Raw genomic sequence first — 72089 nt, 5'->3', positions numbered from 1 at the left:
GGTGTTTGAAACTAAGCTGATTTATTCAACATGTATCCAGAAAATTAAACTCCAGCCCAGTTATAGGGGCTATTAACATCTGCAGAACAAACCCCAACTGTCAGAATGAACATGGTTCAGTCCTGGATGGGATTAACAGCAGAATCCGACCCCTGCAGTCATATGTGAACTCGCTGGTGTCTCAGCACGCGTGATGACTGAGTGAATCCCTTCCCACACACGGAGCAGGTGAACAGTCTCTTCACAATTTGCATGCGTTGATGTGTCAGCAGTTCATTTCTGCTTTTAAAGCTCTTCTCACAGTCAGTGAATTAAATGGTCACTCGATAGTGTGAACAAGTTGATATCTCAGAAGGTGTGATGACTGAGTGAATCCCTTCCCACACACGGAGCAGGTGAACAATCTCTCCCCAGTGTGAGTTTGTTGGTGTTTCAGGAGATCATTTGTGCTTTTAAAGCCATTCTCACAGTGAGAACATTTAAAAAGTCTCTCCCCAGGGTGAGTACGTTGGTGTGTCAGCTGATTCCTTTTGCTTTTAAACCTCAGCTCACAGTCAGAACATTTAAAAGGTCTCTTATCAGTGTGAACTCGCTGGTGTTTCAGCAGGGTGGATGACCGAGTAAATCTCTTCTTGCACACAGAGCAGGAGAACGCCCTCTCCCCAGTGTGAGTGCATTGGTGTGTCAGCAGATTAATTTTGCTTTTAAACCTCTTCTCAGACGGAACATTTTAAAGGTGTCTCATCTGAGTGAAGTCGCTGGTGTATCCGCAGGCTGGATGACTGAGTGAATCTCTTCTTACACACGGAGCAGGAGAACGGCCTCTCCCCAGTGTGAACTCGCTGGTGTATCAGCAGGTTGGATGACAGAGTAAATCTCTTCTTACACACGGAGCAGGAGAACGGCCTCTCCCCAGTGTGAACTCGCTGGTGTATCCGCAGGCTGGATGACTGAGTGAATCTCTTCCCACACACAGAGCAAGAGAACGGCCTCTCCCCAGTGTGAACTCGCTGGTGTACCAGCAGGTTGGATGACTGAATGAATCTCTTCCCACACACAGAGCAAGAGAACAGCCTCTCCCCAGTGTGAACTCGCTGGTGTTTCAGCAGGTGGGATGACAGAGTAAATCTCTTCTTACACACAGAGCAAGAGAACGGCCTCTCCCCAGTTTGAGTGTGTTTGTGCGTCAGCAGATTAATTTTGCTTTTGAACATCTTCTCACTGTCAGAACAATTAAAAGGTCTCTCCCCAGTGTGAACTCGCTGGTGTACCATCAGGTTGGGTGACTGAGTGAATCTCTTCCCACACACAGAGCAGGAGAATGGCCTCTCGCCAGTGTGAACTCGCTGGTGTGCCATCAGGTGGGATGACCTAGTAAATCTCTTCTTACACACGGAGCAGGAGAACGGCCTCTCCCCAGTGTGAGCGCTTTGATGTCTCAGCAGATGAGTTTTTCTTTTAAAGCTCCTCTCACAGTCAGAACATTTAAAACGTCTCTCATCAGTGTGAACTCGCTGATGTCTCAGCAGGTTGGATGACTGAGTGAATCTCTTCCCACACACGGAACAGGTGAACGGCCTCTCCCCAGTGTGACTGTGTCGATGAGTTTCCAGCTGTGAAGGGGAATTGAATCCCTTCCCACAGTCCCCACATTTCCACGGTTTCTTCGTGGTCCGGGTGTCCTTGTGTCTCTCCAGGTTTGACGATCAGTTGAAGCCTCGGCCACACGCAGAACACGTGTACGGTTTCTCCCCGCTGTGAATGGTGTGATGTTTTTTCAGGCTGTGTAACTGGTTAAAGCTCTTTCCACAGTCAGTGCACTGGAACACTCTCACTCGGGGGTGTGTGTCTCGGTGCTTTTCCACTCACACTGATGTTTGAAATCTTCTCCCACAGACAGAACAGACAAACATTTCTCCTTCCACATTCAAAGGCCGATGATAGTCATGTCCTGATGAATCGAATGACTGTCAGATTTGACGTGATCTTTGCTTTGAGTTTCCCTCTGCAAATCCTCCCGTTCTCATACCCTGTAAAAGGAGGTTATAAAAGTTATCACTGTAAATACAGGATAGAAATTCAGAACAGACAATTCGAGTTTCGATGGAACATTCTTTCCTCTCTTTTTCCTCAAAGCTGTAAATCCCCGTCCCACACACTCTCCCTCCTCCCTGTGCTGAAATCCAAACCCATCGCATCATCATTCAGTGGCCCGAAACCAGGAGCAAAAGGGTGAGAGAGCGTGAGAGAGTGAATGTGAGAGAGTGAATGTGGGAGAGTGAGAGAGTGAGTGTGAGAGAGTGAATGTGAGAGAGTGAATGTGAGAGAGTGAATGTGAGAGTGAATGAGAGAGTGAATGTGAGAGGGTGAATGTGAGAGAGTGAGTGTGAGAGAGTGAGTGTGAGAGAGTGAGTGTGAGAGAGTGAGTGTGAGAGAGTGAATGTGAGAGAGTGAGTGTGAGAGAGTGAATGTGAGAGGGTGAATGTGAGAGAGTGAATGTGAGAGAGTGAATGTGGGAGAGTGAATGTGAGTGCAGCAGTGGGCTCGGTGTGGAGAATGAAGTGGGGCAGGTGGACCATGTTTCAGTGGGGCAGCAGTGATCATAATCTCATTAGGTTTAGAATAGTTACGGAAAAGGACAAGGAACAAACAAATGTGAAAATAATTAAATGGAGGAGGGATAATTTCAGTGAGTTAAAAAGGGATCTTGTCCAGGTGGATTGGAATCAAAAATTGGCAGGCAGAACAGTAATTGAACAATGGGAGGCCTTCATGGAGGAGTTGCTTTGGGAATAGCAAGGACAGATTCCCACGAGGAGGAATCGAACGGCCTCGAAAGCTAGAGCTCCCTGGATGACTAAAGACATAGAGATCACCATTTCCCCTTCATTTCCAGACTCTCCCTGACCGATCACCATTTCTGCTTCATTTACAGACTCTCCCTGACCGATCACCATTTCTGCTTCATTTACAGACTCTCCCTGACCGATCACCATTTCTCCTTCATTTGCAGACTCTCCCTGACCGATCACCATTTCTGCTTCATTTACAGACTCTCCCTGACTAATCACCATTTCTCCTTCATTGACAGACGCTCCCTGACTAATCACCATTTCTCCTTCATTGACAGACGCTCCCTGAGAATTCCCAGTTCACACCGCGCATGCGCGGGGCCGCGGCCTTTTGTTGAGAGTTGGTCCGGAGCGAAACGGGAGAAACCGGAAACCGGCGGGTAGTGAGGGGGGGATAATGTTCACTGTTTTATATTCGGGTCTGGGGCCGCACTCGGGGTTTGTGAAGCCTGAGCCTGGGCCTGAGCCCGGACCCGGGCCCCGGGGTTTATTGATCCTCTTGCTCCGATCCTCTCACCTGCACCGAACGCGCTCCTCCCGCAGCCTCCACTGGCCGCGCATGCTCAGGACACACTGCCCGATAATGAGTCACTACTGCGCCTGCGCTCTGTGCACCACTGATTCAGATAGGGCACAATCTGTACCGCGCTGCATGCTGGGTGATAAAGCCGCCATTGCTTATCTTAATTTCTGGCCGAAAAGCAAAGACATTGGAAGCAGAGAGAGCGCGTTTGGACCAAGGATTAGAAAATAAACTGAAACCCCAGCCCTTCGTGCCATTTGAACCGGCACAAACACACAGCGTTGACGCGCCCACCCTCCCCCCTCTTTGGTGAACTCCAGAAAATACTTTCTTCGGTAACTTTTATTCAATTTGTTGTATTAAATGTTGCAACTGACGGGTTCAATTAAGGTTTATTTTCCAACTGCACCTCAGGACCGCCAGTCTCACCATTAAACCCGTCCTGGTGATTAAGGAGAGTTCTGCACCAATAGGAGGAGCGTAAATTTATCGGAATTTCCAATAATTAGTGGGGTGCCGCAGGGATCAGTGCTGGGCCCTCAACTATTTCCAATATATATCAATGACTTGGATGAAGGAACAAAGTGTCTTGTGGCCAAATTTGCTGATGATACAACGATAGGTGGAAAAACAAGTTGCGATGAGGACACAAAGTGTCTGCGAAGGGACGCTGACAGGTTGAGCGAATGGGCAAAAAATTGGCAGATGGAATATAATGTGGGAAAATGTGAATTCATCCACTTTGGGAGGAAAACATAAAAAAAGCAAAATATTATTTGAATGGAGAAATACAACAAAATGCTGTGGTACAGAGTGATCTGGCAGTCCTCTTGCATGAAACACAATAAGTCAACATATAGGTGCAGCGGGTAATCCGGATGGCAAACAGAATATTGGCGTTTATTTCTAGGGGATTGGAGTGTTAAAGCAGGGAAGTCATGCTACAACTGTACAGGGTGCTGGTGAGACATCTGGAGTACTGCATACAGTTCTGGTGCCCTTATTTAAGGAAGGACATACTTGCATTGGAGGCTGTTGAGATAAGGTTCACTCGGTTGATTCCGGGTATGGAAGGGTTGTCTTATGAGGAAAGATTGAACAGGCTGGGTCTACACTCATTGGAGTTTAGAAGAATGAGAGTGGATCTTATTGAAACATACAAGATTCTGAGGAGACTCGAAAGGGTAGATGCTGAGAGAATGTTATCTCTCATGGGGGAATCTAAAACTAGGGGGCATCGTCTCAGAATAAGGGGTCGCCCGTTTGAGACGGAAATGAGGAGGAATTTCTTCTCCCAGAGGGTCGTGAATCTTTGGAATTCTTTACCCCAAAAATCTGTGGAAGCTGAGTCATTGAATACATTCAAGGCTGAGTTACACAAATTTTTGATCAGCAAGGGAGTTAAAGGATTTTGGGAAAGGGCGGAAAAGTGGAGTTGAGGCAAACATCAGATCAGCCATGATCTCATTAAATGGCAGAGCAGGCTCGAGGGGCCGAATGGCTGACTCCTACTCCTATCTCGTGTGGACTTTTGGTCTTATGGTAAATTGACAGGAGAGATGATCGGACAGTTGGCCCTCCAGCCAATCGGAGTGTTTGAGGGTCGGGAGTTGTGGCATCGAATGGGCGGGTCTGAGCCCAGATGTCCGTCATTGTCTGAAGCATCATTTTTAAAAATTAATTTATCTTAAGCTCCAGGAGAAAATCGACCTTTCTGTTGTGTCTTGAAAGAGATGAAACTAGATAAGGGGGAGCAAACATTTCATAATTTGTTTGAAAAACACATTAATTAAAAAACAGCCAACACTGATTATTTGAGATAATTCAATGCTACTGATGAAGGGAATGAAATCGATGTTTTGTAGATGGATTGTGAAAGATGTTTGATAACATGCCAGACAGGAGGCTTATTGATAAAAATTAATATTCGCTGTATTTGAATGAGTGGGGCAGTGTGTATAGGAAGTTGTTCAAAGGGCAGAAAACAGAGAGTAGTGTTTAATGGATGTTCATCAGACTGGAGGGACGTAAACAGTGGTGTCCCCCAGGGTCAGTTTTGGGACCATTGCTCTTCTCAATGCAGAGAATGATCTGAGCTTGGGTATGTGGGACACAAGGTGAAAATCTCTGGATGACGCCAAAATTGGCAGCGTGGGGAACTGTGAAGAGGAGTCAGTGACGTCATTGTGACGTCCACAGGTTCGGAAACAGGCAGGTGAAGTTTAATGGAGAGAAATGTGACGTGATAAATTTTACGAGGAAGAAAAATTAGATGAAATGTACACTAAATGGTCAATGTTTAAAAGTAGAGGAGCAGAGAGACTTAGGGGAGGAAGGTTCAAACTAAAGCATTGTCTTATTAATTAACAAGTCTGAGAGTCAGCAACTTTAATGCCTTATTAACAAATATATGAGAAAATTCTCTTTCCTCTACCGTACCAGAGTAAACATGCAAGTCCACCGTGTACATTAGATGATCCCGCTGGATGGAACCTCAGGCGCCCTGAGTTTGACTTCCAGTGTTTCCAGTCCCGACTGCCCCTTACATCATGTTCCCCTCACTTTTATACACTGCAGTGATCCAACTCTGTCACTGGAGCTGGAACTTCCCTAGCCTGTGGTTTACTAAGACACATTGCTTGGTTCCCAGCAGATATTTTTCTTCAGTAGCGTTCTCATGACCCCTAAATTATATGTGACTCCAGACCCACAGCAATGTGGTTGATTCTTAATTGCCTTCTGAAATGGCCGAGCAAGCCACTCAGTTGTACAATCTCGCTAAAGAACGTCATAATTAGAATAAAACCGGACGGACGCCCCTGCATCGGACCACTAGGCACTGGACACGACAAAGGCAAACCAAGCCCAGTCTACCCTGCAAAGTCCTCCTCACTAACATCTGGGGACTTGTGCCAAAATTGGGAGAGCTGTTCCACAGACTAGTCAAGGAACAGCCTGACATAACCATATTAACAGAATCATGCCTTTCAGCCAAAGTCCCAGTCTCTTCCATCACCATCCCTGGGTATGTCCTGTCCCACCGGCAGGACAGGCCAACCAGAGGTGGCGGTACAGTGATATACAGTCAGGAGGGAGTGGCCCTGGGAGTCCTCAACATTGACTCCGGACCCAATGAAATCTCATGGCATCAGGTCAAACATGGGCAAGGAAACCTCCTGCTGATTACCACAGAGAGACTGTGACTTGCACATTCCCCTCAAAGTCACACACCATCCCGACTTGGAAATATATCGCCGTTCCGTCATCGTCGCTGGGTCAAATCCTGGAACTCCCAACCTAACAGCACTGTGGGAGAACCTTCACCACACGCACTGCAGCGGTTCATGAAGGCGGCTCACCCAACACCTCCTCAAGGGCAATAAGGGATGGGCAATAAATGCTGGCCTCGTCAGCGACGCCCACATCCCATGAATGAATATAAAAAACTACGCTGCTTATTGTAAATTATAATCCTGGAATCAAAGAAATTTACGAAATAGAAAGAGGTCATTCGGCCCATTGTGTCATGCCGGCCGACAAACAACGATCCTGCTTAATCCCACTTTCCAGCTCTTGGTCTGTTGCCTTGTAGGTTACGGCACTTCAAGTACATACCCACGTACTCTTTAAATGCGATGAGGTTGTCCGCCTCTACCATCCTTTCAGACTGTGAGTTCCAGACCCCCACAACCCTTGGGTGAAGGAATTTCTCCTCAGCTCCCCACTAATCCTTCTACCAATCACTTTAAATCAAAGCCCCTGGTTATTAACCTCTCTGCTAAGGGAAATGGGTCCTTCCAATCCACACTCGGCCCCTCATAATTTTGTTCACCTCCATTAAATCTGCCCTCAGCCACCCCTGTTCCAAAGAAAATAACCCCAGCCTTTCCAATCTTTTCCCTTAGCTAAAATTTTACAGTCCAGGCGACATCCTTGTAAATCTTTCTTGCCTTGTATAAAATGTCTGCTATTTGAAAGTCGTGATATTGATCAAAGTCTGCGTTAAGTTTTGTTGCCATTTGTGATCTATTACCTGACACTTTAAATGTTGCCAACCTTTAACTGTCACTCACAGTATCTGAACAGTCACAGTTATCATTGGCCTTTTATGTATCTTCTTGTGCTCCATCTCCTTAACAACACTAGCTGATCACAGCAATGTTTCCTTCAAATGGAATCTCATTGTGAAAAATGCACAATTTCAAAGCGAAGCATCATATGCAAGATTGGTTGGAGATGCGACTGGAGGGAATGGGTCTGGGACAGTGAGAACATCTCTTGAGCATTAAGATATTCAGTATCCGAAGAAGCTGGGAGATGAGATCGTTGTGTCTATTGATCCAGGTATCTGCAAAATCCATCGTCTCTCAATGCCCAGCATCATTCTTCCCCTCTCCTGCTTTCCAGTTAAGGTTTTTTTCTCGTTGAGTCGCAGTATTTGCTTTGAACATCTATTTCACCGGCATCTGGAGGAGCAGAGGAGGCTGGAGATAAAGTAGTGACAGAAACAGAAGGAGATGGCTCGTGATGGCAGAATCTTGTGTGTGTCAATTGCTACAAGTGAGACATGACAGTCCTGCGTTGCCCTGCATCATTCCAAGGAGCTGCACTGATTCGGTGCGTGCGTTTTGGAAATGGAAACAGTTACACCAGCAGCTTGTGGTAATATTTCCCCTCACTGTCCATTTCATGTACCTGCCTACCCGCACTTGGTGCTGTCGTTGTCTGAACAAGTCTTTCATGTTCTAACAGTAAATTCCATTTTGTGCGAGCAACTTGTCTGGGGCGAAAGTGACGTGAGTTTCAAAGGGACAAGTCGGAAAGGCAGCGTTGGTCTGTTTGCTTGAATGAAAATTGCAGCGGATTCGCTGGTGGTCCAGTGCTGAGGATTCGGCGCTCTCGCCGCCGCGGCAGCATGTTTGATCCTCGATCAGGGAACTTGACTTTCCTGGTGTTGTTCAAAATAGCACCAACCAAATTCCCCCGACTGAGCATAAAGCTCGCTCCTGATCAACATGAGCAATTTCACCGCTCCTGCCTGAACAGCCAGCAGCCCATCATTCTTCAATTTTACAACCCATAAGAGCGATACACAATGCACTTTCTTGCCTTCTGTAAAATGCCTCCTGTTCCAAAGTCGTGCCGCGGATCAAAGTCTGCATGAAGTTTTCTTGCTATTTCTGTCATGATTTGGAAAAGATCTGCTGCTTGACACTTTAAATATTGAAGAACCTTTAAAAGTAGATCACAGTGTCCGAACAGTCACTGTTATCATTAGCCTTTTATGTATCTTCTTGCACTCCATTTCCTGAACAACACCAGCTGATCACAGCTTCGTTTTCTTCAAGTTGAATCCCAGTGTGAAAAAATGAACAATTTCAAAGCGAAGCAACGTGTGCAAGATTGGAAGAAGAGTGCGAGAGGAGATAATTGGCTTGGATCAGTGATCTCTTGAGCATTCAGACATTCATTATCTGTAAGAAGCACGGAGATGATATTTTTGTCGAGATTTATCAGTGTAGAAAAGAAGCAGGGAGTTGAGATCCTTTTGTCTATTCATCCTGCTATCTACAAAATCCTTCGCCTCTCAATGCCCAGCATCTTTCTTTCCAACTCCTTGCTCTGCAGGGAAGTCTTGGTTTCATTAATTCTCCGTGTTTGCAGCAAACATTTAATTCACCTGGCAGATCTGGCCGTGGCTTCCAGTCATAATCATCCTATCGTGTTGACATCATGTTAGCAACTCAAGATAAGCTGTCTTATGTTCATGGAATGCATTCGAGCCTGTTTTCTAGATCAATATGTCGAGGAACCAACAAGGGAACAGGCTATTTTAGATCCAATATTGTGTAATGAGACTGGATTAATTAGTAATCTGAAAGTAAATGATCCTCTGGGGAAGAATGATCAGAATATGATAGAATTTCAGATTGAGTTTGAGAATGATGTCGTTAAGTCCGAAACTAGGGTCTTAAATTTAAACAACACCAATAACGGAGTTATGAGGGGTGAGTTGGCTGAGATGGTTTGTGAAATTAGATTAAAAATATGATGGTAGATAATCAATGGCGAACATTTAAAGAAATAATTCATAATTTCTCAACAAAATTACATTCGCTTGAGGATTAAAAACACCACCGGAAAAGTAGAGAAATTAATGATAGAATTCGGGTAAAAGAGGCTTATATTTTTCCCAAAAAGAGTAGTAAGCCTGAGGATTAGGAGGGTTTTGGAAATCAGCAAAGGATGACCAAGAAATTGCTAAAATGGGAGAATATCGAAAGAGGATAAACCAGCAGGAAATGCAAACATGAATTGTAAGAGCTTCTACAAGGGAATTAGGGGTTACGGGGAGCGGGCAGGAAATTGGACATGAATTTAGATTTGAGGTTAGGGTCAGATCAGCCATGATCTTATTGAATGGCGGAGCAGGCTCGAGGGGCCGATTGGCCTACTCCTGCTCCTATTTCTTATGTTATTATGTTCTTAAGAATGTTTAAAGGAAGAGATTAGCGTATGTAAACATGGGTCCTTGGAGACAGAGACAGGAGAATTTATATTGGAGAATAAGGAAATGGCAGAGACGTTAAACAAGTATTTTGTATCTGTCGTCATAGTAGAAGACACAAAAATCATACCAGAACGATTGGGGAACCAAGGTTGTAATGAGAGTGAGGAACCTAAAGCAATTAAGATTAGTAATGAAAAAGTACTGGAGGAATTAATGGGACTAAAAGCTGACAAATTCATTGGCCCTGGTGGCCTACATCCTAGGGTTTTAAAAGAGGTGGCTGCAGAGATAGTGGATGCATTGGTTTTATCTTCCAGAGTTCCCATGATTCCAGAAAGGTCCCCATGGATTGGGAGGTACCAAAAGTAACCCCGCTATTCAGGAAAGGAGGGAGAGAGGAAACAGGGAACTGCAAGCAATTTAGCCTGACAATAGTAGGAGGGAAAATGTTCGAATCTATTACTAGGGACTTGATAATCATAACATGATTAGGCACATGCAACACGGTTTTGTGAAAGTGAAATCGTGTTTGACAACTCTGTTCGAGGTTATGAGGGTGCAGATAGCAGGGTAGATAAGGGAGAACGAGTGGATCTAGAATATTTGGATTTTCAAAAGGCAATCGATAAGGTGCCACACAAAAGTTTGTTAGACAAGATTAGGGCTCATGGGATAGTGGGTAATATATCAACATGGATTGAGGATTTGTTGATGTACATAAAATAGAAAGTCGGAATAAACAGGTCATATTCGGGTTGGCAGGTTGTAACTAGTGGGGTGCCGTGAATATCAGTGCTTGGGCCTCAGATATTTACAATCGATATTAATGACTTAGATGAGGGGACCGAGTGTAATGTATCCAAGTTTGCTGACGATACAAAACTAGGTGGGATAGTAAGCTGTGAGGAGGACGCAAAGAGGATGCAAAGTGATACAGACAGGTTAAGTGAGTGGGCGAGAAGTTGGCAGATGAATTATAACGTGGGGAAATGTGAGGTTATTCACTTTGGTAGGAAGAATTGAAAAGCAGAATATCTTTTCAAAGGTGAGAGACTGCGAAATGTTGGTATTCAGAGGGATTTGTGTGCTCTTGCACACGGATCACAGAAAGTTAACATGCAGATGCAGCAAGCAATTAGAAAAGCAAATGGTATGTTGCCCTTTATTGCGAGGTGGTTGGAGTACAAAGATAAGGAAGCCTTGCTGTAATTATATAGGGTTTGGCAAGACCACATCTGGAGTACTGTGTACAGTTTTGATCTCCTTACCTGCGGAACGATACACTTGCCTTAGAGTGGATGCAACAAAGGTTCACTCGATTGATTCCTGGGATGAGAGGGTTGTCTTGTGAGGAGGAATTGAGTAGAATGGGCCTATATTCTCTGCAGTTTTCAATAATCAGGTGATCTCATTGAAACATATAAAATTCTTAGAGGGCTTGACAGGGTAGATGCTGGCATGCTGTTTCCCCTTGCTGGAGAGTCTAGAGCTAATGATGATAATCTCAAGATAAGGGGCCGGCCATTCAGTACAGAGATGAGGAATAATTTCTTCACTGAGAAGGTTGTGAACTATTGGAATTCTCGACCCCAGAGGGCTGTGGATGCTGAGCCATTGAATAGATTCAAAACTGAGATAGATAGAATGCTGGACACGAAGGAACTCAAAGGATATGGGGACAGGTCAGGAAAGTGGAGTTGAGGTCGAAAATCAGCGATGACCTTATCAAATTGGCGAAGTCGGATCGAGGGACTGTATGGTCAACTCTTGCTCCTTTCGCTGATTTTGCTCCGCTGGAAAAGCAGAACTTGCCAGCTATTTTAAAAGTTTTCGCCTGAACAGGGACTTGAACCCTGGACCCTCAGATCACTACCCGTTCTTAAAAGTCTGATGCTCTACCGACTGAGCTATCCAGGCTCGTTGTTGGATTAGCTTCCATCATACAGATTCATGGTCGGACTCTGAATTATCCCTGTCGATGTCGAATTCGGGAGAGTGTCCCTTTTATCCAATTTTCAGCAACGTGTTGAGGAGAATCCTTGCTTCTGTTGAACATGATGAAAGAAACATGGACAGCGAACTCGTGATTTTGCAATTCTTCTTGTTTGTACAAAATGTCTTGTCATTCGTTAGCAGCAATTAAAAACAACACTTTACCCAATGGCTCAAAAGCTAAACTTGTCCCACACGGGAGCTGGAAAAGGCCTCTCGACCTTTCAGCCGATCAACAATTGAAAGCTGAATAATTTCAACCGTCACACCGTGACACCAGGCAGCAGACTTACTTCCCGAATTTTCCAGACACGACACTTCAAACCGATGAAAACCTGCTTCACGGAAAGAAGAATTGTGTTTTTGGTTCTTTCGATTTAAAGATGTCGTGCCGGCCGCTTTACCATTTCAGTTGTCGCCAATTGCCCACTCTCCCTCCTTTTAACAAATAAACTCTCACCTGCTATTGCAAGACGGTCGGCCAGAGGAGCCTCAGTGCCCACATGGGGACATGAAGAAGTCGATGTGTTCTGGAACCGGTTTTACATTGAAATCCAGTCAAAATGTTGAGAAGGTTCAACTACTTTAGACGGCGCTGGAGCTCACAACCTCGGCATTTCTCGAGCGTATAATTATTGTGGAAGTAACGCGCGCTGACCGATTGCGCCACTGGAGCCGCGCACGGTCTGTGTCCCCAGCGCTCCCATCAAACAGCTTCATCCTCGGTCTCTCAATTATCGCTTCGTGATCTTTCCCACACAGAAGCCTCCAACCAAGAGGCGATTCGTTAAACATCCGCAGCGACATTTAAAAGCCGTGGCATCTCAAACAAAACCCCAGACCATAAGAACTTTTAATGATATTGTTATTATAATTAACTTAAGGACAATTATTTTCATGATACTTTGAGGATTTGCGGAAATTGGGAGCTGAAACTAAGAAACTCTCTCTGGGCTGTCGTTGATTGAAGAGATGGGCGTTATTTCATTTAAAAACCGAGACTCGGAACTTTCTGATGGAGAAGAGTGACAGAAGATTGTGATTAGTGACAGTTGCCGGGGAGATCCAGAGGAGACGAAGAAAAGTCAAAGTCACAGCTGTGACAGCTCAAGTGCTCCGCTTATCTGTAATATTTAAAAAGTAATGTACAGTACAGGACAAACCGATTTAGTATCGGTTATAAAAATATTAAAGTCCAGGGTTCAAAGGCGGATTCGTAAAAAGGGAACGGATTTAACCGCCAGACCGAAATCATTCCACATGAATCTGAAGCGTCTTGGGGAAAACGGCAGTGCGAACTGTTATGTTCGTGTCATGACTTGAAAGACCCTCCAATTACCGACAGTATCTTTGAACGAGTTGTGCAGCAAAACCGCGATTGAAGCCGCTTTGCATTCGTCAAACGTGTCGGTGACGATATTGAGGTTGAAAAGGGTCGATTTCAATTATTTGAAATCTCACCATGTGACCCGAAGATTGACCGCAGAATCGAGTTTTTCCTGTAAGTCCTGAATTGAAGGGAAAGGCGCAACAAGCTGGTCGGAAAATGAAGAGCAGAAAATGTGAATGAAACTTGCACGAGTGAAAATCCCAGTATGTTGGAAGACTCAGTCCCCAGTGGTGGAGAGGATTGGTATTTCAAGCTGTCTCACAGCTCACACACACACAATTGGCTCATTTAATCACCTTCAACAACTCGAATACATCAACACTTAATCTTCTGTACACAAGGAAATACAAACCTTTTCTATGCAACTCGTCCGCATAATTTAAACATTTTAGCTCCGGTATAATTCTGGAGATTCTGCGCTGCACCCCCTCCAAGGCCAATATATCCTCCCTGAGGTGTGGTGCTTGGAACTGAATGCAGTACTCGAAATGTGGTCTCAGCAGAGTTTATAAAACTGTAACATAGCGTACACCCCTTTGAATTCCAGCTCCCTTAAGATAAAGGCCAAAGTTCCATTCGCCTCTTTAATAATTTTTTGTAACTGTCCATGACTTTTCACGATTTCTGCACTTGGACCCGTAAACATCTTTCCTCCCCCACAGTTCCTGGCTTCTCACCAGTTAGAAAATATTCTCATCTATCTTGCTTAGGTCCAAAGTGGATGACCTCACACTTCCCCATATTGAAAGATTGAACAGTGTTCGGCTCTGTTCCATCGAAAATAGAAGGCTGAGGGTGACCTGAAATAGCACTTTAAGATTATGCAAGGGTTTGATCGGTCAGACGTAGATAAGGTGTTTGCAATTTTGTGGGGAGGATTCCAAAATTGGGGCCATAAATATAAGATAGTCACAAATTAATCCAATATGGCATTCAAGAGAACCATATTTACAAAGAGGCTCGCTATAATGTGCAACTCGCTACCACAAGGAGTAGTTAAGGCGAAAAGCATGGATGTATTTACGGGGAAGAGAGATAAACACATGGAGGAGAAAGGAATATTAGGGTTTGCTCATAGGGTTAGATGAAGAGGGGTTGGAGGAGGCTGGTCTGCAGCGTAAACATCCGGAATAGACAAGTGAGGCCGAATTGTCTGTTTAAGAACATAGAACATAAGAAATAGGAGCAGGAGTAGGCCAATCGGCCCTTCGAGCCTGCTCCGCCTTTCAATAAGATCATGGCTGATCTGATCCTCACCTCAAATCTAAATTCATGTCCAATTTCCTGCCCGCTCCCCGAAACCACTAATTCCCTTTACTTCTCAGAAACTGTCTATTTCTGTTTTAAATGGATTAAATGATGTAGCTTCCACAGCTTTCTGGGGCAGCAAATTCCACAGACCTACTGCCCTCTGAGTGAAGAAGTTTCTCCTCATCTCAGTTTTGAAAGAGCAGCCCCTTATTCTAAGATTATGCCCCCTAGTTCTAGTTTCACCCATCCTTGGGAACATCCTTACCGCATCCACCCGATCAAGCCCCTTCACAATCTTATATGTTTCAATAAGATCGCCTCTCATTCTTCTGAACTCCAATGAGTAGAGTCCCAATCTACTCAACCTCTCCTCATATGTCCTCCCCCTCATCCCCGGGATTAACCGAGTGAACCTTCTTTGTATTGCATCGAGAGCAAGTATGTCTTTTCTTAAGTATGGACACCAAAACTGTATGCAGTATTCCAGGTGCGGTCTCACCAATACCTTATATAACTGTAGCAATTCCTCCCTGTTTTTATATTCTATCCCCCTAGCAATAAAAGCCAACATTCCGTTGGCCTTCTTGATCACCTGCTGCACCTGCATACTAACTTTTTGATTTTCTTGCACTAGGACCCCCAGATCCCTTTGTACTGCAGTACTTTCCAGTTTCTCGCCATTAAGATAATATTTTGCTCTCTGATTCTTCCTGCCAAAGTGCATAACCTCACATTTTCCAATATTGTATTGCATCTGCCAAATCTCCGCCCACTCACCCAGCCTGTTCATATCCCATTGTAGTTTTTTATGTCCTCCTCACTCTCTACTTTCCCTCCAATCTTTGGATCATCTGAAAACGTTGATATGTTATACTCGGTCCCCTCCTCTGTGATGTACATTCAAAGAAAATTCCATGTAAGCTCCATCTGCCACAGTTTTACCAACTCACTTCATCTATCAATTTTGCTTTGCAACTTTATGCTCCCATCTACATTACTCATGGTGCCACCTAACTTGGTGTCATCGACAAACTTGGATATATGGCTCTCTATTTCTTCATTTGCCTCATTTATACATATGGTAAAAAGCTGATTCCCCGGTACAGATCCGTGGGGGACACCACTAATCACATCCTGTCAATTTGAGCACAAACCCATTATCCCTGCTCTCTGTCTCCTACCTCACAATCAACTCTCACCCCATGTCAATAGGCTGCTTTAATTTCCATGTGCTCTCATTTCTGTTTACAGTCTCTTATGTTGTACGTTATCGAATGCATCTGGAATTCAATGTACATATAACACCCATAGACACTGCATTATCTACCACGTTATTACATCTTCAAAAAGTTCAACTAGTTTCGTTAGACTTGACTTACCCTTTACAAATCCATGCTGGCTCTCTCTGATCAATCCATGTGTATCCAAGTGCTCAGTTATTCTTTCCCTCATAACAGATACTGGTAACTTCACCACAACAGACGTCAGACTAATAGGTCTATAACTTCCGACTTTATCTCTCCTCCCCTTCCTAAATAATGGAGTCACATTGCCAATTTTTCAATCCATGTAACAATTCCTGAAACAAGAGAGTTTTGAACGATCATGACTGAAGCATGTACAATTTCCGACTCCTCTTAATTCCCTGGGATGGTCACCATCAGGTCCTGGAGATTTGCCTATCTTTAATCGAATTATTTTCACCAATATCATTATTTTAGTTTGACTGAATCCCTTTGATTTATTTCTGGGCTCGATGAGGTAAAGGTTTCATTCTCGATTCGAGGGTCATGCCCCGGAGAAGCCGTAATTTAGCCCTCGTCTTTTGATCTGGAGCTGCGGCACAAACTTTTGCAAAGAGGGAAAAAAAGTCCCCAAATCAGTCCACCTGGATCTCAAGCGCTTTCGGAAGAAGTTCAGTTTAGACAATCAAGGCCTTAAAGGCATCTCAGTGACCGACACTTCCATTGAACGAGCTTTCTTTGCAATTGCCTTCCACCTTGAAATCGCTCTGGGCTTTCATCTCACTGAAGCAGAGTTTGGACGCTTTGTGTCTGTGAGCATGTCGGTGACGAGTTTAGCTTTGATATGGGTCGCTTTCAATTTTGAAGATCTCGCCAAGTTCAGGGAAAAGAAACCGAGAATCGAATTGTCCCTGTAAGTGATGAATTGAAGGGATTGGTGCTCCAAGCAGATCTGGAAAATGCACAGTGCAGTCGCTCAGGAGTTCCAAATCCACCCTCTCGCCACTCGGCGATCATATTACCTAAACTTTACTCTGGCCCAGTGTCACCGTGCTGAAATCGAGTATTTCTCCGGCACGTTTCTCTTAACTTCATAGTTGCTGGTTTAAGAGTGAAGACTCGATCGTTGGATTTTCACTCCTGCAAGCTGCAACTATTCATTTTAGAAAAGGGAACTGACAGGAGACAGCTGTTATATTGGTCGATGCAACCTCAAGGTTTAGCTCAGTGAATTATTGGTTTAGAAGGTGACCTCTTCACTTGTCTCGATTGTGCTATTGGTTAGATTGTTTCGAGCCCTTATTTTATTTTTCCTAATGATTCATCTCCTCAAAGTTCCAGGGTTTCAATGTGCATTTTGTCTGCAAGAAAATGTACCGTGATCATTGCCGACTGAGCAGAGATAATATTCCACCATTGACCCTGGGGACTAAAAAAAAACCTTGTGATTGGATAGCAGGCACATGAAACTCATAAAGGAATGGAACATTGGCTTCACGGAAATCACAATTCATCTTGACAGACAAGGCCCCGAAAGGCGAAATCGCTGTGACATGGAGATTTCTGTAGTGAGCGTGACCGGAGTGTATCTATGTTCAGAGAATAAATGTCACACTCTTTATGTTGCAAAAGCAAAACGGTGGGGACTTTTGTCACAGCCCGATGCCTTTCGTGTTGTATCAGATGTCCCTCGTTGCGTTCCTTTCATCTTGATCGCGTAACCAGTTAGGGCGTTCCTGTGATAAACGGCGACAATTGCCTGTTATTGATGAATTTAACAACGGCTGCACCAGATTCCTGGCGTCATAAACACTGAACTTTTAATCCCACTCTTAAGATACAGTCTGTAAAATGATGAAATTTCATCACATGCAAAGCACAAAAATCAAAGATTCCAACCACTCGCTGTGTAAAGAAGCTTTTACTCATGTCGCCTTTGGTTCTTTTGCCAATCGCCTTAAATCTATGCCCTTTGGTTCATGTCCCTTCCGCCAATGGGAACAGTTTCACTCTATCTATTCTGTCTAGGCCCTTCATGATTTTGAATATATCTCTGAAATCTCCCCTCAGCCTTCTCAGTTCCAAGGAGAACAATCCCAGCTTCTCCGGATGATCCATGTAATTTAAGTCCCTCATCCCTGGAATCATTCCAGTAAATCTCCTCTGCAGCCGCTCAAGGCCTTCACATCCTTCCAAAAGTGCACAGCCCAGAACTGGAAACAATACTTCATAGTGTTTTATAAAGGTTCATCATGACTTCCTTGTTTTTGCACTCTATGCCCTCTTTATAAAGCCCGGGACCACGTCTGCTTTTTAAACCACTTTCTCAACCTGCCCTGTCACTTTCAACGATTTGTGCACATATACCCTCAGGTCCCTCTGTTCCTCTAACCCTTTTAGATTTGGGCCCTGTATTTTATATTGCCTCTCCTCGTTTTTCCCACCGAAATGCATCACCTCGCATGTTTCCGTGTTAAACTTCATCTGCCACGTGTCCGTCCATGCCACCAGCGTGTCCATATCCACTTCAAGTCTATCCACCTCACTGATCTCTACACTTCCAAGTTTTGTGTCATCTGCAAATTTTCATATTGTACCCTTTACTCCAAAATCCAAGTCATTAATATCTATCAAGAAAAGTAGTGGTCCCAGCACCGACCCCTATGGAACACCATTGCCCACCTCCCTCCAGTCCAAAAAACAACCATTCACCACAACTCTGTTTCCTGTCATTTAGCCAGTGCTGCATCCATGTTACTATTGCCCCCTTTATTCCATGGACTGCAATCTTGATAGCAAGCCTACCACGTGGCAATTTATCAAACTCTTTTTGAAAGTCCATATACACCACGTCAACTGCATTGACCTCATCTACCCTCTCTGTTACCTCATCAAACAACTCTATCAAGTTGGTTAAACACGATTTGCCTTTAACAATGCTGGCATTCCTTAATCAATCCACATTCGTCCAAGTGGCTGTTAATTCTATCCCAGATTATCGTTTCCAAAACTTTCCCCATCACCGAGGTTAAACTGACTGACCTATAGTTGCTGGGTTTCTCTTTACACCCTTTTTTTTGAACAAGGTTGTAACATTTACAATTCTCCAGTCCTCTGGCACCATCCCCATATCCAAGGATGCCTGGAAGATTCTGGCCAGTACCTCTGCAATTTCACCCCTTACCGCAGCATCCTCAGGTGCATCCCATCCGGACCAGGTGACTTATCTATTTAAAGTACAGCCAGCCTTTCTAGTACATCTTCTTTCTCATTTTTAGCCCATCCAGTGTCTTAACTTTTTCTTCCTTTATCGAGAATCTAGCAGCATCTTCTTCCTTGGTAAAGACCAATGCACAGTACTCATTTTGTACCTCTGCCATGCCCACTGCCTCCATGAGTAGATCTCCTTTATGGTTCCTAATCGGCCCCGCCCCTCCTCTTACTGCCCGTTTACTGTTAACATGTCTGTAGAAGACTTTTTGATTCCCTTTTATGTTTCCCGCTCTCTCTTTGCCCTTCTTATTTCATTTTTCACTTCCCCTCTGAACTTTCTCTATTGTCTCTGGTTGGCACTTGTGTTATCAACCTGACACCTGTCATACGCCACTTTCCCCCGCTTCATCTTACTCTCTATCTCTCTTATTATCCAAGGAGCTCTGGCTTGAGTTGCCCTACCTTTCTCCCTCGTATGTACCTTCTCTATACCCGAATCATCTTTTAAAAAGCCGCACACTGTTCAATTATAGTTTCGCCTGACAATCTTTAATTCCAATTTACCAGGGCCCAGATCTGTTCTCATCCCACTGAAATTGACCCTCCTCCAATTGAGAATTTTTACTTTCGAGTGGACAGAGTCTATTTCCATAGCTATTCTAATCCTTATGATACTGATCGCTGCTCCATAAATGCTCCCCCACTGACACTTGCTCCAATTGGCCCGCGTCATTCCCTTGAACCAAGTCCAGCAATGTCTCCTTCCTCAGTGGGCCCGAAACGTACTGGTCGAGAAAGTTATCCTGAACACATTTCAAAAATTCTTCCCCTTCTTTGCGCCTTATATTCTGGTTATCCCAGTCTGTATTAGGATAGTTGAAATCCCCTGTTATCACTACTCTATGGCTTTTGCACCTCTCTGTAATTTCCCTGCAAATTTGCTCCTCCATATCCGTCCCACTAGCTGGTGGCCTATAGAATACACCAAGTAGTGTAATCGCACCTCTAATGTTCCTTAACTCGAATTCTGTACCCAGGAGAAATTCCCTCGTTCCTGAGCACTTTGTATTAAGCAGAAGTTAGCAGCAAAAAGTGTTTGTAGTGGGACTTAAAATGCTTAAACAGCCGGCACCCTGCAAAACAGAGCTCCAAGTGGCGGTTTAAATAAAGTCCTGAACTGACAGAGCGGCGGGCAGATGAGGATTGAATTAAATCCCAATTCACTGAATCTAAACAAGTTTTCAACAAGTGAATCTGTCAGGAGTGGGATTCCTGAGCTTGTGTGTGAGCTGAAACTGGATCGGTCCCGTTCTGTGAAGAAAAAATGGCAGGCGGCTCCCAGTCCGGGCTCAGGCCGGGACTGGCAGCTCTCCGCTGGGAACTGCTGGATTCGAGACCGGGGCTCCTGCGCTGTTGCTGTTGCTGCTTCCGCCTCTTCGAGTCCCTGTGGCGATCGGTACCGATCTCCCTCCTATGGATCCGGATCCAGCTTCTTGCCGTAGACATCGTGGCGCAACGGCAGCGCGTCTGACTCCAGATCAGAAGGATGCGTGTTCGAAACATGTCGGGGTCATCGCATTTTCGCAACGCTTCAGTATCACTCTGTTTTATCGCGGGGCAGTCTTTCAGGGATGGTCCATTCACTGTGTGTAAAATAATATTTATCACAGAATGAAGACACCACAGAAGGAGGCCATTCGACCCATCAATTCCTTACCTGCCTTTTGTAAGAACAATCCCATTGGTCCCATTCCCCGTCCCTTTCCCCGTGGCCCTGCATTTTCCCCTTCAAGTATTTATCAAATTCCTTTTTGAAAGCCACGATTGAATCTGCTTCCACCACCGTTTCAGGAAGCGCATTCCAGATCATAACTATTCGCTGCATAAAAAAGATTTTCATCCTGTCGCCTTTGGTTCTTTTGCCAATCACCTCAAATCTGTGTCCTCTGGTTCTCGACACTTCCGCCAATGGGAACAGCTTCTCTTTATTAACATTATCTGAACCCTTTATGACTTTGAACACTTCTATCAAATCTCCTCTGAACCTTCTCTGTTCTCAGCAGAACAACCCCAGCACAGCGTAAATGCGGTCAATTAGCTCCAATGTATTTATTTGGGCATTAAACAAAACGTGAAAGACTGGCAAGGCGATTTGCGAACAAAGCTCGTTGCTTTAAGACAATAAATCCAATCGCTGTGTGGGCGCTGGGTTCAAATCCAACGACTGATAGAATTTCCGGCAATGTTCATTTTGACCTGTTCGCAGAAAACCCGCTTGTCGTGCGGTGGGGCAGAGGATGTGAAAGAAGCTGAAAGTGGAAGTGCAGATATTAGTTTGATCACAGTGACTGGACACGTTTCCACAGGTAAGGGCCTCTCACCTTAAGATTCTTTCTAGCAGAGTGGGACAGGTGATCAAAGTGACCGGACTCTCGCGGCGCAATCAGTCAGTGCGCGGTCCTTATATGACAGTGCAGGATCGGGAAATGGAGAGATTGTTGATTCGAGTCTCAGCTAAGTCAAACAATCATTTTGATTGTGAAAATTTCGACCAGAGTTGAAGGAATAATTGGTGTGTTCCAAAATGCATCTACTTATTTGAATTGCCATGTGGTTCCCCCGGACTACTCTGTTGCAAAGGTTAGTATTTTTTTAAATTCGTTCATGGGATGTGGGCGTCGCTGGCGAGGCCAGCATTTATTGCCCATCCCTAATTGCCCTTGAGGAGGTGGTGGTGACCCGCCTTCTTGAACCGCTGCAGTCCGTGTGGTGACGGTTCTCCCACAGTGCTGTTGGGAAGGGAGTTCCAGGATTTTGACCCAGCGATGAAGGAACGGCGATAGATTTCCAAGTCGGGATGGTGTGTGACTTGGAGGGGAACGTGCAGGTGGTGTTGTTCCCATTTGCCTGCTGCTCTTGTCCTTCTAGGTGGTAGAGGTCGCGGGTTTGGGAGGTGCTGTCGAAGAAGCCTTGGCGAGTTGCTACAGTGCATCCTGTGGATGGCACACACTGCAGCCACTGTGCGCCGGTGGTGAAGGGAGTGAATGTTAAGGCTGGTCGATGGGGTGCCAATCAAGCGGGCTGCTTTGTCCTGGATGGTGTCGAGCTTCTTCAGTGTTGTTGGAGCTGCACTCATCCAATCAAGTGGAGAGTATTCATTCACAATCCTGACTTGTGCCTTGTAGATGGTGGAAAGGCTTTGGGGAGTCAGGAGGTGAGTCACTCGCCGCAGAATACCCAGCCTCTGACCTGCTGTTTTAGCCACAGTATTTATATGGCTGGTCCAGTTAAGGTTCTGGTCAATGGTGACCCCCAGGATGTTGATGGTGGTGGATTTGGCGATGGTAGTGCCATTGAATGTCAAGGAGAGGTGCTTAGACTCTCTCTTGTTGGATATGGTCATTGCCTGGCACTTGTCTGGCGCGGATGTTACTTGCCACTTTTGAGCCCAAACCTGGATGTTGCCCAGGTCTTGCTGCATGCGGGCTCGGACTGCTTCATTATTTGAGGGGTTGCAAATGAAACTGAACACTGTGCAATCATCAGCGAACATCGCCATTTCTGACCTTATGATGGAGGGAAGGTCATTGATGAAGCAGCTGAAGATGGTTGGGCCGAGGACACTGCCCTGAGGAACTCCTGCAGCAATGTCCTGGGGCTGAGATGTTTGGCCTCCAACAACCACTACCATCTTCATTTGCACTAGGTATGACTCCAGCCACTGGAGAGTTTTCCCCCTGATTCCCATTGACTTCAATTTTACTGGAGCTCCTTGGTGCCACACTCGGTCAAATGCTGCCTTGATGTCAAGGGCAGTCACTCTCACCTCACCTCTGGAATACAGCTCTTTTGTCCATGCTTGGACCAAGGCTGTAATGAGGTCTGGAGCCGAGTGGTCCTGGCGGAACCCAAACTGAGCATCGGTGAGCAGGTTATTTGTGAGTAAGTGCTGCTTGATAGCACTGTCGACGACACGTTCCATCACTTTGCTGATGATTGAGAATCGACTGATGGGGCGGTAATTGGCTGGATTGGATTTGTCCTGTTTTTTGTGGACAGGACATATCTGGGCAATTTTCCACAATGTCGGGTAGATGCCAGTGTTGTAGCTGTAACGGAACAGCATGGCTAGAGGCGCAGCTAGTTCTGGAGCACAAATCTTCAGTACTACAGCTGGGATGTTGTCGAGGCCCATAGCCTTTGCTGTATCCAGTGCACTCAGCCGTTTCTTGATATCACGTGGAGTGAATCGAATTGGCTGAAGACTGGCTTCTGTGATGGTGGTGATATCGGGAGGAGGCTGAGATGGATCATCCACTCGGCACTTCTGGTTGAAGATGGTTTCTCACGCTTCAGCCTTGTCTTTTGCACTCACGTGCTGGACTCCGCCATCATTGAGGATGGGGATGTTTGCAGAGCCTCCTCCTCCCGTTAGTTGTTTAATTGTCCACCACCACTCACGACTGGATGTGGCAGGACTGCAGAGCTTTGATCTGATCCGCTGGTTGTGGACTCGCTTAGCCCTGTCTATGGCATGTTGCTTCCGCTGTTTAGCACGTATGTAGTCCTGAGTTGTAGCTTCACCAGGTTGGCACCTCATTTTTAGGTACGCCTGTTGCTGCTCTTGGCATGCTCTTCTACACTCCTCATTGAACCAGGGTTGATCTCCTGGCTTGATGGTAATGATAGAGTGAGGAATATGCCGGGTCATGAGGTTACAGATTGTGCTGGAATACAAATCTGCTGCTGCTGATCCCCAGTTTTGAGCTGCCAGATTTATCCCATTTAGCACGATGGTAGTGCCACACAACACGTTGGATGGTCTCCTCAGTTCGAATGCGGGACTTGGTCTCCACAAGGACTGTGCGGTGGTCACTCCTACCAATACTGTCATGGACAGGTAGATTGGTGAGGACGAGGTCAAGTAAGTTGTTGACAGGAGGGCGGTTGCGGTTTTGGAGACGCAAACTATGATTTTGATGCATCTATAAATCGTGGGATTTAACTAGAGCTTCAAACCAGCACCCTTGACCGCTCAGCCAGGATGCTTTCCATCCTGCACTGCAGGAGTAGTTTTACAGGAATAGAATTACAGCAAACAATAATTCTACCCCTCAAGCACCAATGCTCGCAGGATGCATGTGTCCAGTTAGAAACCTGTCTGAAGGAACATGCAGTCTGACAGAGCCGGAAGTCCAGCAGATTGACTTTCGGTCTGAGCAGAGGATGAGTCTCCTCCTTGAGAGTGTTTCGCCAATCCAGCTCAGAGTGGATTTAGAATTATAAATTCGGGTGTGACTGGAGCCACTGGTGTGAGATGAAGTGTCGGGGGCAGTTTCCCGTCCTTGACGGACATTAATGATCCTGTTGCGGTTTTGCTGCAAAATTTCACTTCCCAGCTCCCGAATCTGAAATTCAACTCTGGTGGGACTTGAACCCACAACCTTTGAATATCTCCTCCAATTATTAGGTAGAAGTCCAACACGCTATCCATTGCGCCACAGAGTCAGTTATGCAATGGGTGGGAGAGCGGGGATCCTGTGCTGTGGTTGAGGCGGTAAGACTGCTCCTGCTTCCGCCTCTCACATTCCGAGAGCCGCGGTGGCAGTCTGCACCGATCGCCCTCCAATGGATCCGGCTCCAATCGCTTGTTGTGGGCCTGGTCCAAGAACAGTCGCGTCTGACTCCAAATCAGAAGGCTGCGTATTTTGAACCAGGTTGAAATCACAGCATTTTCACTGTGGCTCAGGTTCCTGCCGAATAATTTTAGATCGGGACAGTGTTTTAGGCATGGTCTGTTCAGTGTTTGTGCAACAATATCAAAATTAAATTTGAGACAGTAATGAGCTTTTTTTCTGTTACTTTCTTTTTACACCCTCACCAGTTTTATGTCGAAACAGTTCACAATGTTTAAAGGATGTGGTGTACAGTGTTTGTGGAATCAGTGTAATTAAATTTGATACTTTCATTTGTTCCTTCTCTAACCCAGACTCTTATCATTAGATTTGTACCTTCACCCTGTTTAAAATAGGTTACTCAGTGATATAAATAAATCAGTAACAGCCCCGAAGCCTCAGCGGGTACATTTGTTCCAATGCTTTGTGATGGTCGTGATTTCCATGCAAATATTCAATCAGCAAATCGCAAAGGGTGCTTTGGGTTTGACAAACTAATTTAAGTACTTGACTGATTCCTGGAGATTATCCAATGGGGATTTCCTTACCCGTACAGATATAGAAATAAATACCTTCCATCATTTCACAAATGACAGTTGTGTATATAAATATATATTCAACATGGAAAATCAGCTCTTCATATTTTTAAACAGATTTCCTCATTTTATTTTATTAATCCACTTACGTTTCAATGTAGAACACATATTCAGAGCATCTCTCTAAACTTGAAGAATGGTAAAACAATTGCAGATTTTACAAACACATAACACGCTATCGTATAAGTAAGATTAAGGCCGACTTTGCGAAATGTTTATTCTAATTGTCTTTATGATGTTACGAAAAATATTTCTCGATGTACGCCCCCAACTTAACGGAGAAACTAAGATGAAAACTGAAAGTATTTTTCAAAAACGATTTGATCGGTTCCCCTTCTCCTTTCTTTAATTGTTACCTTTTGCTAATTGTTCATCTTGATCCGTTTGCTTCATTTTTTCTCAGTCATTTATGGTGAATTTTCGATCTGTAACGTTCTTAAATATTTGATTTGTTTGCCCTCTCCATCTTGACTTGTGATTTGTTGATCTCCATGTAAAAGTCTGAAGAAGAAATGTGTTTATATTTAGTCGTGACTCTGAAGTGTGAGACCGAGAGGTGATGCCGGATGTGTGACCGAGAGACCAACTGCTGGAGGCAGAACTGTCCCTAACCTAAAATACCCCCTGTGGCATTGCTCATGGTAGGTCGGGTGACAATGTTTTATATTGACTGAACTGCTATGTACACAACACACAACGGATTTACTGCTGCTTTAACTCCACAAAGTATAATCACCAATAATGACCAAAGTCTCAGATCAGTGAGAATTGAATTGTTGTTGGTGAGGGGAGTTTGTACATTGGAAGGAGTTTATACATTTAAAAGCTCCAGGTCAACCTGCAAACCTCCCTCGCCTGTTGGTTACGTCACCATGAAATGTCCACCTTTCTTTGCGCTTCTGGACTTCTGAAGTGTGATTGAACCTTACCAAAAGTTTCCTATAATTAGTGAGGAAGGGAGGTATCAGTGTAAATGTGAAATATAAACGTGGATGTTTCACTGGGTACCATGGGAACCAGATACACTGATCATTCCAGTTATTTGTCCAGCAGGAAACAGAAATCCTTCTCTTCAACTGTACTCGCCCGAAGGAAAAGGAAACAAACAAAACTCTCAGTTCTTTGTTTTAGCTTCTTCTGCTGGTTTACGTTCGCTCACCGAGAAAGTGACAGAGAGAGACTGAGAGATTGGATTGGCTTTTTCTCTTTGTAATCTATTGCACTTTGTAATTATTGTAAGAGTCGGTTCCATCCCAACTATCCAGTGCCTGACATTCTCATTGATACTAAGCTGTGCTCCAAATGAGTTTCTACTAATTGCACATTGTGGAGAAAAGCTGAACGCCGAAAACTGCTAATAAACCAGCTTCACTTCACAACCTTTAATGGAGATTGGTTGCTGGTTGCTGGTAAAAAGTTTGTAAAATAAGCCCTCCAGAACAGTATCCTCAAACCGTGTTTTCGACACATTCGCAGGTCAAACATCTTACATTAAATGTAACAAATATTCAAATACGTCACAAGTTTTAATATTATCACATAATGATACGAGGAAGGAGGCGTTGGTGGATCTGGTTTTGCTGAATGAGGTGGGTCAAGTGGAGCAAGTGTCCCTGGGGGAATATTTAGGGAACGGTGATCATAGTAACATAAGATTTAGATTAGTTATGCAAAAGGAGAAGGAGCTATTTTGAGTAAAATACTTGATAGGAGGAGGGCCAATTCAAGTGGGTTGAGAACGTATCTGGCCCGTGTAAATTGGAATCAAGGATTGGCAGGCTAAAATGTAATCGAACAATGGGTGGCCTTTAAAGAGGAGATGTTTCGGGTGCACTCTAAGTAGATTCCCAGTAGGGGGAAGGCAGTGCAACTAAAGCCAGAGCCCGCTGGATGAGGAAAGAGATAGAGTGTAATAAGGAGCAGATAAAGGGGGTTTATGACATATGTCAGTTTGACAATACAAGTGAGAACCAGGCTGAATATAGGAAGTACCGTGAAAAAGTAAATAAGGGTGGGAAAGAGAGAATGTAAACATCGATTGGCTGTTAACAGAAGAGGTAATCCAGAAGTCTTCTGTAGGCATATAAATAGAGAAATGGGAATAAGAGGAGGGGTGGGGCCGATTCGGAACCAAAAAGGAGATCTACGCATTGAGGCAGAGGGCATGACTGAGGAAAGTAAATGAGTACTTTGGATCTGTCTCTACCAAGGAAGAAAATGCTGCCAAAGTCACAGTAAAAAGGGAAGGAGTTGAGATACTGGATGGGGTGAAAATCAATACAGAGGAGGTACTTGAAAGGCTGGCAATGCTTAAAGTTGATACGTCACCCGGTCCAGATGGGATGCTTTCAAGGTTGCTGAGGGAAGTAAGGGTGGAAATTTCAGAGGTGCTGGTCATAATCTTCCAATCCGCCGTGGAAGCGGGGGTGATGCCAGAGGATTGTATATTTACCAATGCTACATCCTTGTTCTAACAGGGTGTAAGGATAAACCCGGCACCTACAGACCAGTCAATTTAAACTCGGAGGTGCGGATGCATTTAGAAACGATTATCTGGGCCAAAATGAATAGTCACTTGGGCAAGTGTGGATTAATAAAGGAAAGCCGGCATGGATTTGTTAAAGGCAAATCGTGTGTAACTAAGTTGAGTGAGGTAACGGAGAGGGTTGATGAGGGCAGTGCAATTGAAAAAGTGCCACACAACAAGAAGAACAACTTGCATTTATATAGCGCCTTTAACGTAGTAAAACTTATCAAGGCAACTCACAGGAGCGTAATTAAACAAAATTTTACACTGAGCCACATAAGGAGGTATTAAGACAGGTGAATAAAATCTTGGTCAAAGAGGGAGGTTTTAAGGAGAATCTTAAATCAGGAGCGAGAGGTAGCGAGGCGGAGAGATTCAGGGCAGGAATTCCAGAGCTTAGGGCAGAGGCAGCTGAAGGTCCGGCCGCCAATGGTGGAGCGATTAAAATCGGGGATGCACAAGAAGCAAGAATTGGAGGAGCACAGAGATCTCGGAGGGTTTTAGTGCTGGAGGAGGTTACAGAGATAGGGAGGGGCGAGGCCATGGAGGGATTTGAAAACAAGGATGAGATTTTAAAAATCGAGGCGTTCTGCGACCGGAAGCCAATTTGTTCAGCAAGAATTGGAGGAGCGCCGAGGTCTCGGAGGACTGTAGTGTTGTAGGAGGTTACAGAGATAGGGAAGGGCGAGGCCATGGAGGGATTTCAAAACAAGGATGAGAATTGTAGGGCGGTAGGAGGTGACAGAGATAGGGAGGGGCGAAGCCGTGGAGGGATTTGAAAACAAGGATGAGAATTTTAAAATCGAGGCGTTCCCGGACTGGAAGTCAATGCCGCTCAGTGATCACAGGGGAGATGGGAGAACAGGGTTAGGTTACGGGCAGCAGAGTATTGGATGAGCTCAGGTTTATTGAGGGGGGAAGATGGGAGTCCAACCAGGAGACCATTGGAATAGTCCAGTCTTGAGGTAATATAATAAGCTTGTCAGCAAAATTGAAGCTATTGGAATAAATAGAGGCAGTGGCAGCATGGATGCGAATTGGCTAAATGACAGGAAACAGAGTGTCGTGTTGAACGGTTGTTTCTTGAAGGTATACAGTCGTGTTCCCCAGTGGTCGGTACGAGGTCCGCTGCTTTTTTGATATATGTTGATGACTTGGAATTGGGTGTACAGGACACAATTTCAAAAATTGCAGATAACTCAAAAGTTAGAAGTGTAGTAAACAGTGATGAGGATAGTAATAGACTTCAAGAGGACATAGACAGGCTGGTGGAATGGGTGGACACGTGGCAAATGAAATTTAATGCAAAGAAGTGCGAACTGATATATTTTGGAAGGAAGAACGAGGAGAGGCAAAATAAACTAAATTGTACAATTCTAAAGGGGTTGCAGGAACAGCGACCTGGTGGTATATGTGCACAAATCTTTCAAGGTGGCAGGACAGATTGAGAAAGCGGTTAAAAAGGAGACTGGATCCTGGGCTTTATAAATAGAGGCGGAGAGCACAAAAGCAAGGAAGTTATGTTAAACCTTTATAAAACACTGGTTCGGCCACAACTGGAGCATTGTGTCCCAATCTGAGCACCGCAGTTTCGGAAGGATGTGAAGGTCTTATAGAGGGTGCAGAACAGCTGCAGAAAAGAGGGTGCAGAAATGGTTCCAGGGATGAGGGACTTCAGTTCCGCGAATAGACTGGAGAAGCTGGGGTTGTTCTCCTTCGAACAGAGAAGCTTGAGAGGAGATTTGATGGAAGTGTTCAAAATCATGACGGCTTCAGATAAAGTAAATACGGAGAAAGTGTTCCCATTTGCGGAAGGCCCTAGAACCAGGGGACACAGATTTAAGATGATTGGCAAAAGAACCAAAGGCGACATGAGAAAAAAAAATAAGCAACGAGAAGTTCTGATCTGGAATGCGCTGCCTGAAAGGATGGTGAAAACAGATTCAATCGTGGCTTTCAAGAGGGAATTGGATAAATAGTGTAAGGGAAAACATTGCAGGGCTACGGGGAAAGAGCGAGGGAATGGGACGAATTGGAATACTCTTACAAAGAGCCGGTGCAGACTCGACGGGCCGAATGACCTCCTTCAATGCTCCAACGATTCAATGATTTGTCAAGCTCAAAGTGCTTGCTAATTCAATGAGAGGTCCGTCTGCACAAAGAACAAGCACTTCCGCATTGCAGTTCTGCAGTCCTTTCCTTGTTGGCTCCGGAATTAATACAAATACCGCCCTGTGTTATTTTGTTGTTTAATTCACAAATAAGGTAAATATCAGAGAGAATAAAAAGGCTCCACTGGGAATCGAACCGCTGAACTCTTGTTACGAAAAAGGCAATTTGCCCAGCTTCGCCAAGGAGACAAATTAAGCTGCAAAAGTCCCAGCTCCTCTGACTGACGCCGAGCATCGACCTGTCACTGTCTATTAGTGTTTGAGACAGTTTGTTTTTTTCCATTTCTCTTGTCTCTCTCGCTGTATTTACCGATACTCTGTATCTCCCGCTGTGTTTACCGATACTCTGTATCTCCCGCTGTGTTTACCGATACTCTGTATCTCCCGTTGTGTTTACCGATACTCCGTATCGATCGCTGTATTTACCGATACTCTGTATCTCTCGCTGTGTTTACCAATACTCTGTATCTCCCGCTGTGTTTACCGATACTCTGTCTCTCTCGCTGTGTTTACCGATACTCTGTCTCTCTCGCTGTGTTTACCGATACTCTGTCTCTCTCGCTGTGTTTACCGATACTCTGTATCTCTCGTTGTGTTTACTGATACTCTGTATCTCTCGCTGTGTTTACCGATACTCTGTATCTCTCGCTCTGTTTAGGGATACTCTGTATCTATCGCTGTGTTCACCGATACTCTGTATCTCTCGCTGTGTTTATCTCTCTGTGTCAATCCGTCAGCTGATTCTGAATGAACAATGAAATAAACAAGGGGTTTTAGACAATTCTCCCTCTGACAGTGAGGAACCAATGAGCGAAACTTTATAATAAGATATTGTTTATTGTGATGCAGCGAAGAAAACATTGCATTTTGGATGTTTTAGGTTCAGTTATGTGCAAAAAGAAATTGTGACCACAACGTGTTTGCAACAAGCCGCCTTTTCAGTTGATGTCAGGCTCGCTAACATTGCAGCACGAGGTACAAGCACCGCACTGATGACCTTCATGTGTACACGGGCCTTTCAGACACTTCGTGTGACACGAGAACTTTCCAATCCCCGCCAGCTCCTGGACACCGACACATCCGTCGAAACAGCATTCACCGACAGGGCCGATATCGCGCCCCCTTTGCCGGACTTCTGCAAATTTAACGTTGAAAATACAAAGTAGGACGGACAGTATCTGGAAAACAGTTAAACTTTCAGTGTTCAAACTTCAGTGAGAACCATAAATAGGACATTGGGTAGATATTAAGTGGGTGTGCAGTAGGAGTGCGCTGTTGTTTTATTAAGTGTGGGAGTGCACATATGAGTGCGATGTTTATATATGAACTGTGGGTGTGTATATATGAGTGCGATATTTATATATGAACTGTGGGTGTCTATATATGAGTGTGATGTTTATATATGAACTGTGGGTGTGTATATATGAGTGCGGTGTTTATATATGAACTGTGGGTGTGTATATATGAAAGTGATGTTTATATATGAACTGTGGGTGTGTATATATGAGTGCGGTGTTTATATATGAATTGTGGGTGTGTATATATGAGTGTGATGTTTATATATGAACTGTGGGTGTGTATATATGAGTGTGATGTTTGTATATGAACTGTGGGTGTGTATATATGAGTGCGGTGTTTATATATGAACTGTGGGTGTGTATATATGAGTGTGATGTTTATATATGATCTGTGAGTGTGTATATATGAGTGTGATGTTTATATATGAACTGTGAGTGTGTATATATGAGTGTGATGTTTATATATGAACTGTGGGTGTGTATATATGAGTGTGATGTTTATATATGAACTGTGAGTGTGTATATATGAGTGTGATGTTTATATATGAACTGTGAGTGTGTATATATGAGTGTGATGTTTATATATGAACTGTGAGTGTGTATATATGAGTGTGATGTTTATATATGAACTGTGGGTGTGTATATATGAGTGTGATGTTTATATATGAACTGTGAGTGTGTATATATGAGTGTGATGTTTATATATGAACTGTGAGTGTGTATATATGAGTGTGATGTTTATATATGAACTGTGAGTGTGTATATATGAGTGCGATGTTTATATATGAACTGTGAGTGTGTATTTATGAGTGTGATGTTTATATATGAACTGTGGGTGTGTATATATGAGTGCGATGTTTATATATGAACTGTGGGTGTGTATATATGAAAGTGATGTTTATATATGAACTGTGGGTGTGTATATATGACTGTGATGTTTATATATGAACTGTGGGTGTGTATATATGAGTGCGATGTTTATATATGAACTGTGGGTGTGTATATATGTGTGCGGTGTTTATATATGAACTGTGGGTGTGTATATATGAGTGTGATGTTTATATATGAACTGTGAGTGTGTATATATGAGTGTGATGTTTATATATGAACTGTGAGTGTGTATATATGAGTGTGATGTTTATATATGAACTGTGGGTGTGTATATATGAGTGTGATGTTTATATATGAACTGTGGGTGTGTATATATGAGTGCGATGTTTATATATGAACTGTGGGTGTGTATATATGAGTGCGATGTTTATATATGAACTGTGGATGTGTATATATGAGTTTCTTGTTTATTATGAGTGCGGTGTTTATATATGAACAGTGGGAATGTATATATGAGTGTAAAGTTTATATTTGAACTGTGGGTGTGCATATATGAGTGCGATGTTTATATATGAACTGTGGGTGTGTATATATGAGTGTGATGTTTATATATGAACTGTGGGTGTGTATATGTGAGTGTGATGTTTATATATGAACTGTGGGTGTGTATATATGAGTGCGATGTTTATATATCAACTGTGGGTGTGTATATGTGAGTGTGATGTTTATATATGAACTGTGGGTGTGTATACATGAGTGTGATGTTGATATATGAACTGTGGGTGTGTATATATGAGTGCGATGTTTATATATGAACTGTGGGTGTGTATATGTGAGTGTGATGTTTATATATGAACTGTGGGTGTTTATATATGAGTGCGATGTTTATATATCAACTGTGGGTGTGTATATATGAGTGTGATGTTTATATATGAACTGTGGGTGTGTATATATGAGTGTGATGTTTATATATGAACTGTGGGTGTGTATATATGAGTGTGATGTTTATATCTGAACTGTGGGTGTGTATATATGAGTGTGATGTTTATATATGAACTGTGGGTGTGTATATATGTGTGTGATGTTTACATATGAACTGTGGGTGTGTATATATGAGTGCGGTGTTTATATATGAACTGTGGGTGTGTATATATGAGTGTTATGTTTATATATGAACTGTGGGTGTGTATATATGAGTGCGATGTTTATATATGAACTGTGGGTGTGTATATATGAGTGCTTTGTTTATTATGAGTGCGGTGTTTATATATGAACTGTGGGTGTGTATGTTTGAGTGCGGTGTTTTTATAAGAACTGTGGGTGTATATATATGTGTTTCTTGTTTATTATGAGTGCGGTGTTTATATATGAACAGTGGGAATGTATATATGAGTGTAACGTTTATATTTGAACTGTTGGTGTGCATGTATGAGTGCGATGTTTATATATGAACTGTGGGTGTCTATACATGAGTGTGATGTTTATATATGAACTGTGGGTGTGTATATATGAGTGCTTTGTTTATTATGAGTGCGGTGTTTATATATGAACTGTGGGTGTGTATGTTTGAGTGCGGTGTTTTTATATGAACTGTGGGTGTGTATATATGAGTGTGATGTTTATATATGAACTGTGGGTGTGTATATATGAGTGCGATGTTTATATACGAAATGTGGGTATGTATATATGAATGCCATGTTTTTATTTGAATTGCGGAATGAACAGGAGGGGCCATTCCTCCTGGGGTTATTTTTTTCAAGACAATGACTTAAAGTAGCACATGAACATGGGGCCGAAATAGCTCAGTTGGTAGAGCGTTAGACTGAAGATGTAAAGGTTTTTGGTTCAATCCCGAATTTCGGCAGTTTTTGGTTATTGAGTTTCTTCTTCTTCTATTCTCGCATTTAATTACAGTGAAATTTGATACCCGCCACTGAAGGATTGGGGACGGAATGGAGAGGCATCAAGGATGGGCAATATTTGTATCGTCTGTCGTTGAATTTTAATTCTCTGTTATCTGCTGCCTTTTTCTCTTGTTTTTTTCTCTCTCAGTCCCAGGTGACTATTTGATTTGATGCATTTGTCCGAAACTGATTACTTTTCCACATCTCGGGGCGGTCAGACCCCCTCTGTCTGTCTGTTGCTGCTGATGATAATTAATGGGAACAGGCCGGGAGTTGAACGTTTATCTGCAAACCGGAGAAAAACAAATACAAAGAAAGACGTGTTTCTCCGGACCCAGGAGTAAAGTTACAATGGGTGTTATTCAAAAAGCTGGCCCCGTGAATTTGTCTGTGGATATTTTTGCAAAGCTTCGATTTTAAAAGTTGCAAAAACCCGAAATAAATTAAGGTAAATTACAAGAATCGAATCCGTGATCATGACATTACTGTATTCTCGATGCAAATGAGTTAATCGGCCCTACTAACGGCACATTCGGCTGTTTCATTATTTTTTGTACCTGTCCGCTGGTCGGTAACGATTTCTATACACGGACCCCAAAATCTCTCTGCTCCTCCACAGTTCCTAGTTTCTCAGCATTTAGAAAATATTCTGATTTATTTTTCTTAGACTTAAAGTGGGTGACCTCGCTCTCCCACACATTGAACTCGGTTTGCCGCAGTTTTGCCCACTCACTGAATCTATCAGTTCACACTTTTCAATTTGCTGCTTCCATCTACATAACTGATTGTTCCACCAGAAGGCTGCGTGTTCAAATCACGGGGTAACCGTTGCTTTTAGAGCTAATAGGATTCTGGATCGTTCCGGAATGAATGTTTCATCTGCTTTTTCTAAATTGACGGTACGTTGATCTAAAGTCTGCTTCCCTGGTTCTGAAATTTGAGCAAATCGTTTCATTCTGCCCTCGACTTTTGATCTTGAACAGCGGATGAAACTTTTTCGAAGAGGGAAAAGAAGTCCCCAAATCGCTCCACATGAATCTCAAACGCTTTGAGAAGAAGTTCAGTGCAAACAATCAGGAATTTAAAGGCACCTCAATGACCTGCACTTTCTTTGAATGAGTTTTGTTCGCCATTTCATTCGACCGTGCAATCGCTCTCGGCTTTCATCTCACTGAAGTAAAGAGTGTGACCGCCTTGTATCTGTCAGTGTGTAAGTGACGAGTTTGGAGTCGGTATGGGTCGCTTTCAATTTTGAAATTTCACCAAGCACCAGAAAAAAGAAACTGAGGAAGTGATGAATTGAAGTGAATATCGCTCTGTGCCGATCTGGACAATGCGCAGTGCAGCCGCACGGGAGTTCCAAATCCACCCTCTCACCACTCGACAATCACAACTTTACTCTGACGTAGTGTCACCGCGCTGAAATCAAGTCTTTCTCGGCCACTTTTTTTCCTAACATCATAGTTACTGGTTTAAGAGTGAAAACTGCCGTCCGCTTCACTGTAAGTGCAAAAGACAACTTTGTAGATACCGTGTAGTGTCACAGACCTGCTCGTTGGACCTGCTCATTTCATCTCATCTCATTTTCTGCAAACCGAAACATTACTGGAATCGAGAATGGTGAATCGCAGCTCGAAACATCAATCCTCTCCACTACTGGGTGACCGAGTCTTCCAACATACAGGCATTTAGGGGAAAGGGGAGTTTGATGTTCAGAAATAAGACAGCACCGACTTTCACTCGTGCAAGCTGCACACCCTTCATTTTGAAAAGTAAACTGATGGGAAGACAGCTGTTCTATTGATCGCTGCAAGCTGAAACGTTAATTTGGTGAATTAGTTGTTCGGGCAACCAAACGTCGTGTCTCTGTGGCGCAATTGGTTAGCGCATTCGGCCGTTAACTGAAAGGTCGGTGGTTCGAGCCCACCCGGGGACGATAGAGTGTTTTTTACCTTAACATTCCTTGTTTTGTATTTCCAGGTTTCGAATGTGTGTTCTGTTTGCACGAAAATGTACCATCAACATTGTCAGCTGAGCGCGGCTGATCTTCCCCCATTTAATCTGTGGTCGGATAAGAGGCATCTGAACAAAATCCAAAAAACCGAGAATGGCTTGAAGGTGATCGGAATACTTCTTGCAGACAAGGTTCAAAAGGAAGGCTCACGAGTGAAGTGAAATGTTATTCACGTTCCGACAGGTTTCAGTTGATTTTTGAGAGATCCTTAAAGGATCAATCTCCGGTTCAGGCGGCCTTTTTTTCTCTCTCTGTTGGCCGAATCCAAACTGAATTTGGAGCTGGACTAATCAGGCAAGAAATCAGGAATCACTCTAGCCAACAAAATACGGCGGAAAGCTGGAACTCTCTCATCCCAAAGGATGTGGATTGTGGCTCAATTCAAATTTCAAGTCTGATATTGATAGATCTTTTTTCGGTTCGGGTACCAAGGGATATGAGTTACAGATCACCTCATGACCTAATTGAATGGTGCAGCAGGTTCGAGGGGCTGAATGGTCTTCTCTTGTCCCGATGTTCCTGTACTGCTCAGCGCGGGGCTGGACGATTGGTAAAAGTAATCAGACTGACTCCAGAAAGAAAAGCGAGTGTTTAGACGGAGATACCCTGAGATTGTGGAACGAACTGAACCCCTGCAGGAAAGCCAACAGCTGTCTCTCTACAATAATAGGATGGGAAGAATTTTGCCACTTGGCCCGGCTTGCTCAGTCGGTAGAGCATGAGATTCTTAACTTTAGGATCATGCGTTCGAGCCCCACGTTTGACGATTTGTGTTCTATTATTCACACTGGTTGATTAAAGTTTCAAAGTGTAACCTCTTTTCTCCAGTAAAGTGAAGAGACACAAGACTGAGCTGTGTGAAAGGGAACCGTGAGCGTTGCCAAATATCCAGTCCCTCCCGATTCTACCTTCTCATTCCCTCCAGATGGGACACGGCAGATTATAGGTATAACCGGCTTCATTTTTTGCTTTTATTAAAAATGTTGAAGGTTAGAAAATGTAATATTTAGAAGATGACAACTCTGGATCCATTCGCCTCACTGATACCTCCTGAGCCCCCCCCCCACCCCCCACTTACCCTTTATGATTCTCCCTGAGTTCCTTATCTTCTCTGATACGCTCTGTCTCTTACCTTCTCCGATCCCCTCAGAGAGTCCATGATTCACTTTGAACTTTGTCAGCGTTCTTCACCTTCTCTGATACCCACTGAGTGCCCCTTACACAGATACGCCCTTAGCCCCCTTACACTCTCTTATACTCGACAGTCCTCCCCCTCTCTCAGATCTTAACCTACTCTCCGATGCCCTCTGACTGTCCCGTCCCCTCTCTGAGATCCCCTTGCACACTCTGATACCCTCTGACCGTCCCTTCCCCTCTCTGAGATCTCCTTGCACTCTCTGACATCCTCTGACAGTCCCTTCCCCTCTCTGAGATCCCCTTGCACTCTGGTGCCCTCTCGGAGTCCCATCCCCTCTCTGAGATCCCCTTTCACTCTCTGAGACCCTCTAACAGTCCCTTCCCCTCTCTGAGATCCCCTTACACCCTCTGATGCCCTCCTACAGTACTGTCCCCTCTCTGAGATCCCTTTACACTCTTAAATACCCTCTGACAGTCCTTTCCCCTCTCTGAGATCCCCATGCACTCTCTGATAGCCTCTGATAGTCCCTTCCCCTCTCTGAGATCCCCTTGCACTCTCTGATGCCATCTGATCGTCCCTTCCCCTCTCTGAGATCCCCTTGCACTCTCTGATGCCCTCTCACAGTCCCTTCCCCTCTCTGAGATCCCCTTGCAATCTGTGATACCCTTTGATAGTCCCTTCCCATCTCTGAGATCCCCTTGCACTCTCTGATGCCCTCTCACAGTCCAATCCCCTGTCTGAGTTCCCCTTGAACTCTCTGATACGCTCTGACAGTCCCTTCCAATCTCCGAGATCCCCTTGGACTCTCTGATCACCTCTCACAGTCCTTTCCCCTCTCTGAGATCCCCTTACACTCTCTGATGCCCTCTCACAGTCCCTTCCCCTCTCTGAGATCCCCTTGCACTCTCTGATAATCTCTGATAGTCCCTTCCCCTCTCTGAGATCCCCTTGCACTCTCTGATGCCCTCTCACAGACCCTTCCCCTCTCTGAGATCCCCTTACACTCTCTGATATCCTCTGATATTCCCTTCCCCTCTCTGAGATCCCCTTACACTCTCTGATGCCCTCTCACAGACCCTTCCCCTCTCTGAGATCCCCTTGCACTCTCTGATATCCTCTGACAGTCCCTTACCCTATCTGAGATCCCCTTGGCCCAATGGATCTCCACTAAGAAGCCATTAGCTCTCTGATACCTCCTCAGAACCCATTACACTCCCTGATACACAAGTGAGATGTAAAATCACAGTTGGATCTACCGGTCTGTCTTAAGGATGAGATCCAGAGTTTGTTCGTTCGCTGCTACTTCCGGCTCTCGCACTCTGAGAACTCGATTGGCGGTCGGTACCGATCTCCCTCCTATAAACTGGGTGTGGATGTATGAGTGTGCTGCTGATTTATAAACTGTGTGAGTTTACATATGAGAGCGATGTTTATATATGAACTGTGGGTGTATATATATGAAATCGGTCTCGGCTTTCATCTCACTGAAGTAAAGAGTGTGGCCGCCTTGTATCTGTCAGCGTGCAAGTGATGAGTTTGGAGTCGGTATGGGTCGTTTTCAATTTTGAAATTTCACCAAGCACCAGAAAAAAGAAACTGAGAATTAAACTGTCCGTGTAAGTGATGAATTGAAGTGAATATCGCTCCAAGCAGATCTGGACAATGCGCAGTGCAGCCGCACAGGAGTTCCAAATCCACCCTCTCACCACTTGACAATCACAACTTTACTCTGACGCAGTGTCACCGCGCTGAAATCAAGTCTTTCTCGGCCACATTTTTTCCTAACATCATAGTTACTGGTTTAAGAGTGAAAACTGCCGTCCGCTTCACTGTAAGTGCAAGAGACAACTCTGTCGACATCGTGTAGTGTCACAGACCTGCTCGTCGGACCTGCTCATTTCATCTCATCTCATTTTCTGCAAACCGAAACATTACTGGAATAGAGAATGGTGAATCACAGCTCAAAACATCAACCCTCTCTACTACTGGGTGACCGAGACTTCCAACATACAGGCATTTAGGGACAAGGGGAGTTTGATGTTCAGAAATAAGACAGCACCGATTTTCACTCGTGCAAGCTGCACACCCTTTATTTTGGAAAAGTATACTGATAGTAAGACAGCTGTTACATTGGTCGCAGCAAGCTGAAACGTTAGCTCGGTGAATTAGTGGTTCAGGTACCAAAACGTCATGTCTCTGTGGCGTAATTGGTTAGCGCATTCGGCTGTTAATTGAAAGGTTGGTGATTCGAGCCCACCCAGGGACGAAAGGGTACCTTTTACCTTAACATTCGTTGTTTCGCATTTCCAGGTTTCGAATGTGTGTTGTGTTTGCATGAAAATATACCGGAAACATTGGCAGCTGAGCGCGGTTGATATTCCACCATTTAATCTGCGGTCCGACAACAGGCATCTGAACAATATCCAAAAAACAGAGATTGGCTTGAAGATGATTGGAATACTTCTTCACAGACAAGGGCTCACGATTAAAGTGAAATCTTAGTCACCTTCCGACAGGTTTCAGTTTATTTGTGATAAATCGTTGAAGGATCCTACAGCACTGCCTCAGTTAACAAAAGCAGTTCGAAGCCGCATTTTTGACGCAGCAACAAACCCATCAGTTTTTCGTTGTTCCCCAGCTCCCCGAGTGAGTGAGGCCGTGACTGCAGCAACATCGTCCGGCTCCGCTCCCTCCAATCACCCGCTGCCGGCGGAAAGCAGCGAATGAAGCCTCAGACAGCGCATTACTGTCCATCCATGGGAAACAATTTCCCACTGAAACAGATTGGATTTGTGCTGAGCTTTGAGTCTGTCGCGTGTCCGTGACGAGGTTCAGGTTGATATCATCGATTCGTTTTTTTATATCCCAGAAGCGCACCAGGAGAAAACAGGAACTGAGAATCAAATTGTCCCTGTCGGTGATGAATTCAAGGGAATATCGCTCCAAGCAGATCTGTGAAAGTCGCAGTGCAACCGCACAGAAGTTCCTCATTCTCGCTCTCGCCACTCGGCAATCATTAACTGACCTTTACTCTGGCCCAGTGTCACCTCGCTCAAGCCGTCTCTTTCGCGTATAATTGTTTACGAGTGCAAAGCGTCCTCCGCTTCTCTCAAGCTGCAATCGACATTTTCTTCTAGATGCCATGTCACGGGCCAAATAAAGGATGTGCACAGTTGCTGCTGAGAACAAATTAAAATGTAGCAGAAGATCATCAAATTTTCACCATTGAAAGTCCTGGGTGGAGGTTTAGATGATGCGAATGTGGGAAGAGTTTTATTGCAAATTTAACAGACCCTCACGTGAATTGCCGGGATGTCCAGAGCACCGAAAAAGCTCAGTCAGACTGAAGATCTAAAGGGTTCAATCCCGGGTTTCAGCAGCCTTTTCTCTCCCTCTCTGTTGTCTTGATACCTCCTCCGTACCCTTTACATTCTCTGATACGCTCGGAGTGCCCCTTACCCACTGACACGCCCTGACTCTCCCTGACAACCTCTGACAATCAATTTCCCCCTCTGATAAATTCTGAGAGTGCCGTAAACTCTTTGATACCTCGTAGCCTCATACCCCTTTATAACCCCTGAGAAGCCCTTTGATTCCCTTATAGCCTTTGGGATCCCGTTACGCCACCGGATCGACACGAAGAAACACTTGGACTCCCTGATTCATTCTCAGGCGCCATTAACCTCTCTGATACCCAAGTGCGATGTAATTCCACATGTGGATCTACCAGTCTGTGTTAAGGATCAGATCCACAGTTTGTTCGCTCCCATTCCTCCGAAGTGCTTCATTCATCGAGAGGGAAATCTCATCCACTTTTATCTGATTTTCAAAGCAAAATAAAACATTGCATGTGCAGAAAACAGAAATAGCTCAGGTGGGGGAGCGTTAGAATTAAAATCCAGCGATCCTTTGTTCAATCGCCGCTTAAGGCGGCTTTATTTTCCTCTCTCTCTGTTGGCGGAATCCATAATGAGGGGGCTTAATCTTGAAATTGGAGATAGACCAATCAGGCAAGAAATCAGGAATCACTTTAGCAAACCAAATTCGGCCGAAAGCTGGAACTCTCTCATCCCAAAAGATGTGGATTGTGGTTCAATTCAAATTTACAAGACTGATATTGATGAATCTTTTTTCGGTTCGGGTACCAAGGGATATGTGTCCAACGCGGGTATTTTTTTTATTCGTTCAAGGGATGTGGGCGTCGCTGGCGAGTCCAGCATTTATTGCCCATCCCCAATTGCCCTTGACAATGTGCTGGTGAGCCATCTACTTGAACCGCTGCAGTCCGTGTGGAGAAGGTTCTCCAATCGTACTGTTAGGAAGGGAGTTCCAGGATTTTGACCCAGCGACGATGAAGAAACGGCGATATATTTCCAAGTCGGGATGCTGCGTGAATTGGAGGGGAACGTGCAGGTGGTGTTGTTCCCATGTGCCTGCTGCCCTTGTCCTTCTAGGTGGTAGAGGTCGCCGGTTTGGGAAGTGCTGTCGAAGAAGCCTTGGCGAGTTGCTGTAGTGCATCCTGTGGATGGTACACACTGCAGCCACAGTTCGCCGGTGGTTAATGGAGTTTATGTTTAGGGTGGTGGATGGTGTGCCAATCATGCGGGCTGCTTTGTCCTGGATGGTGTCAAGCTTCTTGAATGTTGTTGGAGCTGCACTCATCCAGGCAAGTGGAGAGTATTCCATCACACTCCTGACTTATGCCTTGTAGATGGTGGAAATGCTTTGGGGAGTGAGGAGGTGAGTCACTCGCCGCAGAATATCCAGCCTCTGACCTGCTCTTGTAGCCACAGTATTTATGTGGCTGGTCCAGTTAAGTTTCTGGTCAATGGTGACCCCCAGGATGTTGAAGGTGTGGCATTCGGTGATGGTAATGCCGTTGAATGCCAAGGGAAGGTGGTTCGACTCTCTCTTGTTGGAGATGGTCATTGCCTGGCTCTTGTCTGACCTGAATGTTACTTGCCACTTATCAGTCCAAGCCTGAATGTTGTCCAGGTCATGCTGCATGCGAGCTCGGACTGCTTCATTACCTGAGGGGTTGCAAATGGAACTGAACACTGTGAAATCATCAGCGAATATCCCCATTTCTGACGTTATGATGGAGGGAACGTCATTGATGAAGCAGCTGAAGATGGTTCGGCCTAGGACACTGCCTTGAGGAACTCCTGCAGCAATGTCCTGGGGCTGAGATGACTGGCCTCCAACAACCACTACCATCTTCCTTTGTGCTAGCCATGACTCTTGCCACTGGAGAAATTTGCCCCTGATTCCCATTGACTTCAATTTTACGAGGGCTCCTTGGTGCCACACTCGGTCAAATGCTGCCTTGATGTCAAGGGTAGTCACTCTCACCTCTCCTCTGGAATTCAGCTCTTCTGTCCATGTTTGGACCAAGGCTGTAATGAGGTCTGGAGCCGAGTGGTCCTGGCTGAACCCAAACTGAGCATCGGTGAGCAGGTTATTGGTGAGTAAGTGCACTGTCGTCGACACTTTCCATCATTTTGCTGATGATTGAGAGTGGACTGACGGAGCGGTAATTGGCCGGATTGGATTTGTCCTGTTTTCAATGGACTGGATATACCTGGACAATTTACCATATTGTCGGGTAAATGCCAGTGTTGTAGCTGCACTGGAACAGGTTGGCTAGAGGTGCAGCTAGTTCTGGAGCACACACTTCAGCACCACAGCCGGGATGTTGTCTGGGCCCATAGCCTTTGTTGTTTCCAGTGCACTCCAGCCGTTTCTTGATTTCACGTGGAGTGAATCGAGTTGGCTGAAAACTGGCTTCTGTGATGTTGGGGATATCAGGAGGAGGCCGAGATGGATCATCCACACGGCACTTCTGGCTGAGAATGGTTGCAAACGCTTCAGCCTTGTCTTCTGCACTCACGTGCTGGGCTCAGCCATCGTTGAGGATGGGGATGTTTGCAGAGCCTCCTCCTCCCGTTAGTTGTTTAATTGTCCACCATCATTCACGTCTGGGCGTGGCAGGACTGCAGAGCTTTGATCTGATCCGTTGGTTGTAGAATCGCTTAGTTCTGTCTTTTGCATGTTGCTTCCGCTATTTCGCATGGATGTCGTCCTGAGTTGTTGCTTCAGCAGTTTGGCACCTCCTTTTCAGGTACGCCTGGTGCTGCTCCTGGTATGCTCTTCTACACTCCTCATTGTTACAGTGAGGGATATGCCGGTCCATGAGATGACAGACTGTGATGCTGCTGATGGCCCACAGCACCTCATGGAGACCCAGTTTTGAGCTGCTAAATCTGTTCACACAACACGTTGGATGGTGTCCTCAGTGCGAAGACGGGACTTCGTCTCCACCAGGACTGTGCAGTGGTCACTCCTACTAATACTGTCATGTAAAGATGCATTTCCGACAGGTAGATTTGTGAGGACGAGGTCAAGTAAATATTTCCCCTCATGTTGGTTCGCTCACCATCTGCTGCAGGCCCAGTCTGGCAGCTATGATCCTTCAGGACTCGGCCAGTAGTGATGCTACCGAGCCACTCTTGTTGATGGACATGGAAGTCCCCCACCCAGAGTACCTTCTGTGGCCCTTGCTACCCTCAGTGCTTCCTCTAAGTGGTGCTCAACATGGAGGAGGACTGATTCATCAGCTGAGGGAGGGCGGTTGGTGGTAATCAGCAGGAGGTTTCCTTGCTCATGTTTGACCTGATGCCATGAGATTTGCATTTGGTCCAGAGTCAATGTTGAGGACTCCAAGGGCCATTCCCTCCTGACTGTACATCACTGTACCACCACCTCTGGTTGGTCTGTCCTGCCGGTGGGACAGGACATACCCAGGGATTTTGATGGATGAGTCACGGACCTCGGCTGAAAGGTATGATTCTGTGAGTATGGCTATGTCAGGCTGTTGCTGACTAGTCTGTGGGACAGCTCTCCCAATTTTGGCACAAGTCCCCAGATGTTAGTGAGAAGTACTTTGCAGGGTCAACTGTGTTTGTTCTGCCTTTGTCATGTCCAGTGCCTGGAGGTCGGTCTGGTTTTCTTCTTTGTATTACTTTTTTTTAAAACGAGATTTGATAACTGAATGGCTTGCTCGGCCATTTCGGAGGGCAATTACGAATCAACCACATTGCTGTGCGTCTGGATTCACATCATCGGCCAGACGAGGTAAGGACGGCATGTTTCCTTTTCTAAAGGACATTAGTGACCCAGATGGCTTCTTATTTATGACAATCCGATCGTTTCATGACCACCAATACTGATACCAGCATTTTCATTCCAGATTTTATTTAATTAAATTTAAATTCCCCAGCTTCCGTGGCGGGATTTGAACTTATGACGCGCAAATTATTCGTCCAGGCCCAGTTAAATTACTAGTCCAGTAACATAACTGCTATGCTACCGTAACGTATCTGGACAATAACATTTTGATTTGACTCTGTTTATTAATTAGTATTAAAAAACCCGCATTCGCACGGGTCACACGGAGATGGGGCCCAGTTTTAATAAACTATTAAAGGTGACGATGGGTCAAAAGAATAAAGGTGACTAAAAAAGCAAAAAAGAAAGAAATAAGGTGATTTGGTTCCAGTTTCGTTTAATTTTGTGATGAAGAAATAAAGGTGTCAAGGGGGAAAAAAGCAACAATTTCAATGTAACCAAACAAAAAGTCCTGGAGCTGTCGTAAGACCCAGTCTCACTTTTATTCTTCCATTAAAAACAGGCCCATCTCCGTGTGAACCGTGCAAATGCGGGTTGATGTTCCTGAGCCCGTGGGCCTCGGACTGTGCCTCAGGCTGATTGGGACATTTTTTTTTTTTTAATTAGGCCCCCCTTTTATAAGAAGGGGGGGTGTGGGGTGTGCTTAACAACTAAAAACCAAACAAACCAAAACCAAGAGTTCAAATCAAAATTTTATTATCCTCGTTCAGGATGCACTCCAGCCCCTGCGGTGCCCACCGGTCGCGGAAAGCCTCAAGCGTACCGGCAGACACCGCGTGCTCCATCTCCAGGGCCACCCGGGCGCGGAGCAACCCGCGAAAGAGAGGCAGACAGTCCGAGCGACCGCCCCCACGGACCGCGAGCATCCTGGACCTGTGGATAGCCACCTTGGACAGGCCCAGGAGCAGGCCCAGGAGGACGTCCACCGACCTGCCCGCCCCCCTCCTCACCGGGCGGCCAAAGATCAGGAGCGTGGGACTGAAGTGCAGCCAGAACTTGAGGAGCAGCCCCTCCAAATAATGGAACAGGGGCTGCAGTCTCGCACACCCAGTGTACAAATGAAAAACGGACTCCTCCAGGCCGCAGAAAATGCAAGCGGCCTGGGTGTCCATAAAATGGCGTAAACGCCTGTTGCACGGGACTGCTCCGTGCAACACCCTCCACCCCAGATCCCCAAAGTAACACGGGAGGACCCCCGTATAGAGAGCCTCCCACTGGGGACCCCCGTCTCCGCCGGACGGCAGGATGGCACGCCAGGGCGTGTCCGGGCGAGAGACGAGGGCGAGGAAGTGGATGGTGTGCAGGAGCAGCCCGTACAGGAAATCCCTCCGTGCGGTGTGAAACGGCACGGAGGGAATTTCCGAGAGACGGCTCAAGTTGTGAGGCGCGGCCCTCCGAGGGAGGTTCCGGGGTTTGGCGCCGAGGAGGAATTCCGTCCGAACGGGGGTCAGGTCGGACGGGATGGCTCCGCACGCCTGAGCCGCCTCCACACCCCGAGTGGAGTCAGGGCCGAGCGCCGATTTCAACGCCTGGATGGCGGCGGCCGCGTCCCCGGTACGCCACGAGGACATGCGAGCGGCGAGCGCCCACGGCTCGAGCCAACCCGACCCTCCGCCATCCAGGACGTCCCTGACTCTGGTCACCCGACCGACCACAACCCTCCGCTCCGTCAGCCACGAGCGGCCGAAGCCGACATCGCGGAGGAACGGATTCCCGAGCAGCGGCTCCTGCAGGACGGCCGCTACCCCCGACGGGCGAGAGCTCCGGCTGGAGGCGACCATGGTCGAGACCCTGAGCAGATCCTGGTACAAGACAGGCAGCTCCTGCAAAGACGTGCGGCCGCCCAACAGCGAGACGAACAGGAGCTGCGTGTCGTAGTTCATGCCGTGCAGCTGGCGGAATAAATACGTCGCCAGCGCACGCCATCTAAGAGAACGCTCAACGTACAGGTATCGCTGCAGCGTCCAAAGGCGGAAAGTTGCCACCTGGGTGCGGACGCACACCAGCCCCTGACTGCCCTCCCCAAGCGGGAGACTCAGGACCGCGGCAGCGACCCAGTGCATCCCTTTGACCCAGAAGAAGTCGACAAACTTCCTCTGAATCTTGGCGACAAAATCAGGGTGGGGGGTCAAAGGAACCAACCGGTACCACAACATGGCGGCCACCAGCTGGTTTATGACCAGCACTCGACCCCTGTAGGATAACACTCGGAGCAGTCCTGTCCAGCGCGCCAGGCGAGCGGTGACTTTGGCCTCCAGCTCTACCCAGTTCGCCGGCCAGGCTTCCTCGGCAGGGCCGAGGTAGACTCCCAGGTACCGGAGGTGCGTGGTACTCCAGGCGAAAGCCCTGAGCTCCTCCGGCAGGGAGTCCACCCGCCACTGACCCACCAGGAGTGCGGAACATTTCTCCCAGTTGATCCTTGCGGAGGACGCGGCAGAGTAGACCTCTTGGCACTCGCGCATCCTCCGCAAGTCAAGGGGATCGGTGACCACGAGGAGCACGTCGTCGGCGTAAGTCGAAAGGACGACCTCCACGCCCGGCTCGCGCAGAGCCAGTCCCGACAGCCTCTTTCGCAAGAGGCGCAGGAAAGGCTCTACGCAGACGGTATATAATTGGCCGGACATGGGGCACCCCTGACGCACTCCTCTCACGAAGCGAAGGGGCGCCGTCAAGGATCCGTTAACCTTAATCAGACACTCCGCGGCGGCGTACAGAAGTCGGATCCGGGCGACGAAAAGCGACCCGAACCCGAAAGCGCGCAGAGTCCCGAATAAGTACTCGTGATCCACCCTGTCGAACGCCTTCTCCTGATCCAAGGAAAGGAAGGCGACCGACAGACCAGCCCTCTGGGAATGGTGGATCAGGTCCCGGACCAGGTGGATGTTATCGTGGATCGTCCGGCCCGGGACCGTGTAGGACTGGTCGGGGTGGATCATGTGGTGCAGCACGGTGCCGAGGCGAGCAGACATCGCCCTGGCGAAGACCTTATAATCCGTGCTGAGGAGGGAGACCGGGCGCCAGTTTTTAAGGTTGCGGAGATCCCCCTTCTTAGGCAGCAGGACCATGACCGCCCTGCGCCACGAAAGGGGCATCTCCCTGGTCGCCAGACATTCCCCCAGGAACCGCACGTAGTCGCCCCCCAGGACGTCCCAGAAGGCCCTGAGGAACTCCACGGTCAGCCCATCCAGCCCCGGGGATTTGCCCCTAGAGAGCTGGTGGAGGGCGCCGGTCAGCTCCGCCAAACTGAGCGGAGCGTCCAGACGCTCGGCGTCCTCCGGGCCAACCTTCGGCAGGTCCTCCCACAAAACTCTGCGCGCCTCCTCGCTGGACGGATCCGGAGAGAACAGAGCCTCGTAGTAGGATCGAGCCCGGGCCCTGGCTCCCTCCGGGTCCGAGACGAGGGACCCGTCGTCGGCCAGCAGCGTAAGGAGCTGCTTACGAGCCCCCCGCCACTTTTCCAGCGAGTAGAAGAAGGGAGAGCCGCGGTCCAGGTCCCGCAGGAGCTGGAGCCGCGACCTCACGTACGCTCCTCGGGACCCGACAAGGTGCAGGTCCCTCAGAGCGTCCTTCTTCTCTTCGTACACCTGCCGCAGGGCCGGATCCTCGGCGGCCTGACCGAGACGGGACTCCAGGCCAAGCACCTCCTTCTCCACCCGCTTGACCTCGGTCTCCCGCCTCTTAGTCGACCCCCTCGCGTACTCTTGACAGAAGAGGCGGACGTGAGCCTTGCCCACGTCCCACCATAGCCTCAAGGAGGAGAAGCCTCCCCGCTTCCCTCTCCAGTCGCTCCAGAACAGACGGAACGAGTCCCGGAACCGCGCGTCCTCCAGCAGCCGGTTATTAAAGTGCCAGTACGCGGACCCCGACCGGGCGCGGAGCAGAACGAGCTCCATCCACACCAGGTGGTGGTCCGAGCACGGCACCGGCCGGATGGAGGCCGACGGGACGCAGGAGGCGTACGCCCGCGAAACGTACAGGCGGTCGATTCTGGTGCTCCCTCCTACAGCCCTCACAAAGGTGAACTGGCTGGATTCGGGATGGAGATTCCGCCAGACGTCCACCAAGTCGAAGGACCCGACCAGGTCCCTCAACTTCTCCGTCGCCGTTCGGGCACGCGCGGGACCGGAGCGGTCCCTCGCCTCGAGGGTACGGTTAAAATCCCCCCCGAGGATAATGCACTCGCCGGCGTCGACGGAGTTTAGGTAAGTGGACACTTCCTCAAAGAAGATCACTTGCTCGGCTCCGGACCAGGGGGCGTACACGTTCACCAGGTGAAGCGGCACGTCCCCGTGGCGAAGCGTTACGTGGAGCAAGCGGCCCGGCACCGGCTCCTTGACCCCCAAGATCTCCGGCTGAAAAGTCGGGGCCAACAAGATGGCCACCCCGCTCATTCTCGGTTTCTTTTGGCTGACGCTTGGTGAAATTTTACAAATTGTAAGCGATCAGTGTCCAAGCTAACCACGTCACCGACATGCTCGCAGATATAAAGCGGCCACACTCTGCTTCAGCTGGATGAAAGCCGAGAGCGATTTCACGGTCGAATATAATGGCTAACAAAACTTATTCAAAGAAAGTGCAGGTCGTTGAGGTGCCTTTAAATTCCTGATTGTTTGCATTGAACTTCTTCCCATTGCGTTTGAGAGCCACGTGGGGCGATTTGGGGACTTCATTTCCTTTTATGCGAAAGTTTCAAATGCAGTTCAAGGTCAAAAGTCCTGGGACCACTGTTGTTCACAATTTACCGGTGCTGGGACCACTGTTGTTCGCAATTTATCGGTGCTGGGGCCACTGTTGTTCGCAAATTATCGGTGCTGGGACCATTGTTTTTCACAATTTATCGGTGCTGGGGGAACTGTTGTTCACAATTTGTCGGTGCTGGGAGCATTGTTGTTCACAATTTATTGGTGCTGGGACCACTGTTGTTCACAATTTATCGGTGCTGGGGCCACTGTTGTTCGCAAATTATCGGTGCTGGGACCATTGTTTTTCACAATTTATCGGTGCTGGGGGAACTGTTGTTCACAATTTGTCGGTGCTGGGAGCATTGTTGTTCACAATTTATTGGTGCTGGGACCACTGTTGTTCACAATTTATCGGTGCTGGGGCCACTGTTGTTCACAATTTATCGGTGCTGGGGGAACTGTTGTTCACAATTTATCGGTGCTGGGGCCACTGTTGTTCACAATTTATCGGTGCTGGGACCACTGTTGTTCACAATTTATCGGTGCTGGGACCACTGTTGTTCACAATTTATCGGTGCTGGGACCTCTGTTGTTCACAATTTATCGGTGCTGGGACCACTGTTGTTCACAATTTATCAGTGGTGGGACCTCTGTTGTTCACAATTTATCGGTGCTGGGACCTCTGTTGTTCACAATTTATTGGTGCTGGGACCACTGTTGTTCACAATTTGTCGGTGCTGGGACCATTGTTGTTCACAATTTATCGGTGCTGGGACCATTGTTCACAATTTATCGGTGCTGGGGCCACTGTTGTTCACAATTTATCGGTGCTGGGACCACTGTTGTTCACAATTTACATTAAGAATTTGGTCACAGGAATCGGAAATGCAATTTCAAAATTGACAGACAGCATATAATTGGGAGCTATAGTTAACACAAAGGAAAAATGTGAAAAATACAGGAAGACATCACGCAAAATGGGCGTGTAAATGCAAATTAGTTTCAATATTTATTGTCTATTCCCTTGCCTTGTTTGCCCTCCCTGAATGCATTACCTCATTCTCCAGATTGAATTGCATTTGCCACTATTCTATCCACCTCTCCATTCCACTGATATGTTCCTCCAGTCTACAGCTTCCCTCCTCACCATCAACCACACGACCAATTTTTGTATCTTCTGCAAACTTGTTAATAATACGCCGTACATTTAAATCCAAATCAATGAACTGTACTACGAAAAGCAGCGACCGAGTACGGAGCCCTGCGGAACCCCACTCGAGACAGCCTTGCAGTCACAATAACACCCGTCGACCATTACCCTTTGCTTCCTGCCACTCAGTCAATTTAGGATCAACTTGCCAATTTCCCTTGGATCCAATGGGCTTTTACATTTTTGACCAATCTGCCATGTAGGACTTTGTTAAAGCCTCGCGAAAATCTATGTGGATCACAAAAAACTCACTACCCTCATCGACCTTCCTTGATACCTCCACAAAAAATTCAATTCAAACGACCTTCCCTTAACAAATCCATGCTGACTGTCCTTCATTATTCCGTGCCTTTCTAAATGAAGATAAATACTTTCCGCCGGAATTGTGCTCAATACCGAGGTTAGGCTGACTGGCCTGCAATAATTCGATCTGTCCCTTTCTCCCTTTTTGAACAACGGTACAACTTCAGCAGTCCTCCAATCCTCCGGCATCACACCTGTAGCCAGGGAGGATTGGAAAATGATGGTCAGAGCCTCCACTATTTCCTTCCTTGCTTCTGTTAACAGCCTGGGATATATTTCATCCGGGCCTGGCGATTCAGGTGGAGTGATTTGGGGACTTCCTTTCCCTCTTTGCAAAAGTTTGCACCGCAGGTCAAGATCACAAGTCCAGGTCCAAATTAGGACTACTTCCGGGTTTGAACCTCAAATCGTGAATTCGACCCCGACCCCAGAATCAAGAACGTGTCACAGACACATTCTGTGAGAGGTCTGTCCGTACAATGAAAGGGCGTTTTTGAACAGGCATTCTGATATCTGTTTCCTCCTGAACAAATACCACATTGTTATTTTGTCACTTGCTTCCACAAATTAGGTCAAACAATAAGCTGCACAAGGAACTGCTGGGAGCTGAACCAAGGATCTTCTGTTTACGAGACAGATGCTTTCACCAACTAAGCCACAGCACCAATTGACGGTAGTCCGGCCCCACCTCCTCTCATTAATATCTATCAGCAAAACTTCACTTTTGGGGGTTCAGGCCGTTTTATCTTTTTCTGCTTCGCTTGTCCGTTCACCTGTGCATTTCGATGCTGCCTGCATTTCTCGCTGTGTTTATCTTTGTGTATCCATCAGTGCGTTGATACACGGATGATTATGTGTGATTGTATTTGTTACATTAAATAAATTAGGGCTTCAGACAATTCTCGCTCTGACATTGGAGAACTATTGAGCCGAACTTTACAGCGAAGTGTTGTTTATTGTGGTGCTGAAATTAAAAAATCGTAATAGGAGCAAAAAGGGAAAAGGAGAAAAACTTGTGAGGGAAAATGCGGACAACTCTCAAGATTTTTACGAGTATATTAAGAGAAAGAAGGCCGGCTTAGAGTAATGTGCGCCGCTTGAAGACAGATGGAGGTGATATTGTAATTAAAAGTCAGGAAATGGCAGAGTTGCTAAATTTTTACTTTGCATCGGTCGTCACAGAAATGGATGAGGCTAACATACCAGAGACATGAGGAAAACTGTTAATAAATCAAGGGGATTCAGTACAAGTAAAATGATGGCAATGGAGAAAATAATTCGGCTAAAGATGGACAAATCTCCAGGATCTGATGGTTACCACCCCAGGGGATTAAAAGGAACAGGTGAGGAAATTGTACATGCTTTTGCCATGATCGATCAAAACTCTCTTGATTTAAGAATTATTATTTAACGAAGCGCATCTTGATTGGAGGCTTCTGTTTGAGAAAGATCTCGAAGTGATAATTGAGAGACAGAAAATGAAGCTGTTTGGCAGGAGCGCTGATGCTGTCGGTTGTTCGCTGCTCTCGTGTTGCACAATTGTTAAGCGTGCGTTACTGATTTATAGCAGTATGGGCTCCAGAAATGACCAGGTTGTGAGTTCGAGCGTCTTCTAAAACAATCAAACCTTTTACTCCGAACATTTTGACCGGAGTTCAAGGTACAACTGGTATGTTCCATAACGCATCTACTTCTTAGTTTTCCCATGTGGGCACTTGGGTTCCTCCGGCCTGCCGTCTTGCAATAGGAGGTGCCAGTTTATTTGTTCATCGGGGGAGAGGGGGCTTTTAGCGGCAGCTCATATGGCAAAGGGGCCGGTACGAGATCTTTAAATCTAAAGAACCAAACAAAAAATTCTTCTTTTCGTCAAGCCGATATTCATCGGTTGGAAGTTTCGTGTGGGGAAAATTTGGATGGAAAATATTCTGCCTGGTGTCACTGTTTCACGGGTGAAATTATTCAGCTTACAGATATTAATACGCTGAAAGGTCGAGAGGCCTTTTCCAGCTCCCGTGTGGGACAAGTTCAGCTTTTGAGCCGCCAGGTTAAGTGTTATTTTAATTGGTGCTAACGAATGACAAGACATTTGGCACAAACAAGAAGAATTGTAAACTCATGAGTTAACTGTCCATGTTTCTTACATTATGTTCAACAGGAACAAGGATTCTCCTCAACACGTTGCTGAGAATTTTCTCAACCGGACCTCACCCTTGCTCGACGGCGACAGGGATAATTCAGAGACCTCCCATAAATATGTACGATGGGAGCTTCTGTAGTATCGAGCCTGGGTAGCTCAGTCGGTAGAGTATCAGACTTTTAAAGTGGCTAGTGAGCTCAAGGTTCAGCTCACTACCCACTACCAACTCCCTGTCCAGGCTCCAAATTTCGGAACAGTTGGCAAGTTGTGACTTTGCAGCGTGACCTGCCATGTGTTGTCAAATCTTCGGTCGTATCTTGTTTCCCAGTGTGGGCAGTAATGCGCCGTCTGAGGCGGTTCCCGATCAGGAATTCAACATTTACAAACTAGTTTACTGTATTGATTCACTGTATTAATTTCGCAAAACTCATTAAACTCTGTAAAAAAAGACGAATACTTGTTCAAATCGCCATTAATCAACCAGTAACTTTCTGTTTCCGGCTGAAAGAAATGCTAACTTTTTTATGCGCTCATTCACAAGGCCTAATTTAGGGAGTTCACAGGGGAGGTGAAAAAGGAAATGAGAGGCACAGAGAAATATGAATATAGACTGACGGCCAGCATAAAAGTAAATCCAAAAGTCTTCTACAGGCATGTAAACAGTAAACGGGTAGAAAGGGCCGATTAGGCACGATAAAGGAGATCTACTCATGGAGGCAGTGGGGATGGCCGAGGTACCAAATGAGGACTTTACATTTGTCTTTACCAAGGAAGAAGATGCTGCCAGAGTCTCAGCAAAGGAAGGTACAGTTGAGATACTGGATGGTCTAAAAATTGATAAAGAAGAGGCACTTGAACGGCTGGCTATACTTAAAGTAGATGAACCACCACTCTGGATGGGATGCATGCTTGGTTGCTGAGGGAAGTAAGGGTGGAAATTGCGGAGGTACTGGCAATAATCTACAAACATCCTTAGATATGTGGGTGGTGCCAGAGGACTGCAGAATTGCAAAGGTTACACCCTTGTTCAAAAAAGTGTGTACAGATAAACGCAGCAACTATAGGCCAGTCAGTTTAAACTCAGTGTTGGGGAAACTTTTAGAAACGATAATCGGGGACAGAATTAACAGTCACTTGGACGAGGGTGGATTGATTAAAGGCAAATCGTGCTTAACGAACCTGTAAGAGTTTTTTGATGAGGTAACAGAGAGGAGAGATGAGGGCAATTATGTTGATGTGGTGCATATGGACTTTCAAAAGGTGTTTGATAAAGTGCCGCATGGTAGGCTTATCATCAAGATTGCGGCCCATGGAATAAAGGGGGCAGTAACAACATGAATGCAGAATTGACTAAGGGCAGGAAACAGGGATTACTGGTGAACGGTTGTTTTTCGAACTGGAGAGTTGTACAGTGGTGTTCCCCAGTGATCAGTGCTGGGACCACTGCTTTTCATGATATATATTAATGACTTGGACTTGAGTGCACAGGGCACAATTTCAAAATTTGCAGATGAAACAACACTTGGAAGGGTAGTAAACAGTGTTAAGGACAGTGATAAACTTCAAAGGATATAGATAGGCTGGTGGCATGGGCGGAGACGTGGCAGATGAAATTTAACGCAGAAAAATGCGACGTGATACATTTCGGTTGGAAGAACGAGGAGAGGCAATATAAACCCCAGGGCACAAATGTAAAAGCGGTACAGGAACAAAGAGAAGTTTATGTGTACAAATCGTTGAATGTGGCAGGGCAGGTTGAGAAAGCGATTAAAAAGCAGAAGGGATCCTGGGCTTTATAAATAGATGTTTGGAGTACAAAAGTACAAAAGTATATAAGTCAAGGTGAAACATTATAACACACTGGTTCGAATACAACTGAAGTATTGTGTCTGGTTCGGGACACCGCACTTCAGGAAAGATGTGAAGGCGTTAGATGGGGTGCAGAAAAAAATTACTAGCATAATTCCAGTGATGATGGACTTTAGTTACGTGGATAGATTGGAGAATCTGAGGTTGTTCTCCTTGGAACAGAAACGGTTTTGTGGAGATTTGATAGAGGTATTCAAAATCATGAAGGCTCTGGACAGAGGAGATGGAGAGAAACTGTTCCCATTGGCGGATGGGTCAAGAACCAGAGGACAGAAATTTAAATTGATTGGCGAAATAACCAAGGGTGAAATGAGGAAAAACTTTTTCACACAGTGACTGGTTCGGATCTGGTATGAACGACCCGAGGGCGTGATGGAGGCAGATTCAATCATGGCCTTCAAAGGGGAACTGGATAAGTACTTGAAAGGAAAAAAAATGCAGGGCTTCGGGGAAATGGTTCTAGCTGGATTGCTCTTGCAGAGAGCTAGCACGGACGCGATGACTTCTTTCCGTGCTGTAACCTTTCCATGATTCAAATCTATGTGTCGGAGGCGATGCAAAGGGAACAGAGCGTGCCACAAATCGACACAATTCTCAGAATCTTCCCAAGCAATGTAGTTTAAGAACAACGATTTCTGAAACGTCTTACTTGATAACTTAAGTCATACACTCGAAACCAATTTGGTAAAGGGAGACTAATATTGGTGATTGGAAATAGTGAGTGTACAACTTGATATTGTTGTGCACCCGAATAGAAAACGAGATTGGATGGATCGAAGTTGTCTGAAAGGATGGCTGATCGACTGTGGGACGCAACGAAATTTTACACTGACTGCACAACTAAGCTAACAGCGGCTCGTTGGTCTAGGGGTATGATTCTCGCTTCGGGAGTTTCACTGAGTAATATGCGAGAGGTCCCGGGTTCAAATCCCGGACAAGCCCTCCTGTATTGCTCCTTTTAGTGAAAAGTCACCAATTGGCTTCTGACATTTTTTCAGTGTTGCTGTTGGTCGAACTGAATTCTATCCAGAGCATGTTTGAGCTCCAGTGGACTCAATGCCGAAGTTTCGTCGGCGCAACACACGTGAAGCAAATGATGAGGAGATTGAAGCTGAATTTGGATTTTTCCCAATTCGGGCGGACATTAGATGACGGGATAGAAAGCCACATATCCAAGTTTGCCGAGGACACCAAGATGGGCAGCATAAAATTACAGAGAGGCATTAATATAATAAATGAATGGGCAAAATTGTGGCAAATCGATATCAATTTTGTCAAGTGTGAGGTCATCCGTTTTGGACCTAAAAGGATAGTTCAGAATACTTTCTAAATGGTGAAAAGCTCGAAACAGTGGAGGTCCAAAAAGACTTAGGGGTCCATCTACATACATCATTAAAATGTCATGGACAGGCAAAAAAAATAATCAAAAATGTTAATGGAATGTTGGTCTTTATATCGAGAGGACTAGAATACAAGGGGATAGGCATTATGATACAGCAACACAAAGCCCTGGTTCGACCACACCTGAAGTATTGTGTTCAGTTCTGGGCAACGCACCTTCGGAAGGATATATTGCCTGTGGAGTGAGTGCAGCGTCGATTTACTGGAATGTTACCTGGACCCAAAAAGTTAAATTACGCGGAGAGATTACACAAACTAGGGATTTACCTCGAATTTTGTTGATTAAGGGCTGATTTGATCGAACTTTTCAAAATATTAAGGGGAACTGATGGAGTAGATCGAGAAAAACTATTTCCGCCGGTTGGGATGTCTGGGACTAGGGGACATCGCCTAAACATTAGAGTCAGGACTTTCAGGAGTGAAGTTGGGAAACACCTCTGCAAGCAAAGGGAGGTAGAAGCGTGGAACTCTCTTCCGCAAACGGCAGTTGATGCGAACTGAATTGTTAATTTTAAACCTGAAGTTTTTAAGCGACACGGGGCGAAGGCGATTATCTGGAGTTTGGTCACAGATCAGCCATGATCTGTTTGAATTGCGGAACAGGCTCGAGGGGCGAAATGGCACACTAATATTCCTCAGCACCTCATTGGTGAGAATGATTCTGTATTGGCCGGAAATCGAACCAAAGTCTCCCGCATAAGAGGTGAGAATTCGACCCCTGCACAACCAATGCGCGCGTTCTTAATAGCGGCAAGTGTCCATTTGGAATCCGATCTGAACGAACATGCCGTTTACAGCTGCGGTGGCCGAGTGTTTCAAGCGTTGGACTCAAAATTCAATTGAGGTTTTCCTGCGCAGGTTTGAATTCTGCTCGCAGAGCTCCTGTTGAAAGATCACTTGAGTGATGAAATAGATTAATTGGAGCTAATTGACCGCATTTATCTCTCTCCCAGAATGAGAGATTCGACAGCGTGGCCGGTGCTTTTAATTAGTGTCTGATCTTCTCTTGCAAGATTTCAAGACCCGAGAAGGAATCTCTCCCAATCTGTAACTTAAATTCTGCTAGTTTGCAAAACCTGACATTTATACTCTTTATTTTCATTGCCTGCATCTCTCTATCTCTCCCTGTCTCTGTCTCTTATCTCTCTGTGTTGTCCCCGATAGACTTCTCAGGATTCCTTGAATGGCGAGAGCTGATCTAATCTGCAACATCAGCAGAGAAGGGGAAAGAAATAAAAGACTGAGACAGTAGGAAAAGGAAAGGTGCAACCCAGCTGATAAATTCGTCGCTAATGTCTCCACATTCATGGATCTTCGCTCTCATAGTGAACGAAAGCAGCAATTTGAGTAAAGTGTACTTATGGTGGAGTGTAAACTATGACGATGCCGAGACAGACGACAATATCGTTTCAGAGTAATTCATTCTGTAAAGTGTTACTTGATAATACAAGTCGTACATTCGAAACAAATTTGATATTGTTGAAATGATATAATTAGTGTAGAACCTGACATTGTTCTACATCGTATATCGTACAAGAAAGCGGAATTGTGTGGACAGAGCGTTCTGAAAGGATGGCGGATCGGCTGCGTCGCAGCGAAATTTTACAGTGACTGCACGGCTCTGTTGCCAGTTGGTTTTTGGGTCTGATTCTCGCTCAGGAAATGTCATTGGATCAAATCCCGGATGAGCCCCCTTGCGTCCCCATTTTTCGTCAAAAATCACCAATTGGCTTCTCATTTCCTTTCAGCGGTGCAGAAGGCAGGTTTGACTTATCTCCAGCAGAGCATGTTTGAGCACCAGAGGACAGAATGCAGAGGGTTTGTCCACGTAACACACGTAGAGGAAATGAAGATAATCTTTCTAGAAGTTGGACAGATTGAAGCCGTCACCTGAATTTATCCCAATTCAGGCGATCTCATGGGCACAGAATACAAAAGGTAAAGGATGCTGCATTGTCCTGGAAACAAACTCATGGTTTACCGCCGGCAGGCAAGAGTCCCACACTGAACCACCAATGCACACACGGCTGCAGACTGCACGTGTAACGTTGGATACATGTCTAGAACATGCAGTCTGGCAGAGTTCCCGTATGTCCACCTCGAAGATTTCACGAATTGCCTTTAAGCTGCACCTTAAATTCTGCTCAATCACAGAATTTGGAGATTGATACTATTTTTCTTTGCATGTATCTCGATATCACTGTCTGCGTTTCTTCTCTCTCTGTGTTTCCCCCTGATGGTCTTATCCGGTTTCTTTGAACGGCCAGGTCTGCAAACCCGGGCGTTCCAGAAGGGTTTCTGGAACGCCCGGGTTTCCAGAATGTCGGATCTTCAGTCCAATTGTTGGATTTCGACGGGATGAGCTTTGCGATTTTCGTCTCCGTTTTTGGAAAATATAAACCCAGATGGGTTTTCACCTCCTCGGGTCCCGTCAACTTCGGGTAATGGGAATGAACCATATCTATCACTCGGTCTTAATATCTGTATTCTCATTGCTTAAGAATTAAATTACGGGGTTACATTTATTTTGAGGACACATTTTAGAAATTAACACATAACAGACTTATTCGAAAACTAGAAGCACGTGGGATTAAATGACCGGTGTGAACGTGAGCACGTAATTAGCTAAAGGACAGGAGGCAGAGAGTCGTGGTGAACGAATGTTTTACTGACTGGAGAGAAATATGCAGTGGGATCCCCCAGGGGTCGGTATTAGGACTATTGCTTTTCTTGTTATATATACATGACTTGGATGTAGGAATAGGGAGTACCGTTTCGAAGTTTGCGGATGATACAAAACTTGGCAACGGAGAAAATATTGAGGAAGATAGCAGCAGACTTCAGGAGAACATGCACAGACTGGTGAAATGGGCAGTCACGTGACAGATTTAACGCCGATCAGTGTGAAGTGATGCACTTTTGGAAGAAGAACAAGAAGAGGCAGTATAATCTAAATGGAACAATTTATGGGGGGTTCCAAGAGCAGAGGGACCTGGGGGTTCATATTCACAAAACAGGGCAAGTTGATAAGGTAGTTAAAAAAGCGTATGGGATATTTGGCTTTGTAAATGGGGGCATTCAATTTAAATACAAGGAAGTCACACTAAACCTTTACAAATCACTGGTTAGGCCTCAGCTGGAATGTCTTGTACACTTCTGGGCACCATACTATACGAAGGATGAAAAGGGATTGAAGAGGATTCAGAGCAGGTTGACCTGGATGATACCAGGGATGAGGGACTTCAGTTATGTGGAGAGGTTGGAGAAGCTGGGATTATTCTCCTTACAGCAGAGAAGGTTAACGGGAGACATAATAGAGATATTCAAAATAATGAGGGGTTTTGAAATAGCAAGTAGGGAGAAACTGTTTCCTCTGGCAAGTGGGTCGGTAACCAGAGATCACAGATTTAAAATATTTGGCAAAATAACTAGAGAGGAATTTAAGAGATTTTTTTTTCACACAGAGGGTTTGTTAAGATCAGGAACGCACTTCCTGAAAGGGTGGTGGAAGCAGATTCCACAGGATCATTCAAAAGGCAATTGGACATGTACTTGAAGAGGACTAATTTGCAGGGTGATGGGGAAAATCTGGGGTGTGGGTCGAATTTGGACATCTCTTCGAAAAATAGCCGGCAAAGGTACGATGGCCGAATGGCCTCCTTCTATGCTGTAAGTTTCTATGATTCTATGATTACCTTCTGAATCGTTGGAATTGATAATTTTCAGTGTTGTGGAGCAAAGAAAATTATAACCATGATATTTGGATTCACCATTCCCTTATGGATATCGCAGATTATAATGTCCAGGCGGGGGTAGGTCTGAATGGGGGATAGATTGCGGTGATTGGAATGGAAGCCCAGCAGAATGAACTTGATCTCAACAGCAGACGGTGAACCTTCTTCTCGAGAGAGGATCGTCATTTCAGTTCAGAAGGAAAAAGGTATCAAGAAAATCGGGTGTAACAGATACGGGATGATCCGGGACTGACAGCACATCCCTTTTGAACAGACACAGACACTGAATGATATGGGACTGACAGCACATCACTTTTAAACAGGCACAGACACGGAATGATCCGGGACTGACAGCACATCCCTTTTGAACAGACACAGACACGGAATGATTCGGACATAAATCATAATTACGGTACGTAAGTTTCTCTTGCAGAAACCTCCGTTGGCCGTTTCGAGAAGGAAGGAACCTGACCTTCTGGATGGACTGAATGAAACAATACTGAACACAACATCGACGAGGATGGGATTCGAACCCACGCGTGCAGAGCACAATGGATTAGCAGTCCATCGCCTTAACCACTCGGCCACCTCGTCGCATGAAGAAACTCGCACAAGCTCCTTTATTCAAAATGGAAATACTGGCTATGTTGCCAAACTGAAATAAAAACAATAAATGCTGGACATCCTCAGCAGGTCAGGCAGAATCTTTAGATATAGAAACAGAGTTAATATTTCATGTAGGTGACTATCACATGAGTAATCTATTACAATCCTGACTTGCGCCTTGCAGATGGTGGGACGGCTTTGGGGAGTCAGGAGGTGAGTTACTCGGCGCAGAATATCCAACCTCTGACCTGCTCTTGTCGCCACAGTATTAATATGGCTGGTCCAGTTAACTTTCTGGTTCATGGTGATCACCAGGATGTTGATGGTGGGTGATTCCTGGAAAGATTCCATGAATGAGGGGCTTTAGTTTCATGGATAGACTGGAGAAGCTGGGGTTGTTCTCCTTGGAATAGAGACGGTTGCGAGGAGATTTAATGGAGGTATTCAAAATCATGAAGGATCTGGACAGAGTCGATAGAGAGAAACTGTTCCCATTGGCGGAAGGGTCAATGACTAGAGGACATAGATTGAAGGTGTTTGGCAAAAGAGCCAAAGGTGACATGAGGAAAAACCTTTTTACACAGCGAGTGTTTTGGATCTGGAATGCACCGCCCGAGGGGTGGTGGAGGCAGATTCAATCATGGCCTTCAACAGGGAACTGGATAAGTACTTGAAACGAAAACAAAATACAGGGCTACAGGGAAAGGGCGGGGTGGGGCGGTGGGGTCCAGCTGGATTGTTCTTGCAGAGAGCCGGTACGGACTCGATGTGCCGAATGGCCTCTTTCCATGCTGTAACCTTTCGATGATTCAATTCTATGTGTCGGGGGCGATGCAAAGCGACCGGAGCGTGACGTAAATCCACCTGCTCATGTCCATTCCCTGATAATAAATCCTAGTGTGATGCAAAGAAGAAATACATCATTATGGTACATATCTTTCATCTTATGCTCACCATAAGAGATACTTCGTTTACCAGGGGGCCATTGCACACTTTGATTGAAACATCACCTGGATCACCCCTTCCACTCCCAACACCTCCGTGCAAGAAACATTTTGGGTGGCAATTCAGACTTTGCTGATTTGTGCAAACAGATATAAGCCAGCAATGCGGAAACGCACTTCTTTGGAAAGAAGATTTTTAGGTGAGGCGGCCAAAATAAACAACTCTACCAATTGTGACAGAGATGGGATGCGAACCGACATAATCGAAAAATTGAATCCAGCATCTGAGAGAGTTAAGCTACTCTCCTACCGACCAGTACATCCACTGCTGATGAAAAAGTTCAGATGGCTGAAACCTTACCTCTGGTTCTTTCTCCACAGGCGCTGCCTGTCCTGCTGAGCGTTTCCAGCATTTTCTGTTTTCATTTTTGTGAATTCACAATGGCTTTTTTCCTGAAAACACCCAATTTGACCCAAGGACAAAGCTCACACTTCACTTTCCCCACGCGCTTTAAAGTCTGTCGTTTCTGAACAAAATCCCCTCCGCGCCGGACATTCAAAGGACCTTTCGCTCACGGCCAACCTCCTGTAATCGACACTTTTTCACCATTGCCGCTCTTCCCATTTCTCCTCATTCCTTTTCAATCGGACATTTCCACAGAACTATTAAGATCAAGCGGAACATTTCCGACCTGACTGCACCGCCCAGATTGCCAAAAGTGCACCTTTCAGCCGTCATTCGCTGCTATGCAGCGCCTCCCGTCTCTCCCCCACATCGACTGCTCGGGGAAAAGCGCCAACGACCATGAAAACAAAACCAAGTTCTTCAGTTATCATCCCCCGTGTCACAAGATACCCCATAGAAATTTCACCGAAAAGTATGCCACTGTCCTTCCGAATGCCAGTCCTGCTTTCTTAGTGCTTGTCTCTGGAGCAGTTGGGCAGATCGAAATGTAACGATTGGTTTCAAGGCACAAATGAACATTGGTGCGAGCGGGACATGTGTCCCCGAGAAACAGCGGTCGATGTGGAGCAAACTTAAAGGCGTAAGAATGTGAAAGTGAATGTTAGAGTTGGCAAGGCCGCAGGAAAGTCTCAATGAAATGGACCATGATTGTGGAAGGAAGGAAAAGCTGGAAGAAGCGGCGGGTCTGAATTTTGGATCATCCAACAGAGACACATTAGAGAACAAAAACAGGATAAAGACAAAGGTGCAGGAGGCAGAAATAAAAAGCACGAAATAAGAGGAATGAAAAGAGAGTGACTCAGTGGAGCGCGAAGAGGTACAGTCGCATAGTGGTTATGTTACTGGCTAACAAGCCAGAGGCCTGGACTCATAATCCGGGGTCACGAGTTCATAATCCCGCCATGACAGCTGTAGAATTTCAATTCAATTAATGAAAAATAAAACCTGGAGTTAAAATACCAGTATCAGTAATGGTGGCCATGAAATTACCGCCAAGCTCTTCCAGTACAGCTACAACACTGGCATCTACCCGACAATGTGGAAAATTGCCCAGGTATGTCCTGTCCACAAAAAGCAGGACAAATCCAATCTGGCCAATTACCGCCCCATCAGTCCACTCTCAAACATCAGCAAAGTGATGGAAGGTGTCGTTGACAGTGCTATCAAGCGGCACTTACTCACCAATAACCTGTTCAACGATGCTCAGTTTGGGATCCGCCAGGACCACTCGGCTCCAGACCTCATTACAGCCTTGGTCCTAACATGGACAAAAGAGCTGAATTCCAGCGGTGAGGTGAGAGTGACTGCCCTTGACATCAAGGCAGCATTTGACCGAGTGTAACACCAAGGAGCCCGAGTAAAATTGAAGTCAATGGGAATCAAGGGGAAAACTCTCCAGTGGCTAACACAAAGGAAGTTGGTAGTGGTTGTTGGAGGCTAATCATCTCAGCCCCAGGCCATTGCTGCAGGAGCTCCTCAGGGCAGTGTCCTCGGCCCAACCATCTTCAGCTGCTTCATCAATGACCTTCCCTCCATCATAAGGTCAGAAATGGGGATGTTCGCTGATGATTGCACAGTGTTTAGTTCCATTCGCAACCCATCAAATAATGAAGCAGTCCGAGCCCGCATGCAGCAAGACCTGGACAACATCCAGGCTTGGGCTGACAAGTGGCAAGTAACATTCGCGCCAGACAAGTGGCAGGCAATGACCATCTCCAACAAGAGAGAGTCTAGCCACCTCCCCTTGCAATTCAACAGCATTACCATCGCCGAATCCCGCTCCATTAACATCCTGGGGGGTCACCATTGACCAGAAAATTAACTGGACCAGCCATATAAATGCTGTGGCTACGAGAGGCTGGGTATTCAGCGGCGAGTGACTCACCTCCTGACTCCCCAAATCCCTTCCGCCATCAACAAGGCACAAGTCAGGAGTGTGATGGAATACTCTCCACTTGCCTGGATGAGTGCAGCTCCAATAACACTCAAGAAGCTCGACACCATCCAGGACAAAGCAGCCCGCTTGAATTGCACCCCATCCACCACCCTAAATATTCACTCCCTTCACCACCTGAGCACAGTGGCTGCAGTGTGCACCATCCACAGGATGCATTGCAGCAAATCGCCAAGGCTTCTTCGACAGCACCTCCAAAACCCACGACCTCTACCACCTAGAAGGACAAGAGCAGCAGGCACATGGGATCAACACCACCTGCACGTTCCCCTCCAAGTCACACACCATCGCCGTTCCTTCATCATCGCTTGGTAAAAATCCTGGAATTCCCTTCCTAACAGCACTGTGGGAGAACCTTCACCACACGGACTGCAGTGGTTCAAGAAGGCGGCTCCCCACCACCTTCTCAAGCTCAATAAATGCCGGCCTCGCCAGCGACGCCCACATCCCATGAACGAATGAAACATTAATGTGAAGACATTGGCTGCAGCAGCCGGGTTGCACCTTTACTTTTCCTACTGTCTCAATCTTTCTTTAACCTTCTCTGCTGGTGTTGCAGGTTCGATCAGGCATCGCCGTTTAAGGAAGCCTGAGAAGTCCATCAGGGGATAATACGAGAGGCAGAGATAGGGCGAGATGGAGAAATGCATGCAAAGAAAATAAAGAGAATACATAGAATCATAAAATGGTTTCAACACAGAAGGAGGCTATTTGGTCCATCGAGCCCGTGCCTGCTCATTGTAAGAGCGATCCAGTTCGTCCCACTCCCCCGCTCCTTCACGTGTGTTGCGCCTTGGAAACTTCCGCACCCTGTCCTCTGGAGCTCAAACATTCTCTGGAGACAATTCAATTCTCCCAACAGCAACACCGAAAAGATGTCGAAAGCTAATTGCTGACTTTTCACTGAACGCACTGAGACAGGAGGGGTCGTGCGGGATTGAAGCTGAGATCTCGCGTTTTTTACTTAACGCAAATCTCGAAGTAAGAATCATACCCCGAGACCCACGAACCGCTGACAGTGAAGTCGTGCAGCCAGTTGAAATGTGCGCTGCCTCCCACTGCCGATCGGCCATCCTTTCAGACCTCTTCTGTCCATCCAATCTCGTTTTCTATTCTGGTGCACAGCAATATCAAGTTGTGCATTAACTACTTCCAGTGACCAATATTAGTCTCCCTTTACCAAATTGGTTTCGACTGTACGACTTGAATTATGAAGTAAGAAGTTTCAGAATTAGTTGCTCTGAAACTACATTGCTTGGGAGGAGACTGAGAGATGCAGATGAACAGCGGATCCTTGCAGTGCATGTCCACAGATCCCACAAGGTAGCAGAACAGGTAGATAAGGTGGTTGAGAAGTCATAAAGGATACTCTCCTTTATTAGCCGAGGCATAGAATATAAGAGCAGGGAGGTGATGGACGAAATTTATAAAACAATAGTTAGGCCACAGCAAGAATACTGCGTACAGGTGTGGTCACCACATTACAGGAAAGGTGTGATTGCACCAGAGATGGTACAGAGGAGATTTAAGACAATGTTGCTAGAACTGGAGAATTTTAGCCATGAGATTAGATTGGATAGGCTGGGGTTGTTGGCTTTGGAACTGATGAGGCTGTTGGGAGATTTAATTGAGGTGTATAAAATTAAGACGGGCCGAGATAGAGTGGATAGCAAGAACCTATTTCACTTAGCAGGGAGGTCAATAATCAGGGTACATGGATCTAAGATAATCGGTCGAAGGATTAGAGGGGAGTGGAAGATTTATTTCCCACCCAGTGGGCGGTGGGTGTCGGGAAATCACTGCCTGAAAGGGTGGAAGAGGCGGAAAACTTCATCGCATTGAAAAATAAAAACTTGAATATGCACCTGAAGATCCGTCACCAACAAGATTGGGGACCAAACGCTGGAAAGTGAGCTGAGGCTCAGTACCGATTTTTCGGCCGGCACAGGCACGATGTGCAGAATGGCTTCTTTCAGTGGCCTAACTTTCTAGGATTCTATGATATGATTGCCGTCTGTCTCGGCATCGTGATAATATGCACTCTCCCATAAGTATACTTTAATCAAATTGGTGCTTTCTTTCACTGTGAGAGCGAAGAGATAAGTGTGCAGACATTGGCTGTTGCAACTGGGTTGCACCTTTACTTTTGCTACCGTCTCAGTCCTTTTCATTACCCTTCTCTGCTGGTGTTGCAGGTTAGTTCAGCCTTTGCCGTTCAGGAAGCCTGAGACGTCCATCAGGGGACACACAGAGAGGCAAGAGACAGAGACAGGGAAAGATAGAGAGATGCATGCAAAGAAAATAAAGAGTATAAATGTCAGGTTTTGCAATCTAGCAGAATTTAAGTTACAGATTGGGAGATATTGCTTCTCGGTCTTGAAATCTTGGAAGAGAAGATTGGACGCCCAATTAAAAGCACCGGCCACGTTGAAGTATCTCTCATGCTGGGAGAGAGGTAAATGTGGTCAATTAATAACAATTAATGTATTTGAGCATTGAAGAGATCTTTGAACCGGAGCACTGCGAACAGAATTGAAACCTCGGCAGGAAAACCCCATTGGAGTTTTGAGACCACCGCTTGAACCAATCGTTCATCGCAGCTGTAAACGGCATGTTCGTTCAGACATGATTCCATAGAGAAACATGCAGTTGGTGTATAAGCCAGCATTGGTGGTTCAGGGGTAGAATTCTCGCCTGCTAAACGGGCGACCCAGTTTCGACTACCGACCAATGCACGATCATCTTGCATTCTGCACCAAGGAGGAACTCCGGAAGAGGAGTCTGGTGTTTGGTCCTTCCAGCCGATTCTGCAACTCCATGGGATCATGGCTGAGTTGTAACCAAACTCTCTGTGCCCGCCTTAGCCCCATATCTCTAAATACCTTTGGTTAGCAAAAATCTCTCAATCACGGGTTTGAAATTAACAATTGAGCTCGCGTCAACTGCCGTTTGTTGAAGAGACTTCCACAATTCTACCTCCCTTTGCTTGTGGACAGTTGTCCCAAATTCACTTCTGAAAGTTGACTCCAATGTTTAGGCTCTGCCCCCAAGTCCGAGACAGGCCAACGAGCGGAAATAGTTTCGATATAACTAACTCATCAGTTCCTCTTAATATCTTGATAATTTCGATCACATCAGCCCTTAATCTACTATATTGCAGGGAATACAACCATAGTTTGTGTAATCTCTCCTCGTAATTTAACGCTTAATGTCCAGTTATCATTCTAGTAAATCTACACTGCACTCCCTCCAAGGACAGTATATCCTTTCAAAGGAGCGGTGTCCAGAACTAAACACAGTACTCCAGGTGTGGTCCAACCAGAGATTTGTGTAGCTCTAGAATAATGTCTATTCCCTTGTATTCTCGTCCTCTAAATATGTAGGCCACCATTCCATTAGCCTTTTTGATCATTTCCTGTACCTGCCCATGACATGTTAATGATCTATGTACATGGACACCTAAGTTCCTTTGGAACTCCACAGTTTCGAATTATTCACCTTTTGTAAAGTATTCTGATCTATCTTTGTGTGGTCCAAAGTGGATGACCTCACACTTGCCAAAATTGAAATCCATTTCCCACGGTTTTGGCCATTCATTTATCATATTAATGCCTCTCTGGAATGTTATGCTTTCATCCACACTGCTCACAACGCTGCCCATTTTGGGGCCATCGGCAAACTTCGATATGTCGTTCTCTATCCCATCATCGAGCATCAATGAGACCGCCTGAACTGGGGGAAATTCACATTCAGCATCAATCTCTTCAGCATCTTGAGACATTTTATTTACTTTACATGTGTTGCGTCTTGGGAACTCCATCACTCTGTCCTCTGGATCTCAAACATGCTCTGCATGTCATTCAATTCTACCAACAGCAATACTGAGAAGATGTCAGAAGCCAATTGGTGTCTTTTCACTCAAAATAGTGGGCCAGCAAGGCTCATCCTGGATTTGAACCCGTAACTTCTTGGATATTAATCAACGAAAGCCCCAAAGCGAGAATCATGCATCTGGATCAACCAAGCGCTGTTGCTTGCTTCGTGCAGCCAGTGTGAAGGTTCGCTGTCTCACAAAGCCGATCGGCCATCCTTTCAGACCTCTTCGATCCATCCAATCTTGTTTTCTGTTCCGATATGCAGTAATATCAAGTTGTACACTAACTATTTCCTGTCACCAATATTCGTTTCCCTTTACGAAATTGGTTTCGTCTGTCCGACTTGTATTATCAAGTAAGACGTTTCACAATTAGTTGCTTTGAAACTACATTGCTTTGGAGGATACTGAGAGGTGTTGATGAAAAGAGGGACCTTGGAGTGCATGTCCACAGATCCCTGAAGGTAAGAGGACAGGTAGTTAAGGTGGTTAAAAAGGCATACAAGATACTTTCCATTATTAGCCGAGGCATAGAATGTAAGAGCAGGGAGGTTATGGTAGAAATTTATGAAACTATAGTTAGGCCACAGCAAGAATACTGCATACAGTTGTGGTCACCACATTGCATGAAAGATGTGATTGCACTAGAAATGGTACAGAGGAGATTTACGACACTGTTGCCAGAACATGAGAATTTTAGCTATGAGATTAGATTGGATAAGCTGGGGTTGTTTGCTTTAGAACTGAGGAGGCTGTTGGGAGATTTAATTGAGGTGTATATAATTATGACGGGCCTAGATAGAGTGGATGGCAAGAACCTATTTCCCTTAGCAGGGATGTCAATAATCAGGTTACATAGATCTAGGATAATTGGTAGAAGGATTAGAGGGGAGCAGAAGATTTTTTTTCCACCCAGCAGGTGGTGGGGGTCTGGAAATCACTGCCTGAAAGGGTGGGAGAGGCAGAAACCCTCAGCGCATTGAAAAATAAAAACTTCAATATGCAAGTCAAGATCCGTAACCAACAGGATTAGGGACCAAACGCTGGAAAGTGGGATGAGGCTAGGTACAGATTTTTCGGCCGGCACTGGCCCGATGTGCAGAACGGCTTCCTTCTTTCGCCTAACTTTCTAGGATTCTCTGATATAATTGCCGTCTATCTCGGCATCGTGCTAACATGCACTCTACCATAAGTATACTTGAATCAAATTGGTGCTTTGTTTCACTGTGAGAGCGAAGAGACATAAGTGTGTCGACATTAGCTGCAGCAGCTGGGTTGCACCTTTACTTTTCCAACCGTCTCAGTCCCTCTTTTACCCTTTTTTACCCTTCTCTGCTGGTGTTGCAGGTGAGATCAGCCTTCGCCGTTCAAGAAAATCTGAGAAGTCCATCAGGGGTCACACAGAGAGACAGGGAAAGATAGAGAGATGCATGCAAAGAAAGTAAAGAGTATAAATGTCAGGTTTTGCAAGTTACAGATTGGGAAAGATTCCTTCTCGGGTCTTGAAATCTTAGAAGAGAAGATTGGACGCCCGATTAAAAGCACCGGTCACGTTGAAGTATCTCTGATGCTGGGAGAGAGGTGAATGCGGTCAATTAATTCCAATTAATGCATTTGAGCATTGAAGAGATCTTTGAGCCGTAGCACTGCGTGCCGAATTCAAACCAAGGCGGGAAAACCCCATTGGAGTTTGGAGACCACAGCTTGCACCACTCGGCCATCGCAGCTGCCAACCGCATGTTCGTTCAGACAGGATTCCATTTAGAAACATGCAATTTCTGCATAAACCAGCATTGGTGGTTCAGGGGGAGAATTCTCGCCTGCCACGCGGGCGACCCGGGTTCGATTCCCGGCCAATGCAAGATCTTTTTGCATTCCTTAAGTCTGGAACTCACTGCCTGAGAGGGTGGGAGAAGCAGAAATCCTCATCGGATTTAAAAAGCACTTCAATATGCACTTGAAGAGTCATAACCGACAAGACTACGGACCTAAAGCTGGTAAGTCGGGCGATGCTGGATACCTCTTTGCCGGCCGGTACAAACACGATGGGCGGAATCGCCTCCGCTGGCGTAAATTTTTGAGGTGTGGAGATGCCGGTGATGGACTGGCGTTGACAAATGTAAACAATCTTACAACACCAAGTTATAGTCCAACAATTTTATTTGAAAATCACAAGCTTTCGGAGGCTTCCTCCTTCGTCAGGTGAATGTCGGTGAAATTTTTAAGATTGTCTGATTCTCTGATATGATTGCCGTCTGTCTCGGCATGGCGATAACATGCACTCGACCATAAGAATACTTTAATCAAATTGGTGATTTGTTTCACTGTGAGAGCGACGAGACATGTATGTGCAGACATTGGCTGCAGCAGCTGGGTTGCACCTTTACTTTTTCGACCGTCTCAGTCTTTCTTTAACCTTCTCTGCTGGTGTTGCAGGTTCGATCAGCCGTCGCCGTTCAAGGAAGCCTAAAAAGTCCATCAGGCGACAACACAGGAGACAGAGACAGGGAGAGATAGAGAAATGCATGCAAAGAAAATAAAGGTTATCAATAGAATCATACAATCATAAAATGGTTACAGAACAGAAGGAGACTATTCGGCCCATCGAGCCCGTGCCGGGTCATTTTAAGAGCAATCCAGTTAGTCCAATTCACCCGCTCCTTCGGTAGCTCTGTATTTTTATGCCTTCAAGTATTTATCGAATTCCTTTTTAAAAGCCACGATTGAATCTGCTTCCACTATCCTTTCAGGCAGCGCATTCCAGATTATAACTACTCGCTGGGTAAAGAAGTGTTTCCTCATGTCGCCTTTGGTTCTTTTGCCAATCACCGTAAATCTGTGTCCTCTGGTTCTCAACCTTTCCGCCAATGGGAACAGTTTCTCTTTATTTACTTTATCGAAGCCCTTCATGATTTTGAACACTTCTATCAATTCTCCTCTTAACGTTCTGCTCCAAGGAGAACAACTCCAGCACGGGGTAAATGCGATCAATTAGCTTCAATTCATTAATTTGAGCATTAAACAGCTCTTTAAACGTTACTGTGAAATTATGGTAGCGTGGCCTCGCGGTCTAAGGTGTTAAATGCGTGGGTTTGAATCCCGCTGCTTTTAGAATTTCTGCCAATGTTTATTTTGTTCTGCTCACAGAAATCCCGATTGTAGTGCGATGGAGCAGAGGATGTGAAAGGAGCTGAAAGTGTAACTGCAGATATTATTTTCATCATGGGGACAGGACACGTTTCCACAGGTAAGGGCCTCTCACCTTAATATTATTTCCAGCTGTGTGGGACAGGTGATCAGAGTGACCGGGCTCTAGCGGAGCAGTCAGTGGACGCTCCTTAACTGACAGTACAGGGTCGGGAAATGGCGAGGTTGTTGGTTGAGTCTCACCAAGATCAACGAATCCTTTTCCTTGTGAACATTTCGAACGGAGCTGAACGTATAATTGAGTGTTCCAAAATGCATCAATTAGTTGTATCGCCACGTGGTTCCTCTTGTTGCAATATCAGATGAGATATTTCGTGTTATTAGTTTACAGGAGGGAGGCTGCGGTATTGGAGCCGCAAACTATGATTTTGATCAATCTACTAATTTTGGGATTTAGCTTGAGCTTTAAAACAGCGCGTTAGAACGCTCAGCCACGATACTTTCCATCTTGCAATCATCAGGAGCTACTTTCACAGGAATAGAATTACTGCAAGCAAGAATTATACCCCTCAAGCACCAATGCCCGAAAAGCAGCAGGATGAATGTGTCCAGTTAGAAACCAGTCTGAAGGAACATGCAGTCTGACAGAGCCGGAAGTTCAGCCGATTGACTTTTGCGGTGAGCAGATGATCAGCCTCCTTCTTAAGAGTGTTTCGCCAATCCAGCTCAGAGTGGATTAAGCATTATAAATTCGGGTGGGACTGGAGCCACTTGTATAAGATGAAGTGCAGGGAGTTGTTTCCCTTCCTTGACGGGCATTAATGATCCTGTTGTAGTTTTGCTGCAAAATTTCACTTCCCAGCGCCGAAATCACCGAACCCTGAGCTAAAATTCAACGATGGTGAGATTCAGACACACAACCTTTGCAGTGATTACAAGTCCCACGTGCTACTCATGGCATCACAAATCGGCTATCGATTAGGTTATTTCACGTTACCCATATGCTGATTTGGAACTTTTGCTGCGGTGCAGTAAATGGTTCGAAAGCTCAGTGGGGATTCAAAGCGCTGCTGAGAAATCGACACAGCGATGCTATGTGCAATGCATCGTGCTCTCCATCCCATTCTGGAGGACTGCATTCAGTTCTGGGCGCCCCACCTCAGGAAGGATGTCTGAAACTGGAGGCTCGAGCTGCTGAATGGCCTACTCCTGTTGCTATGTTCCAATGAATGGAACAATAATTCAAGTACAGGGACCGTAATGTATCAGGATGTGTGAGTGAAGAATGTTTTCTGTTTGAAGTACTGATTTCCTTCGTGTTCCAGTTCAGTGCAGTCCAGTCCAGACAAGCTGCTCGCACAAAGTGGCATTTTCTGTGAGAACGCGAAAAACAGTACCGAGTGCGGGTCGGCCTGCGCGTGAAATGGAAAGTGAGGTGAAATAC

The 72089-nt window shown here is 45.7% G+C and overlaps 8 non-coding genes across 8 annotated transcripts; 5 read left to right on the top strand and 3 right to left on the bottom strand.

The window, feature by feature from the left end:
• Positions 1–11717: 11717 nt before the first annotated feature.
• trnak-uuu (transfer RNA lysine (anticodon UUU)) lies at positions 11718–11803 on the bottom strand. The gene is given in 2 exon segments: positions 11718–11753; positions 11767–11803. It is a non-coding gene; the product is annotated as a tRNA-Lys (tRNA).
• Positions 11804–24392: 12589 nt separating this feature from the next.
• trnar-ucu (transfer RNA arginine (anticodon UCU)) lies at positions 24393–24484 on the bottom strand. The gene is given in 2 exon segments: positions 24393–24428; positions 24448–24484. It is a non-coding gene; the product is annotated as a tRNA-Arg (tRNA).
• A 9381-nt stretch (positions 24485–33865) lies between these two features.
• On the top strand, positions 33866–33938 carry trnaf-gaa (transfer RNA phenylalanine (anticodon GAA)). The gene has a single exon. It is a non-coding gene; the product is annotated as a tRNA-Phe (tRNA).
• Positions 33939–35840: 1902 nt separating this feature from the next.
• trnan-guu (transfer RNA asparagine (anticodon GUU)) lies at positions 35841–35914 on the top strand. The gene has a single exon. It is a non-coding gene; the product is annotated as a tRNA-Asn (tRNA).
• A 3408-nt stretch (positions 35915–39322) lies between these two features.
• On the top strand, positions 39323–39396 carry trnan-guu (transfer RNA asparagine (anticodon GUU)). Its single transcript has one exon. It is a non-coding gene; the product is annotated as a tRNA-Asn (tRNA).
• Positions 39397–55372: 15976 nt separating this feature from the next.
• On the top strand, positions 55373–55461 carry trnap-cgg (transfer RNA proline (anticodon CGG)). Its single transcript is given in 2 exon segments — positions 55373–55408; positions 55426–55461. It is a non-coding gene; the product is annotated as a tRNA-Pro (tRNA).
• Positions 55462–60166: 4705 nt separating this feature from the next.
• On the bottom strand, positions 60167–60248 carry trnas-gcu (transfer RNA serine (anticodon GCU)). The gene has a single exon. It is a non-coding gene; the product is annotated as a tRNA-Ser (tRNA).
• A 9040-nt stretch (positions 60249–69288) lies between these two features.
• Positions 69289–69359, top strand: trnag-gcc (transfer RNA glycine (anticodon GCC)). Its single transcript has one exon. It is a non-coding gene; the product is annotated as a tRNA-Gly (tRNA).
• Positions 69360–72089: the final 2730 nt, after the last annotated feature.

This window comes from Heptranchias perlo, chromosome 20 (assembly GCF_035084215.1).
Source record: "Heptranchias perlo isolate sHepPer1 chromosome 20, sHepPer1.hap1, whole genome shotgun sequence".
Lineage (NCBI taxonomy): Eukaryota > Metazoa > Chordata > Chondrichthyes > Hexanchiformes > Hexanchidae > Heptranchias > Heptranchias perlo.
Note: the sequence above shows the minus strand (reverse complement) of the source record. Positions and strands in the feature narration are given on the sequence as shown.